The 72,089-nt window shown below is 37.2% G+C and overlaps 3 protein-coding genes and 1 long non-coding RNA gene across 4 annotated transcripts; 1 reads left to right on the forward strand and 3 right to left on the reverse strand.

Moving 5' to 3' along the window:
* Positions 1 to 4,237: 4,237 nt before the first annotated feature.
* LOC132620163 (uncharacterized) lies at positions 4,238 to 4,944 on the forward strand. The gene is made up of 3 exons (XR_009574739.1): positions 4,238 to 4,469; positions 4,546 to 4,630; positions 4,709 to 4,944. It is a non-coding gene; the product is annotated as an uncharacterized LOC132620163 (long non-coding RNA).
* A 3,428-nt stretch (positions 4,945 to 8,372) lies between these two features.
* Positions 8,373 to 9,464, reverse strand: LOC132628538 (uncharacterized). Its single transcript, XM_060344316.1, has one exon. It carries the CDS (start codon positions 9,429 to 9,431, stop codon positions 8,373 to 8,375), a length of 1,059 nt encoding a protein of 352 aa, XP_060200299.1. The 5' UTR covers positions 9,432 to 9,464.
* Positions 9,465 to 15,465: 6,001 nt separating this feature from the next.
* On the reverse strand, positions 15,466 to 16,554 carry LOC132628539 (uncharacterized). Its single transcript, XM_060344317.1, has one exon. The coding sequence runs from the start codon at positions 16,552 to 16,554 to the stop codon at positions 15,466 to 15,468; it is 1,089 nt and encodes a 362-aa protein (XP_060200300.1).
* Positions 16,555 to 43,280: 26,726 nt separating this feature from the next.
* On the reverse strand, positions 43,281 to 44,599 carry LOC132628540 (replication protein A 70 kDa DNA-binding subunit B-like). Its single transcript, XM_060344318.1, has 6 exons — positions 44,593 to 44,599; positions 44,425 to 44,506; positions 44,254 to 44,335; positions 43,977 to 44,134; positions 43,770 to 43,890; positions 43,281 to 43,670 (listed from the first exon to the last, which is right to left on the reverse strand). Exons 1-6 carry the CDS (start codon positions 44,597 to 44,599, stop codon positions 43,281 to 43,283), a joined length of 840 nt encoding a protein of 279 aa, XP_060200301.1.
* Positions 44,600 to 72,089: the final 27,490 nt, after the last annotated feature.

Genomic DNA, 72,089 nt, shown 5'->3' on the forward strand with positions numbered 1-72,089 from the left:
TTTATGGATGAGTAGGAATGGTTGAGAGAGAGTTTGAAGGGTCTATAAGATCTAATTTTGGTAAAAGTGAGCCCCAAAGTCGTGGCCCTTCTTATTTATTGTAAAAGACAAGTTTCCACCTCCTCAACTGGACGACAGCATCGACGGTACCGTCGTTATTCGACGGTCCGTCGAATTGCAACCGTCCAATTGCACAGTGGAATCGTACAATTTTGTATGGGCCGTATCTTCCACCACACATCTCGGATTTGTGATCTGTCAGTTACAGTGGAAAGAAGACTCTCTGAACTTTAATTTACATAGGCTATGCATTCCATAACTCCTCATATTCTAGGAGATATACCTCTCTCAAGATGGACCAAAATCCTGTCCGGAATTCTGTCAAGTTTTTCCAAAAAGTTAATTCCTTCGATTCGCTTGATCCCGAAACCTTTAGACACTTGCTTAGCACTTGTTAGAAGTCTTCCTTAACCTTATAAGGGTTCCATGACCTCTCAGAGCTTACATTAGTTTACTTACGACGCAGATGACGCGAAAATTTTTGAGGTATAACAAATATTCATATACGTGGCCACAAATATAAAACCTATTCAGATGGCTAGCTTTTAATGACCGCATTTGAATAGCAATTGTCCACTGCTATAAAAAATATAGACAAGTTTCAGAATTAAAAATTGAATATTAATAGTCATTCTCCACTATTATGTAGGAACTAGTTTCATAATTAAAATTTGAATTTGGACATTCAATATGTACTGCTATTTAAGAACCAACTTACAAAAATGGATACTAACCACATTTGAATGAAAGAATATGAGCTTATTTTAAGCTTTTTATTTGTGAATATTGAGCTTGGTAACGTTTTATGTGGAAAAGTAGTTTTGCGTGTATGCAGACTGCTCTTGCGAATTAATTTTGTGGATACTATCATTTTCCTTTTTGCTAAAGTAGATAGTCAAATATGGAATTAAATAATAATGTAGTATGATGAAATAATCAAAACAAGCGATGTATAAATCTAAAACCTTTGTCTTTGAAGTTGGAATATGGCGCATCCCTCATTCACTTTGGGAGTCTCATGTGGTTAAAATTTGTTAAACCTTTCCTCCAACAATCATATAAGCCCAATTGCTTTTACCTTGAATACGTATATCTCTCGGAAAATTAGTTTCACTTTTAGGTCAAAACGTTATCAATAATCTCATAATTGAAGAGTTATATTTAGGTTAAGATTACTCTGAATCGGATGTTTATGTCAAGTCAATGAATATTAGACATGTGTCTTTCTTAGACACACTTTATCACTTGATCATGATTAGTTGATACGTATTCTCACTTTACTTTTAACTATTATGGTTCAATCATTTGATTCCGGTATGCATAAGTAAGTACTATTTTTTATGAAACGCATCTCTTGGAAGTTGTAATATTCCGTACTTTTTTTTTCTCACTTTGGGAGTCTTATGTGCTTGGTTTAAAATATGTTACACATTTTCTCTGGAAATAATATATAAGTTGAATTGCTTTTACCTTAAATATATATTGCTAGGAAAATTAGTCTCACTTATGTCAAAAAATGTTAGTAATAGTCTCTTAAGTGTTCTTCTTAAACATTAAAACGCTTTATTGCATTTGACTGAAAAAAATATTGAAACAAACATTTTACAAATCTCATTGATAAGGGAAACACGCGCAATGTGTGTGTCCAGAAACTAGTTTAAAGAAAAGCAATTGGATAATTCTAAACCGATTTTATTATGGATTTCTGAAACCTCTTGTTTTTTAAACCGCCCCCCGCTCTAATTTTTGGAGGATCTACGCTATTTCCCCACCACTTCTCCTCCAGCGTAACTTGAGCCCTGGGTGCTTAACCAACTAAACAACCCTCACTTGTCTTCATTTTTGGACGTCTCTCTTTTTTATTTCATGCGATTACAAGAATAGATACGGTAAATCTACTGAGATTATGTAGAAGTAATGAAGTGATAATTTTATGTGGTTTTGACAAACATGTTTCACCCAATTCATTTGATTGGTTGATATTTAGTGAAAATTCTAGATCTGCCACTGCATATCATCCCATTGGATCATCACCTCTATATAAACGTGTGACAAGTTCAAGGTATTTCTGCACCCAGTTTCATTCCTTCACATCATGTCTGCTAGCTTTGAAGAAAGTCGATACTATCGAGGATGACAAGTGATTTTGCTCGATACATTGCCAATTTGAGGCAGTCATCGTTTGATGAGGTTCGATTGATCAGATCCTGTCTCCTACTTTCTTTTTTAAATCACGTTCTTGTTAGCCTATGGGCTTAGTTGTAATTAGCTGATAGAATCAATTAAGCATACGTTGTAACAGTTGTAATTAGCTAATAGATTGCTGATAATTAGCTGATAGATAGAATTAATCAAATAGCATGATTGTAGGCATAATTAGCTAGGGTTGAGTAGCCATAAGTTGTATAAATGTACTACCTATTCCATTGTGAAGATTATTCAGAAAGTGTGAAATAGATTCTTACCTTTTTATTTCTTTTATCCCTTGTTCATATTCAATGAGGACCATCTATACTACATGTTGAGCATAAGATGCATAGATAGGGAGGATGGGTGAAAGGAGAGAGGTGGGCGGCACTTGAAAGGGGCAGGGTAAATGGAAGGGCACGGACTATGGGAGGGTGGAGTAGGGGCAAGTTGGGAATGATGGAGGGGTGAGGCCATAGGGGATGCTAGGCAAAAACACTAGGTGATTTCTTTCTATCTGTATAAGGTTTTGATGGATAGATTTACCTGGTATCTGTTGTTGGTGGGAGGTAATAGGTATCGCGTGAATTTAGCCGAGGTGCATGCAAGCTGGCCCGAACACCATTATTATCAAGAAAAAAAAAAGGTCATAGGGGATGCTGGCCTAGAGGAGGATGGAGGTGATGTGACCCTAAAGGGATTGAGAAAAGGCGGCCATTATAGTAGGGTAAATGGTACCTTGACGCAAATATACTACTTTTGACGGATATATCAATGTTTGAGGGTCTAAAACAAAAGCTTTACTAGCCTCACCCTTGAGTCACCCCTGTTTATAACTTGTAATTATATATAACATAATTTTACAAGTATAAACAATACAATAAAATAAAAACTATTATGGAATACAAATAAACTCTAACATCTTAACTTTTCAAACAATGAAAAAATCATAATTTCTTAAAATAATATTACTATCATACAACTTTATCAGTATTGTAATTAAAACGTAATTCCTTCATGAATAAAATGAAAATTATTTTCAAATAGCGAAATAATAAAATATGATAATTTTGATATATAGGACAAAAGATCAATATAGTAGGATTTGCTATAGAAGGTGTGACTATCACCAATTGAGTTTCATACTGATGAACATGACATTTGATGCTGATGAGGGAAGATTTTCATGGTTTTTCCCTTTAGTTCGTTATCTTCCTTTTAACGATATGTTCTCTCTAATTTCTTTTCCCACAAGTGTTTGCTACTGTAAATACTACTATTACTTTTCGAGATAAGTATTCTTTCCTCCCCTAATTAAATTTTTGGGTGATTCTTTATTTTCTAGCCTTCAACTAATTTTTGAAGCCTGAAGGTGAAGATTTTAGTTGAAGACAACATATTTGTATGTTTATTTCAGCGTCTTGGATTTTTGTTTGCCTTTAGTTGGCATGTGTGCCTTTACTGTTCTTTCTGAAATTTAGCGTGTAACATTTCCTTTCAATTTTGTTTTTACATATTACACACATATAGTAAGAAAAATTCTCATGTCTTTGAATGTTATTCTTGTATGACAACTATGTATAGCTAGTATTTGGTCATGCATCGTCTGAATGGTAAATTTTAGACAGGGAAATCCGCTTCTACATTATAGATATATATTTTGTTAGCATCTACCTCCTAGCTACTACAGGAATACAATGGCAAGTGAAGAAGGGTTAAGTAACCAGTGTATACCTATTAACAAATTGAAGAGATATGCAACAGAATGGGTGATCAAAGTGTTAGTCATTCGACGCGGCTTAACAAAAGAGTATAAAATTGAAAGCAGCGAGGGTATTCGTTGGCAGCTCATTTTTGTTGACGAAGAGGTAACACTATTGTAATCGTGTGTTATACTCATTAGTTGATATGTAGCCTCCTTTAGTGACTGTATGCTTGTACGTCTTACCACAGGGAACAAAAATACAAACTACTCTTTTCAACAAAGACGTACACAGTTGGAACAAATGTTTTACACTAAATTAAAGCTACTACATTATATATAAATGGAAAGGTAAACGCTGCTAAACCGAGGTTCTTATCTGTGCATAAGGACCTCGAAGTAGAGTTTAATAACAACACAGAGGTGATCGAGTGCAATAGTCAGTTTATGACTCAACAGTTCTCGAATGGTTTTATTTCCTTGGAAGAAGCCGAAAAGATCACTGCTGGCACTTTCTTTGGTAAATTCCTGCTTATGTTTGTTGTGTATTGTTCACGAAAAATTATTCAGTATTTGATTATCCAGATTTTCTGTAGATGCGGTTTGTATTTTAGTTAAAGTAAAAGCACTAAATAGAGATGGACGAACCAAAAGGCGAGAAGTCATAGTTACAAACGAAAGGTAAGTTAATAGTTACTTTCCATCTGTCCAATGAAGAATATGCAATAAATTTTGAGAAAGTCGACTTTATATATATAGGTATGATCGTAAAATAATGACTTTGTGGGGAGACTTAGCTGAAATTGACGGAGAATTTTTAGAGAACCTTTGAAAATACCAAACCTGTGCTTGCTTTTTGTGATGTTAAATGCTCTATTTACAAAGGTATAATTACACCTGCATTACATATTTGTATCAATATTATAGGAACTCTGAATTTATCACTAAATTTATTAAACCTATTGAAAGAAGTTATTTCCCTGCCATTCACAACAATCTTACCAATGATATATACAAGCTAAGCTACATAAGGTAAGGCTCTAAACTAGGACCTAATTACTTGCCATTCAGGAGCTAAATATACAATGTCCATAAATAGAAGATCTACACTAATCAGAATATATTGACATATATTCTAACACTCCCCCGCAGTCGAAGCGGGAGGTCGTCGAACGCTTAGACTGTCCCGAAAATCCTCAAATAATACCAAAGGGAGACCCTTGGTAAATATATCTGCAATCTGATAACGGGATGGGACATGTAGCACTCGAACCTGTCCACGAGCAACCTTTTCGCGAACAAAATGAATATCCATCTCAATGTGTTTAGTGCGTTGATGCTGAACAGGATTCCCGGCAAGATATATCGCACTAACATTATCACAATAAACCAATGTAGCCTTTTGGATAGGACAGTGAAGTTCCAAAAGTAGATTCCGCAACCAACAAGATTCGGAAACCACATTGGCTACCCCTCGGTACTCAGCTTCTGCACTCGAACGGGATAAGGTTGCCTGTCGTTTAGCTGACCAAGAGATCAAGTTATCCCCAAGAAAAACACAATAACCAGAAGTAGATCGCCTGGTATCTGGACATCCACCCCAATCTGCATCTGTATAAGAAACAAGAGTCGATGTAGAAGAAGGATAAAGATGGAGTCCATGGTCAAGAGTACCCTGAATATAGCGCAAAATGCGCTTGAGAGCGTGCATGTGTTCATCCTTCGGGTCGTGCATGAACAAGCACACCTGTTGCACAGCATATGTAATGTCAGGTCGCGTGAAAGTGAGATACTGAAGTGCCCCAGCAAGGCTCCTATAGAGGGATGGATCGTCGAACGGTGTGCTAGAAGTAGCACTGAGCTTCGGTTTAGTATCAACCGGAGTAGGTGAGGACTTACATGAAGACATGCCGGCACGATCAATAATTTCTATGGCATATTTATTTTGTGACAAAAATAAACCACCTGCATGACGGGTCACAGCTATACCCAAAAAATAGCTAAGCTCACCCAAGTCCTTCATAGCGAATTCGGAGCTAAGAAGAGTAATGATAGACTTACGAAGCTCATCAGATGAAGCAGTCAAAATAATGTCGTCCACATATAACAGAAGATAAGCCATAGATGTACCCTTCCGATAGACAAACAGAGAATGATCGGATATGCTGTGAGAAAACCCGAGAGTATGAACATAATCAGCAAATTTCTTGTACCAAGCCCGTGGAGCCTGTTTAAGCCCATAAAGAGACTTCTTCAATAAACACACATGATTGGGTTTTTCAGGATCCCGAAACCCCATAGGCTGATGCATGTAGACAGTCTCCTTAAGGTCACCATGTAAGAAAGCATTCTTGACATCAAGTTGATGAATTGGCCAAGCTTTAGATAAATCCAGGCTGAGAACTGTGCGAATAGTAGCCGGTTTGACCACCGGGCTAAAAGTGTCACCACAATCCACTCCAACCTGTTGAGTTTTACCATCACCTACAAGACGGGCTTTGTGCCTCTCAAAAGAACCATCAGATTTTTCTTTATGAGCAAAAATCCACATAGACTGAATTACATTAACATCAGATGGACGGGGCACCAACTCCCACGTCTTATTTTTAATAAGAGCATCATATTCGGCATCCATAGCCTTTTTCCAATTCGGGTCACGAAGGGCCGACACTGGGTTACGGGGCAGTGGAGATTTAGAGACCGTGGAAAGAAGATTGAAGTTCTTTTTGGGCTTAAAGATCCCATTTTGGTTGCAGGTAATAGCAGGCCGAGAAGGTGAGGGAATTTGCGGATTTGGTATGGGAAGAGTTGGAGGAGATGGGCTGCTAGGGAAATGGGTAGAGTCCTGGAACGGGGTTGGGGCAGACGGCCCAGCAGGTGAAACGGGAGGGGTGGAGGCTGGCAGCCCAGCTGGAGGAATATGGACGCTAGTAGAGGGTGGCGTCACTTGGCTTGTGCTGACAGGAGGAAGGGTGGACACAGAACAGGGCGCGGTTTGGGCAGGTGGGGAAGTGGGCTCAATGTGTGATTTGTGAGCAGTATAAAGATAATGGATGACCGAGGGGGGTAGTTCATCATCGAAGAAACTATATGTGTTATTTTGGGGAGTATGCAACTTTGCAAACGGGAATTGTGTTTCATCAAAAATCACATGACGACTTATGATGATTTTCCGAGAAGACAAGTCATAGCATTTATATCCCCGGTGATTAGACGGGTATCCCAAAAAAACACAAGGAGTTGAGCGGGCTTGGAGTTTGTTTATGGTAGTTGAAGGAAATAGAGGATAACATAAACACCCAAAAACCCAAAAATGTAAATAGGTCGGGTCCTTTTGATAAAGAATCCGAAGAGGGGATTGATAGTTCAATAGCTTATGAGGAAGAATATTGAGAAGGTAAGTTGCCATTTGCAAAGCATGATGCCAAAATGAGAGAGGCAACGAAGCATGTGCAAGTAAAGTGCGAACGACATTGTTAATCGTACGAATTTTTCTTTCGGCTTTTCCATTTTGAGGAGAAGTATGAGGGCAAGACAAACGGAAAGAAAGCCCATGCTTTTTACAAAAATCCCAGAAAGGCCTATTATCAAATTCCCTACCATTATCACATTGTATGTTCTTTATTTCCCGTTCAAATTGAGTTCGGATGAAAGTTCTAAAATTTAAGATGGTGGAATAAGCATCGGATTTATTAGATAACGGAAAAGTCCATAAAAATTAGAAAAATCATCCAACAACAAGATATAATATCTATGACCAGAAGAACTCAAAACAGGCGATGTCCAAAGATCAGTATGAACGATATCAAATGGCATAATAGTAGTAGAATTTGAAGATCGAAAAGGCAATTTAATATGTTTCCCAAGGGGACATGAATGACAAATATTAGAATCTCCAGATTTATTACAGTCAATAATTTTATTCTTCCTAAGAAAACTCAAAATATTAGCGCCCGGGTGACCCAAACGTTCATGCCATAAGGAAGGAGCTAAAGCAGCAAAAGTAGAATGAGACGAGACATTTGGCGTGGTGATGGGATAGAGTGCGCCCCGACTGTCACATCTCATTAGACGCATTCCCGTCTGAAAATCCTTCACAGAAAACCCAAACGGATCAAATTCAATGGAAACATAGTTATCAGTTGTAAACTTTCTAACTGACACTAAATTTTTGATAAGGTGAGGGGCATGGAGAACATTTTTAAGGGCTAAGGGAGGATGCGGAGACTTTAATTGTGTATGACCATAACCACGAATTGGAATAGACTGACCATTACCAACAGTTATACCACGGTTATTGCTCAAATTAAAATAAGACGTGAGATTACCTTGCCCGGATGTCATATGAGAAGTGGCACCGGTGTCCATGTACCAGTTTGGATCCGGAGGAGTAATGCCGAGGGTGTGCATCGCCGCCTCTATATCAGTTGGGGTCGGACCAGTAGCCGAGTAGGCTTGCTGCGGTCGAGGTCCAAGAATCCCAGGTTGCTGGTGTTGGCCTTGTCGAAAATGAGGCCTGGCCCATGGACCAGCGGGAAATGGGCACGGTGGAACTGCCCACTGCATCCATGGCCAAGGACACTGCTGCGAAGACAGCCACTGATTCTGGGCTTGCTGGTTGGCCACCGTTCCACCTGTTGGTGCCGCCGCCTTTGCCCCCACCACTGGAGCTACTACCAGAACTGCCTTTGCCGCCGCCACGACCACCGGATGAAGAACGCTGCTTCCCAGAATTGTTTCGGTGTTGGTGCCGTTTCCCACCATAATTATTACGGTGGTTAGAATGTTGATCAACATTCTCGTGAGAATCATCCAAGTCACGGGCCACCATGGCAGAATCGGTGGTCTGAGTCGCCTTCTTCAGTCCCGCTTCTTCAAGAACGAGCATTGAGCGGGCTTGATAAAATTGAGGCAGAGGGTCACTTTGACGAATTAGTGTGGCCACCCCTTTGTATGACTCGGTAAGGCCCGAAACCAGTTGGAGAACCAGCCGGCTATTGTCCACCGGAGAGCCGACGCTCTTAAGTTGATCTGACAACGACTTGAGATGTTGACAGTAAGCAGAGACATTTGGGAAATTCTCCATTTGTGTGTGAGTGAAATCATACTCAAGTGTAACGGCACGGGAGTGTTTGTTATCTTGGAATATATCACGCAACCTATTCCAAGCCTCCATTGCCGTGGTGTCGGGTTCAAGAATGGTGTGTAACAGATCATGTGAGATAGTGGCGTAGATCCACTGAAGAACTGTTGCATCGAGAGTGGACCACAGTTCCTTCTCCTCGTCGGTCTTAGGCATTTTCTCCTTTCCCGAAGCCGGAGGAATAATATGATCATGGACCTTATGGGATCTTGCGTGAATTTTGAAGAGCTCCGCCCATGTCGCATATTGAACGTTCTCCATCTCAAGAGTGATGGGAACAAGATTCTTGATGTTTGAAACAGCAAGAGCAGGGTGGAAAGAGGACTTTGAGTCACCCATGGAGATGGAGAATGTGGAGAAGAAGATGAAAGAATGGAGCAAGAAGAAGGGCGGCTAGGGTGTGGAAGAGGTAGGATCTTTTGCTAGAAATCTGATACCATGAAAGAAGTTATTTCCCTGCCATTCACAACAATCTTACCAATGATATATACAAGCTAAGCTACATAAGGTAAGGCTCTAAACTAGGACCTAATTACTTGTCATTCAGGAGCAAAATATACAATGTCCATAAATAGAAGATCTACACTAATCAGAATATATTGACATATATTCTAACACCTATAAAACAGGTGATTTTGTCCTTTCCACGACTCCTATCAGTAGTTTGCTAATCAGCGCATCATTTGAAAAGGCCGACGATCTCCAGAAGTAGTAAACAATTGATCTCGCTTTGCACTTACTGATAACCTCCCCACATGTTAGTCATGTGAGGTACTTTAAAAATTTATTTCCAATTACAGGCATGACAGCATGAAGGCAAAGAAGATTGACATAAGTTTAATGCCAAGTCGATTAATGCGCACAGCCCCGAAAAGTGAAACTGTCTGACATTTTGGACGGTTCACTTGCCAATGTGAAGGTACCTTCCTCTGGAAATATACAGCAGAATGTTTACTCAAAGTTTATAATGTGACAAATTGTTTTTGCTAATTTACTTATAGGACATGTACTATAAGTTCAATGCCGAGATTAGTGGCATTGACAATAATAATGACCCATGGTATCATGGTTGCAAGAAATACTATAGGCGGGTAACTGTTATAGAGAGTGCTGCAACTTGTGACTACTGTTCGGGAGAAGATATTGATTATGAGGAGAGGTAAACTACACAAACAAATGCACAAGAAATATTCTCTACATGAACCTGCTAAATAATGAATGATTAACACTTAAATTGTGGTGTAGGTATAGGTTGAAGTGTGATGTCACTGCTGAGGAACAATCTCTAAGTATGACGTTGTTTGATGTTGCGCAATTCTTTTTTGGTTGCGACGTAAAGGAGTATGTTCGCTCGACATCTGTAAAGGCAAATCACCAGTGACTTAAAAAAAAGTCAATAAGCATAACTTAATCCTATGCTTAGTGAACATTTTTACTAATATTTTTGGCTTTTTGATGCCACAGAAAGAGGATTCTGGGTACTACCGCAAGTTGGTATTGAGTAAGGGAAAAGAATTCAGTATCCTTGTGAAGATTGATCGAAATTTTGCAACAGGAGATTCAAAAATGAATGTGATAGCTGCGGAGATACATGAGGTTGAAAAATTAATTGCCGCATATGAAAGCGAGGTTGAAACACTGATAAAAAAAACAAAGAAGCAAGCGGACCAATAAGGTTAAAGATAACAATGGAGAGCCCCAGCAAATGACTGATACGATGAAACTGCTAGCTGGTGACATACCTCATGATGAAACAAAAATCGCTGCAGATGAAATAGAGATTGACACCCCAACAATAAAGCTAAGAAGCAAGAGGACCAGGAAAGTTAAAAATGCCAATGCAGAGCACCCGTTGATTGATAACACGAATCACAAAGCTGCAGAGATACATAACGTTGGAGAAGATGTTGGCCCGTCCGAAAGTGAGATCGAAATGCCGATAGTAAAGCTAGTTCTGGGCACGTACGTTGCATCGTGTGCCTCATGTTTATTTTGAACGGTTTATACACATTACATGAAGACATTCGTGTTAAGTAATATAAAAAGTAACTGGACAAATTAGCAACTCTATTTACGGAACATTCTGGGTGTTTCATTGTCAATTACAACGATAATGTGAAAATCTGAATGTGTGCAATAAATAATAGAAAATGTTGCTACAAAAATTTGAAGATCAGTTTGATGATTATGCAGTGTGCATATAATAAGTTGTTCATCAGTGCTTAGGTGTGTCGTTATATCCCGTATTTTTATACTTTGGGGCAACCCGGATTAACTATGATAAGTTAGGGCCAAGACTAATCCGGGATTTGAAGTCGGGACTTTTGACTTGTGATTTTATTTTGAGACATAAGTTATATATGAAATTGTTGGCATTGAACACTTAGGAAAAATTGGGACCACAATTCATAAAAAATGGAATTAAAAATCTTGCCCACAAGGGGCCTTGTAGCCGTGTGGTCCACTAAATGGTCCCACACGTTGTGTGGCCAATTTTAAATGGTCCAACACATTGTGTGGGCCATGGAGACTTGTACAATACATATAGAATTAAAAGATGACCATGTATTCCTCTTTCTCACTTCCCACACTTAGAAAATATCTAAAAGTTGAAGGAGAAAAACCTCCAACCTCACGGCCAAAGAGCAAGAAAAATCAAGATCATTTCTAGCCTTCCAAAAATTATTTCTTTGGTACAAATCAACTAATTAGAGGTCCCTAAGTAACGTGGAAGCGTTGTTGGAGCGATCAAGTCATCAATTTTGTGGATTTCAAACCCTAGCCTTATTGTGGAGTAAAGAGGAAAGGTGAGAAATTCTCTTGTTTTATGAGTTATAAATGTTGTATGTATATTGTAGTATGTTAATACGGATAAAAATCATGAAATATTGTATGTTGGAAGTGGGTTGTGTGCTTGAGGAGCTAGCCGTGTAAATGGGTGTTGAAAATGGAATTGATGAATTAATTCTCGTATCATGTTAAATTGTTGAAGGATGTAGGAGGGCTAAGAATCATCAATATATGTATATATGTGGGTATGTGGCCGTATATAGCTCCCAATGTATGCCGAAGATTGCATTAATATCGCTTAGTATGTTAGTTGTTATTGTTATGAATTCTAGTTTGGAAATGAGCATTTAATGACTTAAGATTGATGTTGAGATTGTGTGGGCTGATTTGAGGCTTATTGTGCGTTTGACGTAAATTGTATATTTGTGAAAATGACATCGTTACATGGTGGATTGTGATACAAATCATGACTTGAAAATGCGGAATGTGGTAATGGGGCTGCTCAGGGTTTTGGGACTGTTTTCGGCCCAATTTGGAGAAAATTATTGGATCATTGGAAAAATTATGTAAACTGTTTAGAAAGTTCTTGAATGTTGTTGGTAAGAATTCGGGTTGATAATTGAATGTATGAGCTATGTGGTGGCTTGAATGTAAGTCGTTGAAACGAATATTATGAATGTTGTTGAATGTTGCGAAACAAAGTTATTAATGTAATATTGCCTTTCGAATTGATTATCGATGTTGCTAGGTTGGTTGTTGTTGTTGATTTTGGACGAGTTAATTCTCGGGTTGGCCTATTTATAGGGGAAGTGCTGCCGAATTTTCTGTAGAATTTAGAGTTAGTTTGGAATAAATTGCTTAAGTGCCCATGGCTAATGTATGATATTCGTTGGCGTACTTGTAGACCTTGGGGAGCCCGAGGCGTAGATTGGGATTAGCTTTAGATTGGCTAGCTTGGAGTGCGTACGAGGTATGTAAAGCCCAATCCTTCTTTCTTTTGGCATGCCTTAGTTTTCAATAGGCTAGATTATAAGCCTTGAGGAAAATTCTAAGATTCGAAATCCGAGCATGTTATGATCCTTATATATTCCTTGGCACTCATATGTATGATTTGATGAAATATGACCCATTATGCCTTTGAAATAATCGCATTCCGAACTTTCCATAGAAAGGTTTCACTTTAAAGAATTTCGAAATTTTTGAATGCCATACCTTTCGCATAAAGGCTCGGATTGTTCCAATATTTTTATAGAAGTTGGCATGATGTATAATGAGTACGTTTCCATAGGCGGGCCCGACTCGGGTCGAAACCCCCTTCCGTGGGTCCCGCGACTTTCCTTTATGTAATTCGGAGAATTTTTGAAAGAATTTGTTATGACTATTATTTTGATTTTCAAGTATGATCATTTTACTTATGTTTGAGTTCATGACAATGATTTTATGCATATGACTACTCACGACTCTACTCGTGCATTCTGTTATCTCTTTCGCCGAGTCCCGGGCAGGTTTTGTTGTCTTGCGCACTTTGATATACTCCGGAGTTATGCTGTGTTTATGGTTCACCGAGCTACTCGCTAAGAGGGTCGGGTTCCACTTATATTTGGTGATATGTTGTGTATGGTGTTATGCTGTGTATGGCGTTATGCGGTGTTATGATATGTGACGGGGATACGGAGATTTGAAACTTTCTAGTGTATATGCTGTGTATTGGCGCCATCGACGGGCGGGCCACCATATTCTTCTGTACCCTATGCATGACTTATATTTTTTTTAACTAAACATTTTGATATGTTGGATTTGTACTTATGTCCGGTACTTCTATTTCGTTTATGTCTCAGATTCGTTTCTGTATCTTCTGCTTTGCATACTCAGTACATATTTCGTACTGACCCCCCTTTCTTCAGGGGGGGCTGCGTTTCATGCCCGCAGGTACAGACGCACAGTTTGGTGATCCACTAGTTTAGGACACCCTCTTCTGCTATTTGGAGTGCTCTTCTCATTCCAGAGCCTACATTTTGGTATATATATATATTTTATTCGCTATGCATGTATATATTTGATCAGGGGTACGGCGGGGCCCTGTCCCGCCATATGTTTTGATTGGTCTGTTTAGAGGTCTGTAGACGTATTTGTGGGTGTGTGTGCCTACTTTTGTTCAGATGTGTTTGTATGATCCGATTCGCTATGGCAGCCTTGTCGGCGTGCATTCGTATTTGTTTTGGGGCCGTTGTGTCATTTGATAGCCTTGTCGGCTTTTGATATATATATATATATATATATATATATATATATATATATATATGCATATGGTTGTGTTGAAATGCGTTTGGGACAGTTTGATACAGTTTGAGACGGCATATAGTATTTATGGCCGTATATGCTATTTGTATGTGATTCGATATGGATAAGTGTGTTAGGGTGTCCAACTCGGGCACTAGTCACGGCCTACGGGGTTGGGTCGTGACAGTCGTTCTCCTCTAAACCTGAAAATTGTAACCATTGAATTTAGTTAGGGTTGGCCGATAAGTAAGTAGTGAATTTTTTGTGGTATTAGGTGCAAACATGTTATATGAGTGTATCATACCCAGTGTTTTAAAAGGCGGAGCCATAAGGCGAGACGTTTTACGTCTGCCTCAGCGAGGCGTAAGCCCCGAGGCACGGGGCATAAGCCTCATGGGACTTTAATTTTTAGTATTTCATAAAAGGATATAATTATAATAAATACTTTTAAATAGGTAAAATAACGTAAAAAATTGAAGAAAACTATAAATATATGCTCCATCCCCCCCCCCCCCCCCCCCAAAAACAAAAAAAAAAAAAAAAACTAATCAGAACAATTTATTATACGCTACTTACAAGCACTAGTGACTGCTCGTTATTTTTTTGAGATGGTAGAAGGCAAGATAAATAAGTGGAAAAGAACATATATTAGATATTCTAGCAATAAAAAAAGGTCGTGACTTTTAAATTTAATGTTTCGGTTCCTTTTTAAAATATTTTTGTAATTACTAGTTGACTTTTGAGAATTTGGGCATTATACTGAGGACTTATTTAACAAATTTTGTTTTAATTTGAAGAAATTTTCTGGGCTTACGCCCCAAACGCCCAGACGTACAACCCGAATTGCTGGGCGTACGCCTTTTGAGACTTTCGCCTCGAACCATCCCTCTTGAAAGTGCAACGTACAATTGTCCATGCGAGAATACATGTTGGGGAAAATACAAACCAACGTTGGGAATTATTTGACCTTGCGCTTTATTTATTGTCATTGCAAAGAAAAGTCGTACTGGAACTGCTTCCTAATGAATTTGAAAGGATATCCTTCATTTTCCAGGGGTGACAGTTGAATTCGTGGAAGGAACACATGCTTAGTTGTGCAATGGCCACTTGTAATTTCTGCATGCAAGATATTCTTGTCGAAGCCTCTACATATCAGTCTTGTGCCATTACATAAACCGTTTGAAGGGTATAAATTCCTTAGCATCATGATTGGTGAATTCTCCTTCAGAACTAACCTATAGAAAAAAGGAAACGTTAAAATATGTTTTTTTGTAACTGCATCTTTGGTATTCTAATATGTATTCTATTTGTCTGAATACCTATGTGGTGGGAGACCATTTGGTGTTAAAGTATTTAGATATTCTTCTTGATAATAGTTGTTGGTGTCATCTTCTGCAGAGGCAAAACTAATGAATGTTTTCCTTTCACCTGGGAACATGGTTATTAACTTCTCATTTAGTTTATCAACATGCTCATTTCTGCTTGCTAGGAAAGCCCGCTCTGTTACATATTTTGCAGCGCTTGCATTTTCTTGCAGCAATGGGAATATTTTGTCTATTAAGCTTTCTTCAGCGATTCCATCACTACCACACTTGACAGTCAATTGTTCTGGGAGGCGGATCAAATTGTCTCTTATTGTTGGCTCTTCTCCGTTACGGACAAAAAGTAAGAACTCACTAAATGTTGGATCAGTTCTTGCTCTCATATTTCTGGTAAACTGGATCTTTTCCATCAAAGGCCAGAGATATGATTTCACTAAGCTTGCGTTAACAGTTTCTGCTCTTGCAGATTTTGGGACACTAGGTAATACCTGACGGAAATCTCCTCCAAAAACCATAACTTTCCCGCCAAAAGGCTTATCAATGTCCATTATATCTCTAAAGCTCCTGTCAGCAGTTTCTATTATTTTCCACTTGGCCATTGGCGCTTCATCCCATATAAGTAGTTTTGCTTTTCTAATCAATTTGGAAGCACCACTTTGTTTTGACATATTTGTCATGGACGATTCATTTGTTTGACGGGGAATCTCAAACCTCGAGTGAGCTGTACGTCCTCCCGGTAAAATTGAAGCTGCTACGCCACTGGTTGCTGTTGCCAAGGCAATCATACGTCTTGATCTAACGTTGGCCAGCAATGCATGATACAAGAATGTTTTTCCAGTTCCTTTAGGTCCATCGACAAAGAATAATCCATCCCTTCCACAATCCATCGCCTGCAATATTATTTTGAAAGCTTGCTCTTGTTCAGGATTTAGACTTGATTGTGCTTCAAAATCTTCTTTCGGTATTTGGACGGACATTTCTTCAGCCACTTCCCTACATTCTGATGGGACAACTTCGGCCAACTGTTGATGAAGGCGGGGTAGGTCATATACGTTGATTATTTTGCCCATACTTTTCCAAATAGTAATTAATATCCTGTAGCGTACATTGTAGTATCGTGTCGGGTGAGTTGTCATGTATCCTGCTGAAGTCCTCAAACATATCCTCAAAATAAGTATCCCACAGTTTTCTGACATCGGTGGGTTTACAATGAACCAGAATTGTTGCAAACAAACTTCGTAGGGCTGATGGCATTTTGCATAGAACAGCCTCTCCCAAGCATTCTGATATGCTGTTGTCCGATTCTAATAACCTTCTTTCTTTGGCTGCTTCTTTAAAGGTCTCACATTGCCTTCCACTGACAGTAATTAAGTCCTCGAATGATAATGGTCCTCTTACATGGTTTAGTAATAACCGCTTATAATACCTTTCGCCTTCCTTAGGATTAGCTGCAGTATGTATGAATGTTAATAAAGTAGTTTAACGGTAGATGTTGTGTATAAAGGTACACAGTAGTACTATATGCCTTACCAGTTGCAATGCGACCATTTACAGATCTTGTTTTTCTTTTTGTCCAAGCCTTTCCCTATGGATTCCGCACATAGTACTTAGGGAATTCTCTATAAAGGTATGTACGTGCTTCAAGGTCTTTGGAGCACATCTTGAAATACTCGGTCAGCATGGTTTGCCTGACGCCATCCCACGTGATGATGTTTTGCAAATTTTACTTCTTCCAACAAAATACTACATATTGTCAAATAGTTAGATATTGTATATTTAGCTTTGTTGTGTCTAATTTTGAAACAACTATTCGGCAACCAAAAATGATATCGCATTAACTATTTATGTGTGGTGTCACTGAATACTAAACATTGGAAGTTACAAAGGAGTACATAAACTTACCTGTTAATTTTACATCTTTAATGCTTTCTCCAAAACAAAATCATTTATGCGGTTCTATTGAAGGATTTCTAGTGCACATGAAACTCATAGCACAGTGCATCGTTTTAATTTTCACATTGAAGTGTGAATTTAGGTAACAATTGACAATTAATTCAAGAGAGTTAACTTGAACTTCTGAAGACATATCCTAATCAAATATATACGTTTATTTTGTATGCCGGCTGTTATACCCCGTTTTAACGGGTCAAATTGGAGTACAATATATTGGTGATTCCTAATTGTTTATTTTAAAGAGTCGCCACCTAATTAGTTTAATGGTGAATTAGGACACCTAATTTATTAACTAAGGTAAAGCCTAACTAAACCTCCGTTAATGGTCTGCTTAATTAGCGTGATTCTAGGTAAGGGTTCTAGATTATCCTAAAGGGAAGGGGTTAGGCATCCTTTAGAATCCGTTAACTACGATTACCGTCCAAACTTAGGTTAATTAATTTAAGGCTAAAGATGCAAATATAGCATTTAAAATTTAAGAAAATGGCTTGTAAATATTGCGAAGGTTTTAAAGGAAAATGTAATAATGCTATTTAAGATAATACTTATAAATATGGCTAAGGCTTTAAATGAAAAATGCTATTTAGAATAAGATTTATAGAAAATATAATAATTTGCATAAAAGGAGACTTCAAATGCCATTTAAAACAAAACTTATAAATGAAATGCTATTTAAATAAGACTTATAAATGTTGCTAAGGCTTTAAATAATAAGGCTATTTAAAATAAGACTTAAGAATGTTGCTAAGGCTTTAAATGAAAATATAATAATGCTATTTAAAAATAGACTTATAAATATTGCTAAGGCTTTAAATAAAAATGCTATTTAAAATAAGACCTGCAGAAACTATATACTAATTCGCATATAAGTAAAGAAAATGCAGGTTGGTGCAGCATTTTTATAAATCCTTGAAATAACTCAAATGGCGAGATATTAATTGATTTTTACATTTTAGAAGTATAAACAAAATACCAAAAATAGCTAATGAGAGTTTTCCTTATCCTTTTATTATTTCTTATTAATTATGCTTAGCTAAAAATATACACGATTTGGATAAATCTTGAAAAAATGTTTACAAAATATTCTTTAGTTCATATTTGCGTGTTAGTGGCGTTTTAAAATTTCTAAGATAATAAGAATAAAATATGATTCCTTTAACTCAAAAATATGAATTTACGCTATTGAAAATCAATTATGCTAAAAGTAACTATGATAGATACTATAAATAACTTTAATATAAAAGAAGAAAATGAAACTTATGGAATTAATTATTAGTTTCCCTTAAATTAACTAACCCTTATTACTAAAACTATCCACCCTAATTCTCCTAGAATTCATGTAAGCTAAGAGACAAAATAAAATAAAGTGTTAGTCATACAAAGCTAATAAAAAATACACAACAAATTAAAGTAGAGGGGAAAGAAGATCAAATGGGTCGGCCCATTTTGAGGCCATTGCAATCTGTTGCTGCTATGGGCCACGACCCAGACTATCTTTTATATATTTGCTGCGGGTATGGGCTGATGGGGCTGACTCGATAAGAGAGTTTCGTTGGGCTCTAGCCCAACATCGAATGCGGAAGAAGACGAGTCACTCGGACTCGTATGCGATGGTCATGCATAAAAAAAATAAAATAAAAAGATTAGTATACACCATTCAAATTAGAAACAAAGCAAAGTAACAGCAAAATATGCGTTATGGAGCCTTTGCAGCCCAGCAAGTAAGAGAATCAACAAATAGTTATGGAGCCTTTGCAGCCCAGCAAAGAAACAAAGCAAAGTAACAGCATTCAAATTAGATTTACACTAGTGAAAGAAACAATTTAAACCCACTGCTTTAAGAGAAGGGTTGAGTTGGTAACTGGTACTTAGTTTACACTTAAAAGAATGCGGGGTATCACATTTATGTCTCAATATAAAGATATCATACAGCCTCATCTAGTGAAAACTTCGACATGGTTCAAACAGTGACGTAGCAAGTTTAAGGGATTTTTAAGAGAACCAAATCAGATATCAACTTGCTGTTATAACTGAAACAAACTGCTCAACTATACACTTAATATAAGATAAGAACAAACTGAGTTTGACTCTTTTAAGCATGTTGGAATATGAAAACTGGTTTTAGACAGCTTAAACTATCATTTGAACATTAGATTCAGTCTTTAGATAACATACAACTAAAGTCAAAGAAACACCAATAGTTAAAACAGGATTATTTCATGATTTGAAAATACATGCTTCCCAAGAACTTTACTTAAATGGGTTTTAACAGAGCACATAACAGATTGCGAAGGTTTTAAAGGAAAATGTAATAATGCTATTTAAGATAATACTTATAAATATGGCTAAGGCTTTAAATGAAAAATGCTATTTAGAATAAGATTTATAGAAAATATAATAATTTGCATAAAAGGAGACTTCAAATGCCATTTAAAACAAAACTTATAAATGAAATGCTATTTAAATAAGACTTATAAATGTTGCTAAGGCTTTAAATAATAAGGCTATTTAAAATAAGACTTAAGAATGTTGCTAAGGCTTTAAATGAAAATATAATAATGCTATTTAAAAATAGACTTATAAATATTGCTAAGGCTTTAAATAAAAATGCTATTTAAAATAAGACCTGCAGAAACTATATACTAATTCGCATATAAGTAAAGAAAATGCAGGTTGGTGCAGCATTTTTATAAATCCTTGAAATAACTCAAATGGCGAGATATTAATTGATTTTTACATTTTAGAAGTATAAACAAAATACCAAAAATAGCTAATGAGAGTTTTCCTTATCCTTTTATTATTTCTTATTAATTATGCTTAGCTAAAAATATACACGATTTGGATAAATCTTGAAAAAATGTTTACAAAATATTCTTTAGTTCATATTTGCGTGTTAGTGGCGTTTTAAAATTTCTAAGATAATAAGAATAAAATATGATTCCTTTAACTCAAAAATATGAATTTACGCTATTGAAAATCAATTATGCTAAAAGTAACTATGATAGATACTATAAATAACTTTAATATAAAAGAAGAAAATGAAACTTATGGAATTAATTATTAGTTTCCCTTAAATTAACTAACCCTTATTACTAAAACTATCCACCCTAATTCTCCTAGAATTCATGTAAGCTAAGAGACAAAATAAAATAAAGTGTTAGTCATACAAAGCTAATAAAAAATACACAACAAATTAAAGTAGAGGGGAAAGAAGATCAAATGGGTCGGCCCATTTTGAGGCCATTGCAATCTGTTGCTGCTATGGGCCACGACCCAGACTATCTTTTATATATTTGCTGCGGGTATGGGCTGATGGGGCTGACTCGATAAGAGAGTTTCGTTGGGCTCTAGCCCAACATCGAATGCGGAAGAAGACGAGTCACTCGGACTCGTATGCGATGGTCATGCATAAAAAAAATAAAATAAAAAGATTAGTATACACCATTCAAATTAGAAACAAAGCAAAGTAACAGCAAAATATGCGTTATGGAGCCTTTGCAGCCCAGCAAGTAAGAGAATCAACAAATAGTTATGGAGCCTTTGCAGCCCAGCAAAGAAACAAAGCAAAGTAACAGCATTCAAATTAGATTTACACTAGTGAAAGAAACAATTTAAACCCACTGCTTTAAGAGAAGGGTTGAGTTGGTAACTGGTACTTAGTTTACACTTAAAAGAATGCGGGGTATCACATTTATGTCTCAATATAAAGATATCATACAGCCTCATCTAGTGAAAACTTCGACATGGTTCAAACAGTGACGTAGCAAGTTTAAGGGATTTTTAAGAGAACCAAATCAGATATCAACTTGCTGTTATAACTGAAACAAACTGCTCAACTATACACTTAATATAAGATAAGAACAAACTGAGTTTGACTCTTTTAAGCATGTTGGAATATGAAAACTGGTTTTAGACAGCTTAAACTATCATTTGAACATTAGATTCAGTCTTTAGATAACATACAACTAAAGTCAAAGAAACACCAATAGTTAAAACAGGATTATTTCATGATTTGAAAATACATGCTTCCCAAGAACTTTACTTAAATGGGTTTTAACAGAGCACATAACAGATTAGAGGAGCAAGCTGAGCTAGTTAAAGGTGAAAAGATCACTGAACTAGCAGCAGGCAGATGGTACCAGTTTCGCATTTTAAGGAGAAATATATGGTACACAGAAGGGGAAACTGGCAGCAGACAGATTGTACATTTAATGACCATAGGAGCCCTATTCTAATGTTAATTATGCACTTTGTCATCAAACAACACTCTTTACAGACTTATCTAATTCATTAGACGCCCTGGATCACTAATGACTCCTATTTAAACAAATGCAGCAGCAAATTATCTAGTTCATATTTAATACTACCAACAAAGTTAAAAACATTTCTTGTATGAGAGCTTAAGACCTCAACTCCCATATGACTAGAAAGAAATAACTAAAGTCTGGAAATAAGAATATGATCAATCTTAATGGTACAGGCCATCATGCAGGAGGCGGGTTTATTAGAACACTTAGCTTATTTTATCCATACCACGATATCACACTTACCAAACAATAGACTGCCAATCTAACACATATTCTGCAAACACTTTTGAAACCAATCAATATCCAATATGCATTATAGGATGATCAACTTATTGTAACAGCCAAATTAATCAACATAGAGTGCTTACTTAATATGGCTACTGACCCGAATGACATTTTAAGGAAGCTAATCTAATATGCTGGACCAACAACCAATTTAAGTCTAATATAGCAAGCTGCAACAGGTAGGTAAGACATAGAGAACTAAATTAAGGTAGTCTATAGGTTTATTTACTAGGCCAAACTAATGTAGATAGACAAATTTCTTTACCAAACTAAAATCAAGGCAGCGAAGAAGAGAAATTATTCGTCTAATCTGTAATTGGCACATGAACAGACCCACACACATTAGGCCAACACATGTAAGACTATTTGATTAAAAAGCTTGAACTAAGTCAGGAAAACATAACTCACACATTTGAATTAACAAAAGCCAAACAATCACACCTAATATATGTAATTACGTAAACAGAGCCAAACTCGATAATTAAACCATCATACAAGACTGATTAGGTCCGAATTAATATCAACATACAAACAGACTTATCCATTAAACTAAGCTAATCTAACTAATCAGCACGTTTTAAACCTACACAACGATTAAGAAAACATAGATAAGCAGAAAGTAAAAGAGAAAGGGGAAATTGCCTTCTTCGGGTGCAGCGAAGTGGGTGCGGGGGTTTCGATATCCACTCGAACACTATAAAATCCGAGCTTGCAATGCTCGGATTTGAAGCAGTACCAAGACAAACGAAAAACAAAAATGATTGAGTATTTTGCTCGACACTCAGAAATATAAGACTGATGAGACTAACATTGCTTAGGGGGATATTGGGCGGCTGAAAAACTATTTTTTCAGGGGATTCGAGGGTTTCAAAACTTTAATTTTTAGGGAATTCCCAGGCGGCTAAAAGCTTTTTTTTATAGGAGGATTTTTGCGACTGACGAACTCTATTTTTTTTAGGGAATTTCGGGGTTTCAAACTTGTTCAATTTTCAGGCGGCTCCAGCTTAATCTTTTCAATTCAGAAAACGATTATTTATAGGGGGGAAATCTAGGGTTTGCTTGGGGTTCAAAAAACATTTGGGCGGGACTTTGAATCAACAACGTTCGGATTTCAAATCCTTGGTCAGAAAAAGAAAGAAGTGGACAAATACAATTAAAATTCCCGTACCCAAAAATAAAAAAGAGAACTGATAAAACTGATTTGAAATCACAAGTAGACAAAACTCATTAAGGGATTCAGATTGAAGCAGAGGAGAAGGAAGAAGAAAACAAAACCTTACTCCTTTTCAATGGTTGAATCCGGACGGGGGAAGGACGAACCATTAATGTCCTTCCCCAAAATGACCATGCACGGTCTGATAGAAGTGAAAGGCGACTGTGGATTTACTTTTTCCGTCGACGAAGGGAGAGGGAGTGAGGAGATAGGGTAGCGGGGATGGGTGCGGCGCTGGGTCAAAAAGAAAGGAACCCTAGTGGTTCCTTTTGTTCACTGACTCGGGTCGGATCATGGGCCGGTTGGATCAGGTCGTCTAGTGGGCTGGGTATTAAAATATGGGCTGGATAGGGTAGATGAATAGTGGGATAGGTCAATTAAAATGTGGGCAGATGAATAAAATGTGGGCTGCTTGATCCGAAAATGTTTATGTTGAATGGGCTCGGAGTTGGGCTAATAACTCAGCAGATGGGAGAGCCAATTTGGGCTTCTAAATTTAAATACAAAACCTATTTGAATTAACCATATACTAACGTGCGCTAAAATATTACCTAATATGTGATTATTAGTGCTCAAATATCAGTAAATAAACGCTATTATATAACTGCGCAAAGTAAATGCGATGCGTGTGCATAATGCGAATTATATAATACCGGTAATAATGATAATAATAATAATAATAATAATAATAATAATAATAATAATAATAATAATAATAATAATAACAATAATAATAATAATGATGGTGGTAGTAATAAAAATAATAACAGCTAGTGACCGCAATAGGATAACGAAACGCCGGTATTAGTAAGAAGCTAATAACTGTAGTAAAAATATAAATAGTTATTTCTTAAGTTTCCAAAAATATTAAAAGCGTAAATAGATATTTTGGAGGAGAGGCGGGACAAAATTGGGTGTCAACGCCGGCTATGTGCAAACGGAGCCAACATTTTCTTTATATGGCCCAACATAATCATTCTTTGAGTCTAGCAGAAGATGTAGACATAAAGTGAGAATCCATACACTTTAAAATTTTATTCAATCGCCCATGCACTTTAACTTTAAGAAAATCACATGCTTAAATTATGGTATGTGTCAAAATATATAAAAATTAATTGAAGAGAGAATTTCCTAATAAGCGAAAGACTTCACCAGGAATTTAATCATAAGGATCTGCATATATTGTTGGAGTTAATTAGCAAAAAAGTAATCCCATCCCAATTAAAGGAAACCTATACCAATTTACCAACAAGAGTAGGAAAAGTTTGTGATTACTTGCTTTTAAAACTACAGGTATTTGGGGAAAAAGTGGCCAAGCATTGGCCTGGGAATTTCAAGGAGCGCTTTCTGTGGTTGGTGACCTGGTGACTATATTGGGAAAATCTCTCCAAGATGATAATAGCTTTGCATTATGCCTTTATAAATACCATAACTTCATCCGTTCAGGCAAACGAACAGATTTGGTCACTATTAGACATTGCATATTGTCTTTTTGAATTATACCTTCAAATTAAAATAGCACAAATTCGAATAACTGAGGTTGTGAATAACGTTTGCTCTAACTAATATTAACAACCAAGGGTATTGAAAAGGCCATAATTATGGGATGAAAGGGGAGGAGTTCTAATTATATACCTTTACCGAAAGAAAAAATGTCTATTTAATTAGAAATTTTCAATAAATTTTGATTTATGAATCTCCATATTTGTGCCGCATAAATATGTGTACCTGAGTGTTTTCCAGGGAGATGTAGTTGTAGGTTGATGACTGGAGGGTGCATTTCACTCAAATTAAATTCATAAATTCTCCAGAGAGCTTCGGGAGGGAAACCCACCAGGCATCTTGGAAAGTTTGTATCTCATCAATTACTTTTGCTCCATTATCAGACTCAACATAAACAGGACACCTATTGTAAAGATACTTTATTGCTTTTACTCCAGAGCAGACCACAACATTAATGTGACAATTGTATCTTGTAAGGAAGTAAGGGCTATATGTTGGAATTTCATTTTCTTCCACACACTCAATTCCCTTGTGAAGATGTAGTGGACAAAAGGGACAAAATGTAGAGGACATTCATTTTCTTCCACCTTGAGTGACAAGATGTAGTGGACAAAAAGCACTCCTGTCAACATAACAAAAATTAGTGATTAGAAATTAGTTTTGCATTTATTGTATAGAGAATAATATTGTACAATTGTGTTAGGTCAGATTCCTTTTTTTCTGTGTATATATACATGCACTGTGATAATGAAAAGGGACGAAAAAATTCCAAATCTGCTTTACTCTGTTTCATTTTTATCATGGTACCAGAGCAGGGATAAACATCCTGCTAATTTTCAGATCTTCTCTTCACTGTTTTGTTCACAGTTTCATTTTTTTTTCTTCTCGATTTTTTTTTAAACTCCTTTGATTCTTATTTCATCATGAGTGATGAATCAACTGAGGTAGCTAAGGTGGCTGAATCCAAGTTAATGGATTTCAGTCACCTCTATCATCTTCATTCATCAGATTTCCCTGGTATGAATCTAGTGAATTTCACTTTTGATGGGAAAGGGTATGGAGGTTGGCGTAGGTCAGTTCTCATTGCTTTATCAGCCAAAAATAAAATAGGCTTTATAGATGGCACATGTAAAGAACCTGCTATTGACTCCATAGATCACAAACTGTGGAGCAGGTGTAATGACATGGTGTTGTCTTGGCTCTTAAATTCACTTTCAAAAGAAATTTCTGATAGTGTCATATACTCAAAAACTGCTAAAGCTTTATGGACAGACCTTGAAGAAAGGTTTGGTCAATAAAATGGGGCTAAATTATACCATCTCCAAAAGGAACTAAGTGATTTAGTTCAGGGATCTAATGATGTAGCAACATATTTTACCAAGTTGAAGAAACTTTGGGATGAACTAGACACTCTTAATGCTGACATAAACTGTGGGTGTAACTGTAGCTGTGGAGGAAAGGAAAAACTGACCAAATCTATACAAGATGAAAGACTTATGCATTTTCTGATGGGTCTAAATGATTCATATGCATCAGTTAGAGGAAATATGTTGATTATCTCACCTCTCCCTAATGTGAATGTGGCCTATTCTATCTTAATTCAAGATGAAAAACAAAGGGAGGTTTATGTAAATCAACAGCACCCTGGTGAATCATCTTCCTTTTTGGCAATAAACCAACACAAATATATACCCTATGATCTGCCTATTCAAAAAATTTCTAATTATGAACAATATAACCAGAAACATGGAAACTATGAGCAAAAAGGGAAAGGGAAGTTCGATACAAGAAAGAACAACTTGATTTGCTCCCACTGCAAAAAACCTGGTCATAGTGTAGACAAGTGTTATAGGATTGTGGGCTTCCCTGCAGATTTTAAGTTCACAAAGACAAGAAGAAATCAGACTTTGGCACATAGCAATGCAGTGTTTGCTGAAGAGAAACACAATGACTATGCAGGGAACAATCAACAATTTTCACAGGAGCAGTTCAGTCAATTGGTTCATCTTTTGCAACAGGTTAAAGTTAGTCAATCAGGTCCTACAAGTTCAGATGCAGAAGCTGTTGCCAACAGTGTAGTGTGCTCTGGTATAACTAATCCCTTACACCATATCCTATCTTGTTTTGCTCATATTAAATTCAATTCCTGGATCATTGACTCAGGGGCAACCCAACATATGGCTTTTGACACCTCAATCTTTTTTAATCTGACTCCTTTTCTTACACCTTTAAGTGTTAATCTACCAAATTCACAAAAAGTAATAGTCACTCACAAAGGGAGTATCAAAGTTTTACCAGATCTTATTCTAGAAAATGTGCTTTTAGTTCCTGATTTTAGTTATAATCTTCTGTCTGTTAACAGACTTTGTCAGCAATCTAAATGTCATCTAATGTTCTCTTCCACAAATTGTGTCTTTCAGGCCCCTTCCATGAAGAGGCCTCAGGTTCTTGGTGAATGTCATGGAGGTCTCTATCTACTCAAATCTACCAGCCATCAACAACATACTTTTCCTAGTTTTCCAAGTTTCAAGGAAAATGATGTTGTTCCTACTTTTAATTCTGTTATTCCAGTTCCTGAGAAAGATGTTAGTTTATCTTTTTCCAATTCAGTAGTAGCTAAGCAAGTTGATGTAACTCTATGGCACAAGAGATTGGGCCACTTACCCTATTCATCAATGAAAAATATCAAGTCAGTTTCTACTTTTATTCATTGTCATTCTGAATTTCCTTGTGATATTTGTCCTTTAGCAAGACAAGAAAGATTACCTTTTAAATTAAGTGCTATTAAAACCAAATCCATTTTTCAACTCATTCACATTGACACATGGGGACCCTATAAAACAACTACTTATGATGGTTTTAAGTACTTCTTGACCATTGTAGATGATTATAGTAGAGGAACTTGGACCTACTTATTGACTACCAAAAGCAATGCTTTCTTCATTCTTAAAGCCTTCCTCAAAATGGTAGAAAGACAGTTCAATACTCAAGTTAAAATTATTAGGTCTGATAATGCCTTAAAATTAGGAAGCAGTCATAGCACTTCTGAATTTTTTAAAACTCAAGGGATTTTACATCAAACTTCATGTGTAGGAACACCTCAACAAAACGGAATTGTAGAAAGAAAGCATCGACACCTTCTTGAAACTTGTAGAGCTTTAATGTATCAATCAAAAGTTCCTGTTTCTTTTTGGGGAGATTGTCTCCTCACTGCTACTAGCTTAATAAACAGATTCCCTTCCAGTGTCCTACAGTTCAAAACTCCATATGAAATCTTATATAATCAATCACCATCCTATGGTTTTCTAAGAACCTTTGGGTGTTTATGCTATGTTTCAACTCTTCCAAGTCAGAGATCAAAATTAGAACCTAGAGCCATTAAAGGGATTTTTCTTGGTTACCCCACTGGAAAGAAAGGCTATAAAATCATGGACCTCAGCACTAAAAAAATCTTATTTTCCAGAAATGTAGTCTTTCATGAACATTCATTCCCTTTCTCTACTCATTCTAGTCCTCCACCTATATTTCCTCATACTTTTAACCCCACTCAATCACTAGATCAACCCTCAGACTCTGATGTCTCACACCCTGATCTCTTCCATGATTCTCCTTCTCTTTCTCCTACTATTTCACCATCTATCCTAGAATCCCCTACTTCTGACCAATACCCTCCTTCACCTATTCCTCCTCCTGCCATAGAATCAACTCCTCACCTTTCTCCTATTCCTACACCTCCACAAAATATTTTATCTACAATCTCTACTACTAAATCAGGCAGACCAACTCACACCCCATCTTATCTTAAAGATTATTATTGCAATGCTGTTTTCCTTACCAACTTAACTTCTTCTTGCTTTATCCCAGCTGTTCACCCTCAAACTCTACCCTTCTCGGCCCTTTCTATGACTAATCAGCACCTACTCAATTCTATTTCAAACATAACAGAACCCACAAGTTATAAACAAGCAGCACAACATCCTGGCTGGCAACAGGCAATGTCCACTGAATTTGAAGCTCTGATTTCCAACAAGACTTGGGATGTTATGGAACTACCTATGGGTCATAAGGCTTTAGCATGCAAGTGGGTCTACAAGGTCAAAAACAGGTCAGATGGGAGTTTAGAAAGACTCAAGGCTAGACTTGTGATAAGAGAGGATACACAAATAGAGGGAATTGATTACACTGAGACGTTTTCTCCAGTTGTTAAAATGACAACTATCAGATGCTTGTTTACTGTAGCAGTCAAGAGAGACTGGCCCATTTATCAACTAGATGTAAACAACACTTTTCTTCATGGTGAGTTAAATGAAGAAGTTTACATGAGGTTTCCCCATGGAATGCAGCCTCATAATCCTAATTTGGTTTGTCGATTAAGGAAATCTCTCTATGGTCTCAAACAGGCATCAAGGCAGTGGTATTCAAGATTAACTGCAGCCCTAAACTTCAAAGGATATGTTTCTTCCTTAAATGATTATTCTTTGTTTTATAAAAAGGACAGGGATTTCATCTCTTTGGTTGCAGTTTACGTTGATGACATATTAATGACTGGCAACAATCCTACTGAACTAGCTTCACTTAAGCAATTTTTGGACTCTGAATTCAAAGTAAAGGACTTGGGGACAGTTCATTTCTTTTTGGGTATGGAAGTCATTCGTGAACCACAAGGCATTATTTTGTGTCAAAAGAAATATACCTTGGAGTTATTGGATGAATTTGAAACTCAGGCCTCTGCCACTGTCAACTCTCCTCTAGATCCCACTCACAAGCTCAAATCTGATGAGGGTGACCTTCTTCTTGATCCCACTGTTTACAGACGTCTGTTAGGAAAATTAAATTTCCTAACTCACACACGCCCAGATCTGTCCTTTGCCGTTCATCATCTCAGTCAGTTCATGTCCAAGCCTCGTATTCCTCATTTCTTAGCTGGATTACGGGTCATTCGATATCTTACACTTGCTCCTAGCCAAGGCCTTTTCTTCTCCAGTTCACCTTCACTCGATCTCTTGGCTTTTTGTGACTCGGACTAGGGTTCATGCCCTGACTCTCGTCGATCTGTGAGTGGGTTTTACATCACTCTTGGGGGATCTCCTATTAGTTGGAAATCGAAAAAACAATCATCAATTTCTTTATCCTCCGCTGAAGCAGAGTATAGATCTATGAGACGAGTTGTTGGGGAACTAACCTGGTTGGTCCGTTTACTTGATGATTTCTCCGTTTCACCGTCATTGCCAGTTCCGCTACATTCCGACAGTCAATCGGCGATCCACATCGCGAAAAACCCAGTTTTTCACGAACGAACCAAGCATGTCGAATTAGATTGCCATTTCGTTCGGCAACAGTACCTCTCTGGCTTGATCTCATTATCTTTTGTTCCCTCTTCATCTCAACTCGCCGATATCTTCACAAAACCGTTGACCGGACCTTCGCATTTCTCTATTCTTCGCAAGATGGGTCTCGCACAGCTCCCCTCCACCTTGAGGAGGGGTGTTGGAATTTCATTTTCTTCCACACACTCAGATTCCCTTGTGAAGATGTAGTGGACAAAAGGGACAAAATGTAGTGGACATTCATTTTCTTCCACCTTGAGTGACAAGATGTAGTGGACAAAAAGCACTCCTGTCAACATAACAAAAATTAGTGATTAGAAATTAGTTTTGCATTTATTGTATAGAGAATAATATTGTACAATTGTGTTAGGTCAGATTCCTTTTTTTCTGTGTATATATACATGCACTGTGATAATGAAAAGGGACGAAAAAATTCCAAATCTGCTTTACTCTGTTTCATTTTTATCACTATAAGGCACAACCCATTGGTTATTCATTTCCATTCCGCGAACACTCTCTGTCCTTCCATCCCTTCTTCTTTTGTAAATAGGATATACATCCTTTGCTTAAATTGATTTGTTGCTGCTGATAGGGCGGGGATAATGATATTTGCATTGGCCTTCTTGCATGCATGGATTTGTTGGGCGCTTGTTCCCACATGGACCATGCATCATATGCATGACTACTCATTCATTCAAGAATGAGTAATCTGCAGATTTAATCTTGTGGCCTTCTTTCAGTATGAGCAAAAGGTGTATGTGAGGTAGTCCTCGTTTTTGGAATTCTACCACGAATACATGTGCTGCAACAATTCCAAATATTTCTTTCTTGAAAATTTGGTCTTTTAGATCCTGCAACTTCGCTCTAAATACTCGTCACCAAGTTGGGTCTATCTTGAGGAGTTTGAGAACCCAATCAGGATTACATGTCAATGTTATGAAAAGATCGGGTCTTCCAAAATGCTGAACCAAAGCCATTGCGTCCATATACCGCCTTCGCATATCTCTTGGGCCCCCAATAAAAGATGCTGGAAGTAGTATTCTTTGACCATTTTATCTCCTCTGTATTCTCCCGCCATGACGCTATCAATGATACCTTGATAAACCACTCTTCTAAAATTTGATTGTTCATTTCTGAAATATTCGAGCCTGGTTGTTTCAAGTTTTATGTACATGTCAACCACAAATTGTTGCAGTAATCTTCCACATAGCAGTATTATGGTCCTCTCTCCTTCCCGTACTTGTAACTTATAACAATAATACTCTCTACAGGAAACAACGCCTTTTGTCTCGCGGTGCACATCTACAAGTGTTAGTAATATTATTAAAATAGTATGTTAGTTATAATATTTAAATAAAAGAAAAGTGTTAGTTTCTGCAATTGATAAACGTATGGCCTATTCTCAGATGTGTTCTGTATTCAGATATATGAATGTTGTAGTTGTATTGGCTTGTCTTTACATTCCTGGCAGCAGTATTTTGATCCTCTCCGATCCTCATTATTTTTTGGCAATATCATTTTTTAAGGCAAGTTTGAAATATACCAACAAACCACACATTTATACCCCGACAATTTAATCATTAGGTTGTGAATTCAACAAAGTTGAAAGAGAATCTCCAATTGTAGTAGTACAACTCTTAATCGTAATGGCTTGTTGGTAATAGCTTGAATGAGTAGAATTCATATCAAATTTACCACATTATAGTATATTCCGTCTTTGGTAATTTGTTTTTAACTTTTGATCAATGTAAGTGTAATGTAACTATAATGTTGCAGAAAGTGTGACATGTTACCTCGGTCCCCGTTGGCAAATACTGCATCTGCTGATATAAATGTTGGAATATCATTGGTGAGAGTTCTGGCATGGTCGTTGCTTGTGTGATGTTGTCTTTTGTTCTGCTTCCTTATTCCTTGATGCCACCCGCCTTCGCCTCTTGGGAAGATTAAAGGATATTGCAGCAGATCATAACAACCATTATAGTGCTTGACTCTATGTATGTTCCCTAAATGTTCGTGAAAAATGATTTCTCGCTCAAAAGGTATATTAAGATTGTTTCCATCTATCCAAATTGCTGCAACTTGATCTACTGAGAGTGTATTGCACACTCGTTGATCCAGAGAGACATTTGCAGCAATTCGAAGTTGGAGATTTTGAAAGGTGGAATGGTCTTTTAGTTGGCGAAAGATTTGCACATATGGGTTTCCATCCATTATTTGTTTGATCCTTCTCATGATTATATCTGACAGGTTTCCCTCTTTTACTTTTAACTTCCTATTAGACAACTCGTTGTCCGTATCAAAAAAGTATAGCCGGAAGTAACAGGGATTCTTATCATGTGGTACCAATGATGGAAGATCGTGATATAGTTGACCCTGTGTCCTAAAATTTTACACTGAAGATGCTATTTCCTTATCAAAGGTAACCCTGAATGATGTAAAACCAAAGATGTTGTTATATGCTCGAAACTTTTTGCAGAACTCAATAGCGTCTTCTGTATCCTCCACAAACATTTCATATAGTTCTGCATAAGCTTCAGTGCTTACCAATTTGATATTTCCGTTTCCACAACAAAATGTTGGAGGTTCATGTTGAAACCTTTTAGCAGCACAGTAAATGCAATCCTGGACCATTTCAACTCATGAAGATGTGATAATGATAAGTTGTAAGCAATACCTCCTTGTTACACCCCGCACTTTCAGTGTTACACCCTGTACCTCGGAGAAGCACTGGTTAAATTTGAATATAAATATATCGAGCTATGGCTAGGTAAAACAACTTTGGAGTGTGAGGAACAAAACATTATTAAGTATATGGGTTAAGTAAAGGATGAATTATGATCTTGTAAGTCGTAACCGAGAAGGACAACCTTGGAACCAAAGGACATGACCATTATCAAGTATGATTAGTGATAAATATCATGTAATCAGAGTTTCGGAAGATTTTGGGACCAAAAAAATCAACGAAAATAAGTTTGTCAAAAATTTGGACCAAGTTGGCAGAATTAAAGAAAGAATTTTGGGTCAACTTTGGAGGGGGTATATCTTTAGGTATATGGGGAGTTTTAAGGTGTTTGAAAATCTTAAAATGAAGTTCGTCGAGTCTAGTTCCCAACGCAACAAACCGCTCATTGATAGGACATCGGAGTAGAGAATTATGAACGTTACAAGTTCGGCTGACAAAGCAGAAACGCGTGCTACAGTACTGCTCCAGTAACCGACTTGCTACAGTGAACCCGACCCGAATTTGGCCCCTATATAAAGGGTAATAACCCCTTTTTTCACCAGATTTTAGCCCAGAAATTTCCAGATTTTAGAAGGGAGAGTGAGGGTATTAAAAAGTGAGCAATTTTCAAGTAGCGGAGTAGTGGTTTAGGTCCGGGTAACGTATGGTTGTGATTCTAGTATTGTTTTGCGGTGGATTTTAGCGTGGATATTGAGGATATTGCTGTCTTAACAAGAAAAAAAGGTATGAATCTTTCTCTTTTGGTATTATTTAATGCTTATTTACGAAGATAAAGTTGTTAAATAATTGTATAGTAAGTTGGTTAGTTATAGAAGTTGGAAAACAGCGTGTGGGCTGTTTTATGGCATATGTTGGTGTTGAAAGTGATGTTGTTAATGTTGGAATTAATGTTGTTGTTGTTGGTTGCTGAATTGGGATTTCGGACTAGGCATATAAACAGGGGAGATGCTGCCCGATTTTCGGCAAAGTATAGAGTAGTTTGACTTGAAAGTTTAGTATAAGTATACTATGATGAGTCTAATGATAGTGTAAATCCTCTTAAATGTAGACTCACGAATTTGAACGAGTAAGTGTGGATAACTGGAGGTTGAACAAGTATGTTAAGGCTAGTCCCTTTCTTCTAAAGGCATGATTCCTTTCTTATGAATCCAATAGGTGTTTTCCAAATGTTCCATGATGCCTTCTGTGAATCCATAAATGTTTTCCAAGAATATTCTTATTCTCAAAAGCTAAAGATTCATGATTCATAGAGTTCTTATGCTGCTAAAGATAAATATGTTTTATGATGACGATGGTCCTATTTCTAGAAATTCCTATGTTATAATTCCCTACATATGTTTTATAACCTCCTTACTTCCAAAAGTTAGAGTTCATGATTCAAAGGTATGACTTCTTTCTTAATAATCCATAAATGTTTTCCAAAATGTCCCTACTTTCCGAGTCAAAGATTTATGATTCTATAAGCTTTTAAGACAACAACAACGGACATGTTTTTACAATGTTGATGACGTGCTAAAGATGAGAATGTTTCTATGATGATTACGACGATGATGATGATTTCATATTTAAAAGTCCCAAGCTTATGATTTCAATGTAAATATGAGAATGTTGAGTTATTTTCGTGATTTTCTTGATTTTTATTCATTGTTGTTGATCTCGCCTTATAATAATTGTTCCTTCAAGGTGAGATAGAACGATGATGATTATTTCATAATATAATCGGAGGTTACCGACCTTACGTCACTCCGATGTATTTATAGCTTTTATTTGACTCTCATGCATGCTTTATATATATATATATATATATATATATATATATATATATATATATATGTATGTATTTTCTCACACCGCGTCGCGCTATAGTCGGCTGGGCATGGCATGTAGATGTGCACACCACTGCAGTGGGCATGTTATGATATTGCCCCGGACGCGGGCTAATGATGATAACACCGATCCTTAATGGCCGGGCATGATACTATATATATGACACCGAGCCTTAATGGCCGGGCATGATACTATATATGTGACACTGAGCCTTAATGGCTGGGCATGATACTATATATATGACACCGAGCCTTAATGGCCGGGCATGGTACTATGTATATGTATAGAAATGTTTTTTTTTAAAAGGCTAAGCATGCATGACATCCGCCTTATGAGGCATTCAGATGTACGGGTTATCTCTCTTATTCCATATTACCTTTCATATCTATATTATGTTGTTATTCATGCCTTACATACTCAGTATATTTTTCGTACTGACGTCCCTTCTTGTGGACGTTGCGCTCATGCCTGCAGGTAGGCAGGGAGACGGATCAGACCAGTAGGTGTTCTATCAGCAGATTCTCAGAAGCACTCCACTTACTTCGGAGCTGCAGTCTATTTGGTATTGTCCTTATGATCATTTGTATTCTATGTAGAGGATCGTAGACGTGTGTGTACAGTTAGATGTTTTATATCTCCACCGGTTCATATTGTTGTATAATATTTTGGTGGCTTTGTCGGCCTTATTTTGAGCTCTTGATACTTTACTGTTAGCCTTGCCGGCTTTATGATATACGTTATGTTGTGGCGACTTTGTCGGTCCGCATATGAACATATGTGCTAAATGATCGGATATTTCTATGTTGGGCCTTTTCTGCGTGCAGGTGTTCTTTGAGTTATGATTTATAATATTCAAAGTAACGGATAAGTCAAGTGGTTCCTGGCCTACGGGTCGGAACCCGTCATACTCCTGATAGGGGTGTGACACTCCTGCATATATATATATATATATATATATATATATATATATATATATATATATATATGGCCGGAGATACATTAAATCATTGATTTCAAAAAGGTAGTGAATATAAAAGTTATCTGATATATGAATATCTTTTTCATTTGATTTACCTCTGGCTTCAGTCTCTTCGGATAAAGATCTAAATAGCCAATTAACTTTAGGTTGCTTCTTCAAACGCGGTTCTTCAACATGTAGGTCTGTTTTTGGTTGGCTTGATGCTATATATTTTTCCACCCGTCGCAATGCGCTACACAATTGCCTTTCCTCTATAATTGTAACAACAATTTATATGTGTAGTCACAAACCGTATAATATTTAGTGTTTTTGTATGTATGTGTTACACCCCGCATTTTCAGAGCATGAGCATGACATGTACATTACCGTAGTAATGGAGTATCGGAGACGTCTCATGATGTTTTGGAAGGTACAAGTCATGGGAAGTATATAACAATGAAGTAAAGGATGATTATGATCTCGTAAGTCGTAATCGGGAAAGACTATTTTGAAATGCAAGAACCTGGCCATCATCATGTATAATAAATGATAAGTATCATGTATGGAGAGTTTCGGAAGATTTCGAGATCAAGTAAATTGAAGAAAATAAGTTTGACGAAAATTTGAGAAATGTTGGCAGATTTTTAGTCAACTTTGGAAGGGCATATCTCCTAGCATATTAGGAGTTTTAAGGTGTTTCAAAAGCCTAAAATGAATTTCGTCGAGTCTAGTTTATAAGTCAAATAACCGTTCATCGATAGTACATCGGAGTAGAGAATTATGAACGTTACAAACTGAGCTGTCAACGCAGAAACAGGGCGCTACAGTACTGCTACAGTACCTCCGGCCCAACCCACTCTAAAAGGGCTAAAAACCCCCCATTTTCATCATCAAAAAATGCTCCAATGTTCCAGAATTTTCAGCCATCAAAAGGGATCTTAATCTCACATAAAAGTGAGGATTTTGAGTGAAATTCAAGCTACGAAATACTAACCGAAGTCCGGGCAACGCATAGACGCGATTATGATTTCATTTTGGTGTTGGAGGAGCTTGGGAACAAGTAAAAATTGAAGATCTTGTTACTTTGGTAAATACAAGGTATGAATCATTGAATTTCTTTCTTTATCGATATGGATTAAGGAGTAATTGCAAGAATAAAGGTTATGTTTTGTTGTGTTGATGTTGTTGAATTATGGATTGAGGTTTGAAGAGAATTTTGGATAAAATATATATATTTATCTTGTAGGATGTTTAGGATGTTGTTATTGATGTTGTTGGTATTAATTTCGGCTTCTTTACGGAAATAAAGTTATTAAATAGTTATATCACAAGTTGGTTAGTTGAGAAATTTAGAAAAAAACGTGTGGGATGTTTTAGGAGATATATTAGCATGGATAATGATATTGATGATGTTGGTATTGTTGTTGTTGATTGGTTGTTGATATAATGATTTCGGGCTTGGCATATAAACAGGGGAGGTGCTGCCCAAATTTCGACAGAATCTAAAAGGATTTTAATTAAAGTCTTGAGACAAGCATGATGACGAACCTAACAATGATATGAATGGTTGTATATGTAGATTACGAGGCTACGAATGGTCTTAAGTGAATTGCGAGACAGGAAGTAAGTTGGAAGTCGAGAAATTATCCTCCATGTATGTTAAGGCTAGTCCCCTTCTTTCTAAAGGCATGATCCTTTCGTTATAAATCTTTGTGTCGTACCCATAATATCATTGGTCCCGCAAATGCTAGAAGTCCACAAATTTCTTGACCCTTATAATTTTATTGAGATTCTAAAGGCATGATTCCGATACTATGGCTTCATAAATGTTTCCATATCTTCCTCGTTTTCAAAAGTTAAATGTTTACGACTCCAAGGCATAATTCCTTTCCTAATAATTCATAGTTGTTTTCCCAAGATGCCGCATTTTCCAAATCAGAGATCTATGATTCTGTGAGCTCTTGTGATAACAGCGATAAGCATGTTTTTACGATGATAATGATGATGTCAAAAATGAGGATATTTTCTATGATGATTATGATGATGATGATTTTATGGTTAAAAGTCTCAAGCTATGAGATCAATGTTTATATGAGATGATTTTATTCATAGAGATTTCCATGTACATGAGTTTTACATTATTATGATGACTATGATGAGAACGATTTTATGTTCAAAGGTTCCAAGTTTATGATTTCAATGACGATATGAGAATATTGAGCTATCTTTTGACCTTTCTTAATTTTATTCATTGTTGTTGGTCTCACCTTATAATATTTTTTCCTTCAAGGTGAGACAAAGCGACGATGATTATTCCATAATATAATCGGAGGTTACCGACCTTACGTCACTCCGATGTACTCATAGCTTTTATTTGGCTCTCATGCATGCTTTATATATATATATATATATGTATGTATTTTCTCACACTGCGACGCGCTATAGTCGGCCGGGCAGGCACGTAGATGTGCACACCACTGCAGTGGGCATGTTATGATATTGCCCCGGACGCGGGAGGCCCGGACGCGGGCTAATGATGATAACACCAAGCCTTAATGGCCGGGCATGATACTATATATATGACACCGAGCCTTAATGGCCGGGCATGGTACTATGTATATGTATAGAAATGTTTTTTTAAAGGCTAAGCATGCATGACATCTGCCCCACGAGGCATTCAGATGTACAGGTTATCTCTCTTATTCCTTGTTACTTTCATGTCTATGTTATGTTGTTACTCGTGCCTTACATACTCAGTACATTATTCGTATTGACGTCCCTTCTTGTGGACGCTGCGTTTCATGCCACGCAGGTGTATATAGATGAGTAGTGGATATTGCTAAAAGAATGTTCCAGCTGGATTGGCGAGCTCCATTTCTTTCCGGAGTGTTGCCGAGTCAGAGTATCTATATTATGGTATATTGATTTATGTTAGAGACTTTGTAGACAGAGTCACGTATATAGTATGTCAGTCTTGTAAGCGGCTCTGAAAGCCGATGTATCATTATGCATTATGTTCCAAATTTCATATGATTACATATTTTACTTGATTTGAGAAAGACGAAAAGAATATTTTTTTGAAAGGCTTTGTTATATCCCATATTTTCATACATTGGGACGTTTTAAACTAAACGTGACAAGTTAAAGACAAGACTATTTTAAGGTACGAAGTAGAGACTTTAACTTCCGGTTTCGTTTCAAGTCACAATTTAACTACAAATTTCGTTTGGCATGGAAGTATTAATGGAAAATTGGGATTAAAGTAATCATAATTAGATTATTAAGTGGGATTGGGAGGACCAAAAAAAAAAAATCAGTCCATTAAATGGACAAAGCTAGCCATGTAGATTGAGTGCCATGGTCAAAGGTTCTTGACCCAAGTTAGTGGGATACACATGTCCAAAGTATGGCGGAAACATATATACAAAAAAAAATCTGTTTTACTCCACTTTAACAACTCATTTCAACACTTACAAGTTGAAGATACATAGTGAGAGAAAGATAAGCTCTCGGCTAGAGCTAGCCGAGAGTGGTGAGTGAGATTCAATCCAAAAAAAAAAAAATCAGTTTTCTTCCTCAAATCAACTCCTCATCAAGTGCATAGGAACGTGTAGTAGTTGTTGGAAAGAAACAAGGAGGTGTAGCATTTCACTAGGGGTGAAGATTCGGCTAAAGTGAAGAACAAGATTGTAAGGTAAGAATGTTTATTGTTCTTGTGTTGCATGATAATTTGAATGTATAGTTCATGCATGTTGTTGTTGGATTGTTGTTGTGGAAGTAGAGAGTGAGCCGTGAGTGTGGTGAAGTCATGATTGATTTCATTTTTCATGTATTGTTGATGAATTGAATAGGTATCAACATAGGTAAATGAACAAAGATTGTAGAAGTTTGGTTGTGATGTTGCATGTTGGATATTGGACTGTTTTCTTGAAATTAAAATGAGCCGTGTGCCCTTGATTCTAATGAAGTCATGCTTAATCTTCTTGTACATGGATTGAAAGTGAATTGAATGTGTTGTAGTATGGATAAATGGATGAAAATCATGAAGTTGTTGAAGTGGTGTTGTAGCCGTGTGAGTGGACTGTTTTGGGGGGATTTAGGGACTGTTTTGTGTCACATTTGGATTGTTGTTGTTATGAACATTGTGGTGTATTGTATGCATGTTGAATATGTGAATTGAGGTGTTAAAGAAATGAATTATGTTGAAGTGTATAGGCAGTCCAAAACCGTGGACTATTTTGGTACTAGAAGTTAATTTGTGTGTGTTGAATGTTGATTCTTGTTGCAAACGTTTAGTGAAAGTAAAGTGCAATGATTCAAGTTAAAACTGAAATGAATTGTGGACTGTTGTAAGAATGAAGATGATGCTAAAACAGTTCCAAGAACCATGAATGTAATGTCATTAAACGTGTTGTTGTTGTTGCAAGTTAAAACTGGAAAATTGCTAAGCGAGAATGAAAATGTTATGTGTGTTGTTTAGCCGTGTGTATGGGGCAGTTTTGAATGATGTATGGACTTCCCAAGTTCCCTAAGTAGTGTTTAAACAAGTTTGGATTGATACATGAAAGAACGATTGGCAATGTTAGCTTGTAGCGCTAGTTGGTTTGAATGCGAACGAAACGTCGTTTAAATGTTAGAAAGGGATTGTGAGCGTCAAAATACGTATTGAATTCCCTTGTAGACTAATTGTAGCTCTTCATATCTTGATATAGGATAAGTGTTTTGGGCAGCAAGTACAAGTTAGAATACAACTAAACGCTAAAGGTATGTAAAGCCTATTCTTTCTTTCTTTTGGCATGTCCTAGACGTAAGTATGAAATGATATGAACCTTGGGGTAAATTCTATTCTCTAGTTCCATGCATGACTTATGATTCTATATTTCCTTAATGCTATTGTCACGAGCTTACTACATGATTGACTAATGAATGATGTATAGAAGTTCCTACTCTTAAAAAAATGGCATGAACAGAAGCATACTTGACTTTCAAAAACTACATCATGGAAATTGATACATGTACATGAAAGCTGAAACGTTCCTTGCTATAACTTATAACGATAGTTGAAAAGAATTGAATATGAATATTATCTTGACACTTTAGAGCTGGTTAGTGCTTGTCCATTGAGTCTCAAAAGATGAATTTCATATATGTGGTTGCTAATTATTCTGCTCGTGCTTACCGCTATATCCTTCACTGAGTCCCGGGCCAGGACACGTTTTCGTGCGCATGTTTATTATATTATTCACCGAGTCCCTCACTAGAGGGCCGGGACACGTTATATATATATATGATGATATGATGATGTGATGATATGATGACATGATGATATGGAAATGGTGGCCAGGAGGGCATATTCCCTATTACCGAGTCCCTTATTAAAGGGCCGGGACACGTCTATGTTTATGTTTATGATGCTATGATTTTAATTACCGAGTCCCTCATAAAAGGGTCGGGACACGTTTTATATGTTATATACAGAATGATTATGTAGCTTTGATTACAAAATTCTATACCGATATTGATATGAGATTGATACAGATAAAATATGTCCAAAGGCAAGTTTTATGAATTTCTGATTGTTGCATTGGGTCCTACATACTTTGTCTCCTTATGAGTCTATTACTACATTTCATGCTTTACATGCTCAGTACATATTCCGTACTGACCCCCTTTCTTCGGGGGGCTGCGTTCATGCCCGCAGGTACAGACGCTCGTTTTGGAGATCCGCCAGCTTAGAATATCTATTCGGCTACTTGGACTGCTCCTTCGTTCCGGAGCCTAGCTTGTGGTATAACTCCCTTTATTGTATATATAAGTGTTTATTCGGGGTACGGCGGGGCCCTGTCCCGTCATATGATATTGTCATTACTCTTAGAGGTCTGTGGACATCTGTGTGGGTCTGTTTGTAGTTGTTGATGCGTTTTACGACTATGACTTATGTTTGGGGCGTACCCATTCGTAATGGCAGCCTTGTCGGCTTGCATATATATGTATGTTTGGTATTTTGCATATCGTGGCAGCCTTGTCGGCTTGCGTAGGAATATATACATGTTGTTGTTTAAAAAGTGCAACTCCTCAGGAGACAGGTGCCTAAGACATACAAAACTTGGCAGCTTTAAAATAACACTCTACCTTTTTATACAAATGAGATCATAACATGTTGATTATAAATGATTATAGTTAACAGATAATATGAGTGTCCAACTCGGGCACTAGTCATGGCCTACGGGGTTGGGTCGTGACAGGCTTCCATTATGCATTTCATTTCGTGGTTTCAGAGTCCAGTGAGGTTATGAATATAGCGAGAACTAGCGGGTTCGCTCGGCTCTAAGTAAGGGTCGGTTGCCCATCATACCCTATCAGGATTGGGGGTGTGACAGTATGTGAATGTGGTGATCCATCATGAGCCACATATCAATCTTTAATTTTCCAGCAATATCTCAGATCTTACCAGTTTAACTTGCATCATTGGTTGGGTGGTTGACATGATCATCACCTCTACTGGTATACATAGTGGATTTTCCTTTGTCACCTATTTAATTTGATATGCCAAGCGAAATGATTACGTTGGTAATTATGATAAGATAATGCCCGTACTATATTTAATACGTAGTTGGTACGTGTATTTATAAGCATCAGATTATATTAATGACAGAAACACAAGTCACTTAATTTACATGCAACAACATGAAACTATAAGGCTTATTATTTTACTGGTTTTTTAGTCATTCGGATTTGGCGACATACAATTGTTTGTTATTGTTAGTAATATAATACTATCTAACTTGTGGTGCTTCTGAAAAAAGAAAAGACATGTATTGTCAAGGGTGCAATTTGGTCACAAACCGTATGAGATCTTACATGTGTAGCGTGGCTGTTTTTTGTGTCTGATTTGTTGTCTTTTGACATGTTGTTGAGTTTGACGTCCACAAGCCACGGATTTGCCTTTAACGCCTGTCATATAATTTGAGAACAAGTGTAAGATTTTATTTTGACCAGCGTTAGGAGTTAGAATAGTAGATATATCAGGATGTTGGTCGTTTGGCATTTTTTGTATTGCCAGAGTCCAATTTAAGGTAGTTGACGACACCTGTCTTCTAGTCTCCCAGAAAGCCTATGTAATTTTCCACCGATCTAGAACATGGTGGTATCGTTAGGAAGAGTTTTTAGTTTCTCCACTGATCAATTTACATATAAAGATATTAAATACCTATAGTGTAGGGTGTACTGATGCCTTTTTCAGTTGTATGGAGTTTATATTTCCGGAAAAGAGTGTAGGTGATCTGTATGCAAGAAACAATGAGAAGATATTGAATGATTAGTAAATAACTAAATCTCATTCAATCAGATATGAGAAAGTAGCTTTATTAGTAAAGCGATGTCTGATGAAGTTGCTCATTGACAATAGTAAATTAACTTTTTGATATTAGGGAGATAATCAACCAACGGTAGTTAGGCATAGAGAATAGCTAAAGACAGTCTATTAGATTACGCTGTAACTATTTCTTTTCCATTTTGATCTTTTTAACACGCGCAGGATGTTGGTCTGCATTTTTTTTTTCTTTAATCTTCCTGGTCCTCCTGCTTCTTAGCTTTATTATCGGCATTTCAATCTCACTTTCGTACGGGCCAACATCTTTTCCAACCTTATGTATCTCTGCAGCAGTGTGGTGTTATCAATTATCGGGTGCTCTGCAATGGCATTTTAACTTTCCTGGTCCTCTTGCTTCTTAACTTTATTGTTGGGGTTTCAATCTCTATTTCATCTGCAACGTTTTTGGTTTCATCATAAGGTATGTCACCAGCTAGCGGTTTCATCGTATCAGTCATTTGCTGGGGCTCTCCATTGTTATCTTTAACCTTATTGGTCCTCTTGCTTCTTTGTTTTTTTATCAGTGTTTCAACCTCGCTTTCATATGCCGCAATTAATTTTTCAACCTCATGTATCTCCGCAGCTATCAAATTCATTTTTGAATCTCCTGTTGCAAAATTTCGATCAATCTTCACAAGGACACTAAATTCTTTTCCCTTACTCAATAACAACTTGCGGTAGTACCCAGAATCCTCTTTCTGTGGCATCAAAAAGCCAAAAATATTAGCGAAAATGTTCACTAAACATAGGATTAAGTTATGCTTATTGACTGTTTTTTTAAGTCACTGGTGATTTACCTTTACAGATGTCGAGCGAACATACTCCTTTACATCGCAACCAAAAAAGAATTGTGCAGCATCAGACAACATAATAATTAGAGATTGTTCCTCAGCAGTGACATCAAACTTTAACCTATACCTACACCACAATTTAAGTATTAATCATTTATTATTTAGCAGGTTGACGTAGAGAATATCTCTTGTGCGTTTGTTTGTGTAGTTTACCTCTCCTCATAATCAAAATTTTCTCCCGAACAGTCGTCACAAGTTGCAACACTCTCTATAACAGTTATCCGCCTGTAGCATTTCTGGCAAGCATGATACCATGGGTCATTTTTGTTGTCAATGCCACTAATCTCGGCATTGAACTTATAGTACTTGTCCTATAAGTAAATTGGCGAAAACAATTTGTTACATTATAAACTTTGAGTAAACATTCTGCTGTATATTTCCAGAAGAAGGTACCTTCACATTGGCAAGTGAACCGTCCAAAATGTCAGACAGTTTCACTTTTCGGGGCTGTGCGCATTAATCGACTTGGCATTAAACTTATGTCAATCTTCTTTGACTTCATGTTGTCATGCCTGTAATTGGAAATAAATTTTTAAAGTACCTCACATAACTAACATGTGGGGAGGTTATCAGTGAGTGCAAAGCGAGATCAATTGTTTACCACTTCTGGAGATCGTCGGCCTTTTCAAATGCTGAGTTGATTAGCAAACTACTGATAGGAGTAGTGGAAAGGACAAAATCACCTGTTTTATAGGTTTAATAAATTTAGTGATAAATGTTGAGTACTGTTCACGCGTATAAAAACGCTGTTACTGTTCACGCGGGGTACTGTTCATGCATATAAAAATGCGGTTTACTGTTCACACGTATAAAAACGAGGTTACTGTTCACGCGTTTTTTCTGAAGTTTATAAATAGAGTTCTAAGCTTCATTTGGAAACACCACCAAAAATTGAAGAAGACAACACATCCCAAAGAGAGAAAAATCTAAGAGAAATACTCTTAGTGAAAGGCCTAAGTAAGAGAAGGCTTTTGAGAGAATTTTTAGTAAAAAAAATTCTTGAGTGAAATTGGGATTGGGGTTGTGAGGTTGGGTGTTGTAAACACTTGTAATATTTCTTCTTTAATAAGATTTGTAGCAGCAACGTGGACGTAGCTCTCACATTGAGGGTGAACCACTATAAATCTGTGTGTGTTATTTATTTATTCTTCGCTTACATCACGGCATAAGTAGGTTCTGTCTAAGGAGGTTGGTATTTAAGTGGTCCAGCTGTGACCCTCCAATCTTTCCTGGGAACCTGCTTACAAAGGTCGGATTTGGGATTCAAATCCTTACAACTGGTATCAGAGCAACAAGTTGTGTTGTGATTTAGAAATGATGGGAGGCGAAGATGGTACGACGCACGGCATCGGTAAATTCGATGGTACAGATTTTGCGTTCTGGAGAATGCAAATTGAAGATTATTTACATGGCAGAAAACTTCATGAACCTCTGAGTCCAAAACCAGAGGAGATGAAGCAAGCAGATTGGGATCTCCTCGACAGACAAGTTATGGGAGTCATTCGGCTGACGCTGTCGAAGAATGTTGCTCACAATGTGGCAAAGGAGAAGACCACCGCAGATATGATGAAGGTATTGTCTGACATGTATGAGAAACCTTCGGCAAATAATAAGGTATTTCTCATGAAGAAACTATTTCATCTAAAGATGATGGAAAATGCTCATGTTGCTGCACACGTAAATGAATTCAATACCATTGTAAATCAATTGTCATCAGTAAAAATTGACTTCGATGATGAAGTGCAAGCTCTAATTTTGTTGGCATCCCTACCAAATAGCTGGGAGCCAATGAGAGCAGCGGTTAGTAATTCTATCGGCAGTGACAAACTAAAGTTCAACGATGTTAGGGATCGTATCCTTGCTGAGGAGGTGCGCAAGACAGATTCTGGAGAGGCATCGACGAGTACTGCTTTTAATGTTGAAAACAGAAGCAGAAATTATGACAAAAACTACAACCGAAATAGGGGCAGATCGAAGTCAAGGAATGGCAGGGGTCAATCCAGACCAGGACGAACACTTGAGTGTTGGAACTGTGAAAAACCAGGTCACTTCAAGAAGAACTGCAGGGCGCCAAATAAGGAGGACAACAAGGGGCTGGAATCAATGCTGCTACGGAAGACATTGGCGATGCGTTGTTGCTATCGGTTGATAGCCCGATAGACTCTTGGGTGCTTGACTCAGGAGCGTCCTTTCATACCACCCCACATCATGATATAATGACAAACTACGTGGCTGGGAATATCGGCTAGGAGAGCCGCTAGACGTTGTTGGCATGGGAGACATTAATTTGAAGATGTCAAATGGATCCTCGTGGAAGATTAAAAAAGTTAGACATGTTCCAAAGCTGATGCGAAACCTGATCTCAGTAGGTCAGCTTGATGATGAGGGATATGATCTCAACTTTGGTAATGGGTCTTGGAAGGTGGCGAAAGGTGCTATGGTAGTTGGCCGAGGAAAGAAGATTGGCACTCTCTACATGACGACTAGCTGTCGTGATACTGTTGCTGTGGTTGACAACACAAAGAAGACAGATTTATGGCATTGTCGGCTGGGGCATATCAGCCAGAAGGGGATGAAGCTGTTGGTGACAAATGGCTTAATTCCGGAGCTGAAGACGGTGGACCTTCATACGTGTGAGAGCTGCATTCTCGGAAAACAAAAGCGAGTAAGCTTCTCAAATGCAGGCAGGGAGTTGAAGGTCGAGAAGCTGGAATTGGTGCACACAGACGTGTGGGGACCTACCACTGTCCCCTCTCTTGGAGGATCACACTACTACGTAACCTTCATTGATGATTCAACCAGGAAGGTATGGGTTTATTTTATGAAAAATAAATCCGATGTGTTTAGTGTATTCAAAAGATGGAAAGCCATGGTCGAGAATGAAACAAACCTCAAGTTGAAGCGTTTGAGGTCCGACAACGGCGGAGAATACACCGACGGTGATTTCAAACGGTACTGTGCCGATAATGGGATCAAGATGATGAAGACTATTCCTGGAACGCCGCAACAAAATGGAATAGCCGAAAGAATGAACCGAACGTTGAACGAGCGTGCTCGGAGTATGAGAATACACTCTGGACTGCCCAAGACATTTTGGGCAGATGCAGTCAATACCGCGGCCTTCTTAATTAACCGAGGACCGTCAGTTCCCTTGGATTTCAGAATTCCAGAAGAAGTCTGGAGTGGCAAGAAGGTAAATCTTTCATTTCTGAAAGTGTTCGGCTGCTTATCATATGTTCATAATGATGACACGGCTAGAAGCAAGCTTGATCCAAAATCAAAGAAGTGTTACTTTATTGGCTATGGTGACACCGAGCTTGGTTACCGATTTTGGGATGAACAAAATCGGAAGATCATCCGAAGCAGGAATGTTGTCTTCAACGAAGAGGTACTGTACAAAGACAAGTTGTAAAAAAATTCAGAATGTCAGGACAAGGAATCGGAAATAGTCGATTTAAGGGACTTCCCGACACCTGAGCCGCCGCCAAGTACAGCCGAGGTAGAGGAACAAATAATCCGAGAAGGTGCTGATGAAAGTGCTGATTCTGAAACAAATAAACAGACGCCAATCACAGAACTGCGTAGATCATCCAGGATCAGGAAGCCGATTCACAGGTACTCTCCATCCCTCAACTACATTCTACTCACTGATAGAGGGGAGCCGGAATGTTATGATGAAGCAATGCAAGTCGATGAATCGACTAAGTGGGAGCTGGCAATGAAGGATGAGATGGATTCACTATCGGAAAATCATACATGGGAGTTAGCTGAGTTGCCAAAGGATAAGAGGGCATTGCAAAACAAATGGGTTTATCGGATAAAGGAAGAACCCAATGGAAGCAAGCGTTATAAAGCAAGGCTGGTTGCAAAGGGATTTCAACAGAAAGAAGGCATCGACTATACGGAGATCTTCTCCCCCGTAGTCAACATGGTGACTATCAGAACTGTTCTGGGATAGGTAGCAAAGGAAAATCTACATCTGCAACAGATGGACGTGAAAACTGTATTTCTTCACGGTGATCTAGACGAGGAAATCTACATGCGACAGCCGGAGGGATTCAAAGTCAAAGGAAAGGAGAATCTGGTGTGCAAACTTCAAAAGAGTCTGTACGGACTAAAACAGGCTCCAAGACAGTGGTATTTAAAGTTTGACAGCTTTATGAAGAAAGCTGATTTTTCAAGGTGCGAGGCAGATCACTGTTGTTACTTCAAGAAATTTGAAGACTCGTACATGATACTGCTACTCTATGTCGACGACATGCTAATCGTAGGAGCAAACCTACAGGAGATTGATCGGTTGAAAAAAGGGTTATCGAAAGAGTTTGCAATGAAGGATTTGGGAGCTGAAAAGCAAATCCTTGGGATGAGAATCGACCGAAGCAAGGAGGGCATCAAACTCTCACAAGAAGAATATGTGAGGAAAGTTATCAAAAGGTTTAACATGCATGATGCCAAGCCAGTCAGCACTCCCTTGGCTGGACACTTTCGGTTGTCAAAGGATCAGTCATCGACAATCGAGGATGAGAAGAAGCAGATGGACAAGATACCTTATGCATCTGCAATCGGTAGTCTTATGTATGCAATGATATGTACAAGGCTAGACATTGCACATGCAGTGGGAGTTATCAACCGATTTATGAGCAATCCGGGAAAGCAACACTGGGAGGCTGTGAAGTGGATATTCAGATATCTGAAAGGCAGCTCGAGTTCAGCTCTGTATTTTCGAAAATCAGAAACATGATTGCAAGGGTATGTTGATGCTGACAATGGTGGTGATGTTGATAGCAGAAAGAGCACATCCGGGTATGTTTACACCTTCGGAGGTACTGCAATCTCTTGGGTTTCCAAGTTGCAAAAGATAGTAGCTCTCTCTAGTTGTGAGGCTGAGTACGTTGCTGTGACGGAGGCCACAAAGGAAATGATATGGCTACAATATTTTCTGTGGGAATTAAATCAGGACCACGAGGGAAGTGTGCTATATTGTGACAGCCAAAGTGCCATTCATTTGGCAAAGAACCCGGTCTACCATGCTCGAACGAAGCACATACAACTCCGATACCATTTCATTAGATCAGCTTTGGAAGATGGAGCGTTAGTGCTTGAGAAGATTGCAGGGAGTCAGAATCCAGCAGACATGCTGACAAAGGCAGTGACGATAGACAAACTGAAGCAATGTTCAGCTTCAGTTGGCCTGCACGAAGTATGAAACTAGGAAAGAGCTGCTGCATCGATCAAAGTGTGAAGACAAATTAAAATTAGTCTTCAAGTGGGAGAATTGTTGAGTACTGTTCACGCGTATAAAAACTCGGTTTACTGTTCATGCGTGGTACTGTTCATGCGTATAAAAATGCGGTTTACTGTTCACGCGTATAAAAAACGAGGTACTGTTCACGCGTGGTACTGTTCACGCGTTTTTTCTGAAGCTTATAAATAGAGTTCTAAGCTTCATTTGGAAACACCACCAAAAAATGAAGAAGACAACACATCCAAAGAGAGAAAAATCTAAGAGAAATACTCTTAGTGAAAGGCCTAAGTAAGAGAAGGCTCTTGAGAGAATTTTTAGTAAAAAAAATTCTTGAGTGAAATTGGGATTGGGGTTGTGAGGTTGAGTGTTGTAAACACTTGTAATATTTCTTCTTTAATAAGATTTGCAGTAGCAACGTGAACGTAGCTCTCACATTGAGGGTGAACCACTATAAATCTGTGTGTGTTATTTATTTATTCTTCGCTTACATCACGGCGTAAGTAGGTTCTGTCTAAGGAGGTTGGTATTTTAAGTGGTTCAGCTGTGACCCTCCAATCTTTCCCGGGAACTTGCTTACAAAGGTCGAATTTGGGATTCAAATCCTTACAATAAATTCAGAGTTCCTATAATATTGATACAAATATGTAATGCAGGTGTAATTATACCTTTGTAAATAGAGCATTTAACATCAAAGCAAGCACAGGTTTGGTATTTTCAAAGTTCTCTAAAAATTCTCCGTCAATTTCAGCTAAGTCTCCCCACAAAGTCATTATTTTACGATCATACCTATATAAAATCGACTTTCTCAAAAGTTATTGCATATTCTTCAGTGGACAGATGAAAAGTAACTATTAACTTACCTTTCGTTTGTAACTATGACTTCTCGCCTTTTGGTTCGTCCATCTCTATTTAGTGCTTTTACTTTAACTAAAATACAAACCGCATCTACAAAAAATCTGGATAATCAAATACTGAATAATTTTTCGTGAACAATACACAACAAACATATGCAGGAATTTACCAAAGAAAGTGCCAGCAGTGATCTTTTCGGCTTCTTCCAAGGAAATAAAACCATTCGAGAACTGTTGAGTCATAAACTGACTATTGCACTCGATCACCTCTGTGTTGTTATTAAACTCTACTTCGAGGTCCTTATGCACAGATAAGAACCTCGGTTTAGCAGCGTTTACCTTTCCATTTATATATAATGTAGTAGCTTTAATTTAGTGTAAAACATTTGTTCCAACTGTGTACGTCTTTGTTGAAAAGAGTAGTTTGTATTTTTGTTCCCTGTGGTAAGACGTACAAGCATACAGTCACTAAAGGAGGCTACATATCAACTAATGAGTATAACACACGATTACAATAGTGTTACCTCTTCGTCAACAAAAATGAGCTGCCAACGAATACCCTCGCTGCTTTCAATTTTATACTCTTTTGTTAAGCCGCGTCGAATGATTAACACTTTGATCACCCATTCTGTTGCATATCTCTTCAATTTGCTAATAGGTGTACACTGGTTACTTAACTCTTCTTCACTTGCCATGGCATTCCTGTAGTAGCTAGGAGGTAGATGCTAACAAAATATATATATATTTATAATGTAGAAGCGGATTTCCTTATCTAATTTTTACCATTCAGACGATGCACGACCAAATACTATACATAGTTGTCGTACAAGAATTACATTCAAAGATTTGATACGTGACAAACATATATTATGGAGCGATTCTTTTGTTTTAGATTTTAAAAGTGAGCAACTTCAACTGACAATAGTATAAATATCATATTGAGTTTTATAAAGTAAATGCAAAGTGAAGAAGTGTTACCAGCTTTGTGGTGCAGTAAGCAAGAAACCTGTTTGAAGCATTAAAACACTAATTAAATCAAAATAGAAAATGAGCTAACAGATTGTAAATGTAATCTTTAAGAGAATTGACCAGTTAATGGCTAAAAGTAGCAAGGAAATCCAAAATAAAATATGCCAACAATTAATGAGAACAACCAGAGACAGTGCATCAGAACTTGTAATAAGCTAGTCTCTACGTTCATGCGTTGCACGAGAAATGCACGCACATCCTCATAGTTTATATGTTAAAGTCGTACATACGCTACTGAGCCGTTCACTGCAAATGAAAAGTACTCCAAGTATGTTACTCCTCTTCACATATGTTTTTCATCAGTCGAAACAACTCCCTATTATTTAAACCAGTACCAGTTTAGTTTCATGTCCTTTTTTTCCAAGAACAAAGTGGAAATTTCAAAATCATATTAATATATACTTGGAAAAATATTTGAAAAAAAAACTATAAACCATTTATTCCAATTTTAAAAAAATAATTCCATCAAGCATCTTTAATCAAATAAATAAAGATTTGGTTTATGATTATAAGTGAAACACAAATTCAAAATCCGAAATAATATTTTATGAGATATAGGTAGTAACATTCAAGGGTCAAGATCTGGTTTGAAAGGAATTAATTTACATCCTTTAGCAATCCTACACAGTTAACCAGTTATTGTATTCATCGTTTTAGCTTTTCATTTTATAGAAGTTAGTCTATTTTGAGAGTCCATAATTGCATAGAAAAACTTAGGTGATATTTGTCTCCAATACATACAAACAGGGGCAAATTTATGTGTAAAAATGGGTCACGTGAACATATGATCAACCGACTAAACTCGGTATATTATGTGCATAATTCTTATAAATATATGTAATATTTACTGAAGGAACACATGGTTAAACTAAACTGAATGAAGCACCGGTTAGGCGCTATGCTCAAGTGCTCAAGGTTGAGGGATTGAACCCCCGCTCACATTTTGCTGCACATTCTGTTCCTTTTATTTCTTCATTTCCCTTCTTCTAATGCAAATAAAAATGTAGTGTTTGAGATTTGAACTTGGAACCTCAAGGTAAATTTTGAACCTCCTAAGTGTAGGTTTATCCTTATTCATTTCTTTAATTTTTCTGCTCTTGTATAGGTTATGCCTTAAATTACTTTAGCAATTTTAGCTCTTATATGTCTATCATCAACTTAATGAAGATGAAGACTCAAATATATATATATATATATATATATATATATATATATATATATATATATATATATATATATATAGCATGATAAATTCATAAAGTTCTAGCCTTCTCCTTCTTCATCTTCAAGGGTCCTCTGATTTTTACCGGCAAGAATTATCACATTTGAGCCATCAAGATGAAGGCTTATCTAAAGGCTCTCAACTTATGGGAAGTTGTGGAGAGAGGAGAACTTGTTGTCCAACCTTTGAGAGTTAATGCAACCCTCAATGAAATTAAAAAGTATGATAAGTTGGTGACTAGATCTCCAAGAGCTCTCACTTGCATACATTCAAGTCTTACAGAAGTGATGTTTACAAGAATTATGGCTTGTGGAACAGCTAAAGAGGCCTGGGATAAGTTAAAGGAGGAGTTTGAAGGCAACAACAAAGTAAAGTCTGTTAGGGTTTTAACTTTGAACAGGGAGTTTGAGCTTTTGAAGATGAAGGACTCAGATAGTGTGAAAGAATACTCTTCCAAGCTAATGGAGATTGTAAGCCAGATAAGGATACTTGGTGAAGACTTCCCAGATCAGAAAGTTGTAGAAAAAATCTTGGTCAGCCTTCCAAATAAGTTTGAATAAAAAATCTCAGCTATTGAAGAGTCTTGTGACTTGACTACTCTTACAATATATGAATTGAACTCCAAATTGCAAGTCCAAGAGCAAAGGGTAACTATGAGAAGTAAAGGGATAGTAGAAGATGCCTTTCAAGTAAGGCATAAATTCAAGCAGCGGAAGGAAGCCAGAAAAGTCTCCTTAGATAACTCTAGAGGTAAAATCTGGTGAAAACCAAGGTGATTGGTCGAAAAAAAGAAAATTTCCACCTTGTGGTGTTTGTAAGAAGACAAACCACTTAGAGAAGAATTGTTGGTAGAAGACAAAAAGGACTCCAATTCAATGTAGATATTGTAAAAAGTATGGGCACATCAAGAGGAATTGCAGGCAAAAGCAAAATCAAAGTGGTCAGTCTTCCCAACGAGCAAATAGCGCGGCGTGGTATAGTAAAATAGTGCAATATATATATATATATATATATATTAATGCATGAGGAGTCAATGATCTGACATTGGGCCTCTCGGAGTGACATAAGGTCGGTAACCTCCGAATGAATTATGGAATACGTATCGAATCCAAGGAAATAACTTAATGATGATAAACATGATAATATTTCAAAAATCAATCAAATAATTAAGGCATTAAAATTTGAAATGCAAAGCATAGGAATGGAGTGAATAGTTATGGAACGCTCGTGTTCATGTTCTAGTTGGATTCATGCCAAAGAAAGAGGAAACAAACACCTTACATACCTTCATTCGTCGATCCGCTTATCAGAAGAAATTTCTTATTCTGAAGTTTGCTTGTCCCTTGCCCCTACATGGCGATATATAACCTTAATTAAGCCTTAGTTATTCATGTATACCAACGCATATAACGTATCTTGAGACCATTTGGGGTTAAGGAAATTCCATCCATAGCCAACAACTTGACACCATACTTTATGATCCTTCCTTCACAACTATTTTCACATTTGGGACTTGTTAAGCTTTTACATCAACTCAAAATAAGAAATAAAGTGAAAATCATATCTTATAACTTGAAGAACTTCACCTCACACAATTTACTCTAAGGTTTTTCCACCACAACTTCAATTAGAATTAAGAACAAGCTCCCCCCATGACTTTGTTAAAAGTTTTAGGCTTGATCTTCTCTTAAAAATTGCTTAGGATGTTAATAGATGAATTTAGGATAGTGAGAGGGCTAGGAGATTCTAGAGAAATCTGGGTTTTGGAGAAAAATGTGATCCCAAGTCGTGGTCCCTCTATTTATAGTAAGTGGATATTTTCCACTACCTCACAATCGACGGCAGGCTTGACGGTTGGTCGACTGACGGCAACCTCTAATTCTCAGAGGGTAACTCGACGGTGTGGAATGATGGACCATCGATCAGTCGACAGTTCATTGACCATCTCGTCGAGTTGCACTGCCCAGTGCATTATTCCGTCATCGATTTAATTAACCTCTAGTCCTTCCAATTCTTATTATACATGAACTTAAATCCTTGTTTACATGGAATCACACTTCCAAGAAGAGTTTTAACCCCTGGACAAATACTCGTCATGGCTTGCACCTTCTGTAAATGCAAAGAAACCATTATTTTACGAGTATATATGACAAGGCACGTGATATGCTAGCTTTTGGAAGATGAGATGTAACATTCTCCCCTCCTTTAAGAACGTTCTTGAGGACGGAAGGTAAATTTGTTTATGCACGTTGCTGTGGGAATTTTGGCAACTTAATATCATATCGTAACATAATAATATTTCTTTATTACCTTGCCTTTTTAAAAGTTTAAATACAACTCTTACCTTGCGAGCTATTTCCTTCAGGGATTGCATCATCTTTAACTGGAAACAAATGAGGATATTTAGATCTCATTTCCGCCTCCGCTTCCCATGTCATCTCTTCCTTATCTCTGCTTCTCCACAGAACCTTTACAGAAGCTACATCTTTGGTTCTAAGTCTGCGGACCTATCTCTTGAGAATGGCAATTGGTTCCTCCTCATATGTTAGGTTCTCTGTGACTTTTATATCGTTAACAAGTACGATTCCGGAGGGATCTCCAATACATTTCCTCAACATGGATACATAAAAAATTGGTGGACCGATTTTAGTTCAGATGGCAGCTCCAATTCATACGCTACTCGACCAACTCGTCGGAGGATCTTATAAGGTCTGATGTATAGGGGATTGAGCTTCCCTTTCTTATCAAACCTCATTAGACCTTTCATAGGTGATATTTTCAGAAACATCCAATCACCTACCTAAAATTCCAACTCTTGTCGTCGCACGTCTGCATAGGATTTCTGACGACTCTGAGTTATACGTAACCGTTCCTGAATAAGCTTACCTTTTGAATAGACTAATGAACAAGATCTGGGCCAAACAAACTTGTTTCTCCAACTTCAAACCAACCGGTAGGAGACCTGCACTTTCTTCCATATAGAGCCTCATACAGAGCCATTTTGATACTGGTATGATAGCTATTATTATAGGCAAACTCTACTAGAGGCAAATGATCATCCCAGCTTCCTTGGAAATCTAATACACAAGCCCGTAACATATCTTCCAAAGTCTTAATAGTTCGCTCAAATTGTCCGTCTGACTGCGGATGGAAGGTTGTGCTAAGACTTACTTAAGTACCAAGTATTTTCTGAAAAGATTTCCAGAAATTTACCGTAAACTGAGCGCCTCTGTCAGAAATAATAGACACAGGAATACCATGAAGACACACAATCTCTTTAATGTATAGCTTAGCATAATCCTCAGCAGTATAAGTGGTCTTAACTGGCATGAAATGGGCTGATTTAGTTAAGCTATTGATGATCACCCAAATAGAATCGAACTTGCGATAAGAATGGGGAAATCCCGTAATGAAATCCATATTGATCACCTCCCATTTCCAAGCCAGAATTTCCATTTCCTGTAATAGACCACTAGGTTTTTCGTGTTCAATCTTCACCTGTTGACAAGTGGGGCATTGAGCTACAAAGATCGCGATATCTTTCTTCACATCGTTCCACCAATAAAAACCCTTAAGGTCGTGATACATCTTTGTGGAGCCAGGATGAATGGAATACCAGAAATAATGAAATTCTGACATAATACTGTCCCAAAGTCTGGTTACATTTGGAACACACAAATGACCTCGATGTTTAAGAACCCCATCTGATATTGAATTCCCTCCTTGATATTGACTAGAACGAATCTTCATACTGTTGAGCCTTTACTTCTGAGGCAAGAGTCGATTGTGAAATATCCTATAAGGCAACACCAGTATCTTCAAAATCTAATAGGCGCTGAAGTTCTCTAGTCATCTCCAGCTTTTTCATTGGCATTGTACAATAGACTACCCATCGACTTGCGACTTAGCGCCGTGACAACATTTGCTTTGCCAGGATGATATCAGATATCGGTATCATAATCTTTCAGCAATTTGAGCCATCTTTGTTGCCTTAAGTTCAACTGCTTCTGCTTGAACATATATTAAAGACTTTTAAGATCTGCATAAATATCAACATGAACTCCATATAAGTAATGCCGCTATATCTTCAGAGCATAAATTACTGCCGCCAATTCAAGATCATGGGTTGGATAGTTTTGCTCATGTTTCCGCAACTGTCTGGAGGCATAAGCGATCACCTTACCATTTTTCATCAATACACATCCCATACCTGTGCGTGAAGCATCACAATATACAGTGTAACCCTCAGTGCCTTGGAAGGGTGAGAATAAGAGCGGATGTCAACTTTTCTTTCAATTTTTGGAAACTCTGCTCACAAGCTTCTGACCATTGAAACTTAGTTGCCTTCTGAGTCAATTTTGTAAGGGGAGCTGCTATAGAAGAGAATCCTTCTACAAATCTCTGATAATATCCCACAAGGCCCAAGAAACTTCAAATTTCTGAGGCTGTTGTTGTCCTGGGCCAATTGTTAACGGCTTTGATCTTCCAATTATCAACTTTAATACCCTCGTCAGACACATTATGGCCTAGAAAAGCCACTAAAGTTAGCCAAAATTCACATTTGGAGAATTTTGCGCACAACTTTTGATCTCGCAATGTTTGCAACACCTTCCGAATGTGTTCAGCATGTTCTGCTTCAGAACGAGAATATACCAGGATATCGTAAATGAATACAATGTTGACATCCAATTTTGTCCCGCCTCTCCTCCGAAATACCTATTTACGCTTCTAATATTTTGGCAAATTAAAAAATATATTTATATTTTACTATAATTATTAGCCTCTTATCAATATCGGCGTTTCATTATTATATTACAGTTACTAGCTATTATTATCATTATTATTAGTTCAAATACGAGCCCAATTTACCCCCCCAATATTTTCGGATTAATCCAAAACAATTTTCATAGGCCACTACCCATTTTAATTCACCCCAGCCCAAATAATTAACCAACATTTCGGACCAGCCCATTCTTTTTAACTTTGCCCAGCCCATTACCCATTAAAACCGGTCCAGACCACACCACCGACCCGACCCGGACGGCCCAATCTCTTTCCTAAACCTAAATCCCTTCCCCCCGATTTTCTCTTTCTCTTCTCTTTCCCTTTCCTTCATCAGCCGCCCCATCCCTTCTCTTCTCTCCCTCTTTCATCGTCATCTCCCCCACGTTGCCACTGCCACCCCCATTCCTTCTTGTTCCCCACTCTCACTGTCATCTCCACTCTCTCTTGTCCCCCCACGCCTGTCCTTCGTCTCTCTCCCACGCTCCTCTCTAACAAACCCTAGAATCGTCCTATAAATAAGGAATTTTTGATTCATGAAAAAAAAAAGGAAGGCTGAGGAATCGCAAAATTCCCTACAAAGGAGGATTTTTCGATTCATGAAATTCCCCAGGAACAAGTGGTTCAGCCGCTGAAATCCCTCCTAAAATAGAAGCTTTAGTTGCCCGCAAAAATCTCCCGAAAATATGTATATCAGTTTGCAGTGATCATATATTTTGGGTTGTCGATTAAAATACACTAAATCATTTTCTGTTCTTGCCTTGAGTATTTGTTTGTATTCGCGCATGTATAATTTCGGGTTTCGTGGTGTTTCGAGGTAGATCGAAGGATCCGAAGCTCCATTTCGCTGCACCCGAAGAAGGTCCGTAATTACTCCTTCTCTATTTCTGGCATTTTTCTGGTCCTGTGTAATTGATTATATGATAGTTTAGTGCAGTTTATTAACATTTTTTATTTGTTAGTTTTGTGCTTATTTTAGTCATTTGTTGATTATATGTTAGTTTTAGTTGGCTATGCTTATCTGTGGATCATTGCCCAGCTGTAGTTTGACAAGTAGTCATTAAGTATAATGTTGTTAATTAATTTCTTTGTTTAGTTTAATTAAGCAGGATGTTAATGCAGCCATAGTATTGATAGTAGATGCATGATGAATTATTAGTACGGTTAAATCATGTCTCTTTACTTGTCTGTAAATCATGTTAGAAGAGTGTTAAATCCCATCATATATCGTGTGCTAGCTTAAGTATACTCTTAATTAAGGTCTAAAATGCCCAGAGATTAGCTAACACAGACATTGACTACTGCTATGAGATTAGTCATTTGTTTGGTATAGATTGAAAGCTTTCTAATCATGTTTGTATGCCTAACTTCCTTATGATTTGACTGCTGGAGTTTAAATCACTTAAATCCTGTTAGCAATATGTAACATGAAGTCTAAAGAGGGCCAAATGTGCTGTCAAGATCCGTCTTTCTTTAGATAACTCATTGATAATTTACTTAGGTCTTCATATGCCAGCTCCCTGTTAGTTGAGAATCTAAATCCACGCTATTACTTTGTATGCTTAACTCCTGGTTATAGTCAGTGAATTCATGGTCTTTTGTCCAAATGATATGATTTAAGTTCTCAAGTCGCTATCTAGTTGCTGCAGTCAAATATTGCCTAACAAGTTGTCTCTAAGTCCAAGTCATGTATGGTTGAAGTTCTCTGTGCTTGAACTAAACCTGTTTAAACCTTTGAATGCCTTTTAAACCTTGAGTGTAGTACTGTTTTATGGCTAGAGTTCACTGATCTAAATTTTTTTTAAAAGTAATATTGAGGTTCAGAGATTTGTGTATGAATGATGTGTTCTCAAGCATTTATTCTTGCCATTGCATGATCGTAAATATGAGTGGTTTTGCTTTAAAACGATGTCGAACTTATTTGAATCTTCCTACCTAATAAATTATCCACTTAGAAAATGATGACCAGTCTATAATGCTCCAACTGCGGCTCAAAATCTTTAAATGTGCCTGCTTGCATTGCCTACTTATACTACTCTCAGAATCTGAACCCATTTTTGCATGATCATCTGCCCTAGTTAACGTATTTAAACTTATGACCTTGGCTGGCCATCACACTTTGATTATCTACTGTTTGCTATCCTGCTGTATCTGCTTAATATGTTAGAAGGAGAATGCCAAATATGCATGATTTAATGCCATGTCTGATGTCTGCTTGTTATCCTCCGTTGTGTCTATAAGTTGTAACACTACCTGCTACTGCCCTCTTTACATGTCTGTTAAGTTGAGATTGGGAACATTATGTTTAGTTGTGATAGTAGCCTCTTTACTCTGTGTATAAGTCCTATACAATCCCTCTCCAATTGTCATTGTATGAGTCATCCTATATCATCTTTCTGTGCCGAGACCTGCAATTTATTTTGTTTAAGTCATATATATGTGCCTGAGCTGCAACTGCTTTCTCCACAAATTATTGTCTTGCCAATGAATCTGCCGGTTCACTACTGGTGCAGTTGAAACTGTTGCTGATGCCTCTGAATTGTATAAAAATAGTAAAGAATGGGTTCAGGCCTTTATGAATGCTGCAGTGATATATATTCAACAAGCCATATTTCATGTCTATTTTATCTTCTATCTCATTTTGTGTTGTTTGCTTCAGTAGTATACATGCAATATACAAGGTATATACCGCCTATATGCACCTCGGTGTGTATAGGAGAGTATATTTTGTATATCATTAAGTTGAACTGGGGATTTTTCTTATCCTGCATACCTTTTGGCAGGGCTTTGGGCCTATTTTTATGTTTTTTTTTTTATTGGGTTTGTTATGTCTGTCTGATCCTAGATTTGGGCCTATTACTTTACAAACTTGTATTTTGGGTCTGCTTCTCTGATTTTCTGTCTTTTTGGGCCTGTGTTCAGTTAGTTTCCATTCCACTTAATGTAGTACGTACACTTAGCACAGATATAGGAATACATGATTTATGCATGTTTGCATTTATTACTTGAATCCTTTAGTAATTTGTTCATTAAGTTTAGATCTGTTCTGAGTTCATATTTTGCATGTTTAACCTTATTCATCGATTATATACTAATTCTTTTCCTTTCATTTTATGCATGACCATCGCATGCGAGTCCAAAGGACTCGTTCTTCTCCCGCATTCGGAGTTGGGCTAAGAGCCCAACGAAATCTTTCCGAGTCATTCCCTATCAATCCTGTCCGCAGCAGAAAATAAAAAACAGAATTTATTGGGTCGAAGCCCAATAGCAGGCAGATCCGCAGCATAAAAAAAACGTGGGCTGAGCCCACTCTCACCAACAGCAGCAACAGCAGTCCTTCAAACGTGGGCTGAGCCCATTAAATTTTATTTCAGCCTCTATTTTGTTTTTTATGCCTTTAACTTGTATTATGTGACTAACTTTTTATTTTGTTTTTATTCTCTTAATTTAGGTGAACCTTAGCAAATTTAGTGGGTTAGTTTTAGTATAATGGGTAGTAAATTTAAGAGAGAAGCTCAATTAATACCATAAGTTTCGTTTTCTTCTCTTTACATTAAAGTTATTTATAGTATCTTAATATTTACTTTCAGAGCAATTAATTTTTAAAATAGAATATTTTGAATCAAAGGAATTATGTTTTATTTATTACTTTATTAGAAAATTAAACGTCACTAATATACAAATATTAATCCAAGTATATTTTATAAACATTTTCAAGATTTACCCAATTATACATATTTTTAACCGAAATTGGTTAAACAAAGCAAATAAAGAAAGAGAAAGAAAACTCATTTTTTTTTGGTATCCTATTTATAAAGATAAGTTTAGATTTTCCATGTCACCATATCCATATGACATAATTTTATCCAAAGATCCAAATTTGATAACCCCCTTTTTTGAAAGCTATCACATTTTATACAAATCTTATGTTAAACAGCATTTTATTTAAAAATTTAGCCACATTTATAAGTCTTCTTTTAATGACATTTCTTATCTTAACAATGCTTGTAAGTTTTATTTCATGCAAATTATCACATTTCCTATAAATCTTATTAAATAGTATCTTTCATTTAAGGCTTTATCAATATTTTCAAGTCTCATTTAATATTTAGAATCTTCTTTTACGCAAATTATTATGTTTTCTACGAGTATTATTTTAAACAACACTATTATACTTTCGTCTAAAACCATAACAACATTCATAAGTCGTGTTTTCAAAATGACAATTAAAGTCTCTTTTATACAAATTATTGTATTTTCTGTAAATCTTATTTTAACTAACATTATTTTCTTTTAAAACTTTAGCAATATTTTTAAGTCATTTTCTAAAATTTAAGCATTATATTTAGTCTTAATTAATTAACCTAAGTTCGGCCGGATAACCGTAGTTAACGGATTCTAAAGGATGCCTAACCCCTTCCCTTTAGGATAATATAGAGCCCTTACCTGGAATCACATTAGTTAAGCAGACTATTAACGGAGGTTTAGTTTTAACTTTACCTTAGTTAACATCTAGGTGTCCTAATTCACCGTTAAATTAATTAGGTGGCGACTCCTTAAAACAAACAAAATAGGAATCACCAATATGTTGTACCTCTAATTTAACCCGGTTAAAATGGGGTGCAACAGTTTGGCGACTCTGCTGGGGAATACTTTAGGCTCTAACCATAACAGACTTAGGTTAATAGTTAATTTGTTGGATATTTTGTTTGTTTTCCTTTTTTGCCATTATTATTGCTTTTTCCTTATATGCTTTTGGGTGTTTTTATTTTAATCCTTATGTAAATTTTCTATGTAATATGTATGTTATTGCTTTCCTTAAATTGGCATTCCGTTCATATTTCCTCCACTCCTGGAAAAATTCACACACTTAAAGCGGCTTCGCGGTTCGCGCCCGTGCACTACTAAATTACCCCTTTAGTTGGATTGATCTAGTGGATTTAGTCGATCGGCGGTGCAGTCGACAGCCACGGACTTTCCACTCCCAAGTTGTCCGCTTGGAGGAGCCTTGTGTCATAGGAAAACCACTCTTAGTCTACCTAGGTAGAGCGAAAACCAAAACCTTGTAAGGACATGCATCATTTTAAACCTAGGAGGCTTAATACCCTTGGTGTATTAAGTTCATTAGTCAACCTTACCAAATGTCCAAATGAGTCTATGACTCTAACTGACACTATTCACTATCTATGTGCATTATTTGAAGGACAAATGTGAGGAATATGTGGACCTAGTACTCTATAGATAAATATTTCAGGAAAAACTGACATTTTGTTGCAGGTTGTCGTGGAGCATCCAATTAATGCTAGAGGTTTGAAGACAACCAAAGGAAATCAGTGGAGATGACGTATTAGATATCTTAGATTAACTTTGAATATTTAACTGGCGTGTAATAAATTTTTATTATTCTTGTAATTTGTTTAGGAAGAGTTGTGGAATGATACATAAAAGACATGTTTGTCCTTCAAATGTTTGTTAGGCCTACCTCTAGCATAAAGAGGTCCCTTGCATTATAGAACGTGATGTATTATGTGCAATAATGTGTTTATATGCAATAATATGTCCTTACCGTATACTGAATAGTTTCCTTTTTCTTTTCTTATTTTTTCTTTTAAACTTATTTTCAAAACAAAAGGTTGACTTGTGCTAAAGGGAAACTAGCGGAGCATTCATATTTCACACAGTCTAAAGACAATAAATTAGACTCTGACTCACTACTAATCACCTGGTTAACCAAAAAGACTCGTTCTAAAATAGAGAAAAGTTTAATCAATACAATACTTCATCTGAGCCATCTCCTCTATTGAACCAGAAACGCATTTGGAGATCATTGCTCGTCTGGAGCGACGAGTTGCTGAACTAAGTCACATGGTACTTCAAAATCAGTCATTTTCTCAAACTCCGCCACATATGACTCCATCTCATAGGGTTCGTCAGACTTTGCCTACGCCAGATTCCCAAATTTGGATGAACTTAACCAAGCAAGCTATTTTACCACTTCTCGACCAGCTCATTCCGAACCAGGCACCCACCTCATAATGCGGGTATTTCAAATTTCAGTTCAGGCACCCACCTCATAATGCGGGTATTTTAAATTTCAGTTCGGGCACCCACCTCATAATGCGGGTATTTTAAATTTCAGTTCAGGCACCCACCTCATAATGCGGGTATTTTAAATTCAGTCCAGGCACCCACCTCATAATGCGGGTATTTTAAATTTCAGTCTAGGCACCCACCTCATAATGCGGGTATTTTAAATTTCAGTCTAGGCACCCACCTCATAATGCGGGTATTTTAAATTTCAGTCCAGGCGCCCACCTCGTAATGCGAGTATTTTAATTTCAGTCAGGCGCCCACCTCCTAATGCGGGTATTTCAATTTCAGTCAGGCGCCCACCTTCTAATGCGGGTATTTCAATTTCAGTCAGGCGCCCACCTTCTAATGCGGGTATTTCAATTTCAGTCAGGCGCCCACCTTCTAATGCGAGTATTTCAATTTCAGTCAGGCGCCCACCTTCTAATGCGGGTATTTCAATTTCAGTCAGGCGTTCACCTTCTAATGCGGGTATTTCAATTTCAGTCAGACGCCTACCTTCTAATGCGAGTATTTCAATCACGTGCCCACCTTCTAACACGGGTATTTTAATTAGGCGCCACCTTTTAATGCGGGTATTCCATTTCAAAGCTCCGACACACAACTCCATCTATTCATCAGGGTCCCAACACACAACTTTGTAGTCCCTTTTAATCCATGGCTCTGAGTTCGGTCGCCCCTCTAGCAATGAATCATTTTCCTCCCCAACAAGTTTTCACGAACTACGTCTGACCTAATTCCTTTGGGATACGTAGGCAACCCAAGGCGGGTTCGGCCCTTCTATTTTTTAAATTTTCAATATCTTCGGTTTGTCCAACCATTTTGGTCCCTATGAGACACATAAGGATTTTTATATAAAATTTTGGTCTTCCCACTGTTTAAATTCATGTGTCCTGGTATCTTGAAACTGGGTCAAATTTTTGAAATCGGTCAAATCACTTCCAAAAACTTTCATTATAACTTCTCACTTTCAATTGTTTAGAACCGAGCGCCTCCAGGACTGGAAACTGGGACAATTTTTTTTTAGAAGTAGCACAAAAGTGGTCTTAAATGTTCAACAACTTTAAATAAAGTTCGTCCATGTCTTTCTAAAAATGTTGATAAGTTTGAATTCGAGTCTTCATAATCATTTTACCTATCAGAGCTACTAAGCATCTCTTTCGAAGTCATCCAAATCTCGTTACTCTTATTTTAAAACTACACTCTTTATTACTTATTACTGAAACTCCTTGGCAAAACAAAATATATGGTGAAGCATCGAGGAATGTGGAGGCGACCGAGACAAGAATCAACTCAAGGACCAAGTTCCCCGACAAGCACAAGTCAACCAACTTTCTTTAAACTCACAATTTTTCTTTGATGAGACAGGTTCAATTAATGTGGCGCATATTTGACTCCTCTTCAAATTTTAATTATGGACGCGAACAAAGAGTTAGCTTTCTGCAAAAGGCAAATATTCTTCAATGTGGATGTAAATTTAGCTTGCACTAAACGCTCGTGGCATTTCTCGATGGATCAAGGGCACATAATCGTGGAGTTACCCTTCTTCAAAGTGGATACGGACAGGGTCACCTGTTATCGGTTTGAATTCCTCAACTTTATCATCACTTCATACATAGTTATTTATTTCAAGTCGCTAACAAGTTCTTTTTAGAATGTAGTATTTAATGAGATGACATGATCGAAATCTTGCATCATATGTTAAATCGTGGGGACAATTGTAGATTTAACTTTCGTCACAACGGGACGTGATGTCACGCCCCGAACCATGGCCTGGGCGTAACCCGGCACTCGGGCCTTGCTTGCATGTGTCCGAGCGAACCTCATGGCTTGCTTGTCAACATGGGCATCCAAACAATATAATCTATATGATACAATTTAAATGAATCATGAAAATGTAATTTGCGGAATAAAGTCTTGAAATTATCTCATAGCATGAAATATCATGGAAACACAATAGTTTGCAAACATAAAAGCATAACTGACTCTGTGAACTAACATATGTCTATGAAACCTCTAAAACATGTCTGAATACTAACTACCAGGACATGGCCTTGGACTACCATAAACTAAATACTAATGCAGGCTCCATGTTGAACCCCGAGAGGAGTGGGGCTCACCAATAAGCTGATAACTGAAGTGATCCTACTGTGCAGATGTATGCTCCTGAAAATCGGTATCTGCACCGTGAAGTGCTGGCCCCGGGAAAAAGGGACGTTAGTACATGGTGAATAGTACTAGTATGTAAAACCTGCTGAAATGAAGAACATGGCACAGTATAGGTATAGGACATGAACTGAAACTGAATGTAACTTGAACATGAACATGAAACGTGAGTGAAGTCTTAAAATAGTAATCAATAGAAATATTTGTATGTAAAACTACTTTGTATCGTGGGGAATGTTATTGTATAACCGACAACATGGTCTGGTACTTGCGTCCTACCAACAGAACACTCACAACCTTGCCAGGGATATGAGATTTAAATAATAATAAGCATGTAAGGATCCAAACTGCATAATGAAGGTGTTGCCTCCTTGCTGATAACCCTTATCCTACGGTGGCTACGTAGTTTCAGGCTATCTGAGCCTTCTCGGTTAACTAAGCAATTTCCAAAACATGAACATAATATAGTTGGCTAAGAAGCCCATGATTTTCGTGAAATAACTTGTAAATAACTTGTAATCATGATTTCACGAAATAACTTGTAAACGTGGTTTCATGAAATATCTTGTAATATGGTTTCATGAGATAACTTGTCATAGTCTTGCAAACATGTTCTTGATTCATGAGTAATAACAATAGTTCATAATTATATATATATAATTGAATTGAAAACATACTTGTAACTTGCTACATAAAGTTTCATATAAACATAATGAGAATACATGAGGAAGAATTCATGATTCATGGATTAAGCTAGGGTTCCTAATAACCGTAATGGAAGATTAGGAATACAATAACGAATATAGATACAAAATTCATGTACATAAATACGGGCTACCAATATGTTGGGTTTAATGCCCTAGGGTTTGAACTTCATGGATATCAAGAAACGGAGCATGGGGAAGAACGTAGAGATTCCCACATGTGGATGGAAGTTCTACATACCTTAGTCGCTCCAAAACTTGAATTAAAGACTTGAGCTTTGAAGAAGATTTCCAAAATCTTGAATTCTTGAACCTTGAGATGGGTTTTCTTGAAAACCCTAGTTTAGGAATGATAATTTCTTGTTTAGATTACAAGGATAGGTATTAGAATTGATTTGGAATAATTAGAGTAGGCTTACCTTGGTGTTCTTGATGATGCAAAAGGGTAGGAAGTCGTTCTAGGGCTTGAAGGAATGAAAAATAATGATTTGAACTGATATGGACGAATATATACTGTTCTGGAACTTTGCACTTTACATCCAGCAAAATACTGGCCGTATTTCAGTTTACGGGCCGTAAACTGCAATACGGTCCGTATTCTGCCATATGGACTGCACTGCATCTATTCAGTAAAATGGCCATAACTCTTTGCACAGATGTCCGTTTGACCCCCGTAAGATACCGTTGGAAAGGTATTTCAATGCTCTACAACTTTCAGCAAGGAAGTTTTCCCAAATTCCAAACACGTTTTGAAATACGAGCCGTAAAGTGAAATTCGGTCCGTATTTAACCATATGACCTCAAAATGTCAAATTCCAGAATGTTCAGAAATTCTTGGTTTCAGTTTACGGGCACTGTTCATGGTTGTAAATTGAAATACGACCACTGTTCATGGGCGTAAACCACCATATCACAACTGAACAGGGAATTTCCAATTTCTACATTCTTTATCTGATTTTCTAAGTCTAGGATCATGGTCAAAGCTTAGGTTAAAGGTACGGGGTGTTACAATATCTCCCCCTTGGAATCATTCGTCCTCGAATGATCGGTCATGGTTAAGAACATGGCTGGACATGGCTTGAATACATGAACATGAAAGAAACATGACGTAAAACATAAGAGCTTGACATGGTTACATGGGAACATGGTCATGGATCATGAGAACTGAATACGTGATTACATGGAAACATGTACATGGGGAACATGAAACTGAGTAGCACCTACATGAATGAGAATCAAGAAACATTTGTCCTCGATTTGTGACTAGTGGTTAAGAATCGCTACAAACCCTGGAATCTACAAAATTTATGGCAGGACTTCCTTCATAATTTGGGCCCTCATGAAATTTCTCAAACGCCTGCCAACTAACTAAAGTACCAACAGACAACCCACATAGCATCTTAATACGCATGATGTGACATAACGTGATTACTGAATCTTGAATGTATAAAACATAAATACTGAGCTGGCTTGAACACACGGATATTGGCTGAATGATTACATGATTACTATACATGGGGTTTGGAAGAAATGTGTAGGCACGAATGACATGAGTACTGGAAATAGGCACGAACATGACATGATTACCTAGGCATGAGACGTATGACGTGGGACATAAATTCATGAAGACTGGATGACATGAATACATGAGTGATAAACTGTCATGAGATACGAATACGTGTGAAAATGGATATCGTAACATGGGATCTGAATATCGAAAACACGATTGTTACAACACGTGGCTTGAATACTAAGCGCGTGTAGGATTTGGATACTTAGAGACTTAATCATAGACGTTCGTATGTCACCATGGTAATATGAGATAGGAGTATGACTTAGGCTTTGAATGTAAGCGCAACTCGATGCGAATGCAACAGACTTGAATCGTATAACAAGAATATGATCCTAACATGGGTATTCATAAATCTCTAGCATAGGCATGACATGAATATGTCGAATCTGAGTAGCATACTCTTGAGATAAGTACCACAGGTTATATGAAAAGTTATCTATTTAAATATAGGAATGCTTTTTATTTCTGCTTATCTTGTTAGCTGTTAATCATGATTATGAATACCTTAGCTCATCTTGCTCATTCTCGTGAGAGAATTTTAGAGGACTAAGAGAAAAGGAATTATTGGTACATTCACATGAGATACTTTGCTTTAGAGAACAGACATGACATGATTCATTGTACATGGAGGACGTAACGTGGAACATGCATACATGGGAATTTGATTCATATGGCATGAAACGTGAATAGCATGACATGGGTCATAGGAACATGAAAAATTTGGCGTTTGTATGAGTACCTACACACCATGGCGTATGGACTTGAGTTCATGAGAATTGAAGTAAGACTAAGGCGTTAGTCTTACTTGCATAGAGCACAAGTTGCTGGCTAACTCTTGGGTACTCAGAGACGTAAGGCATAGATAAAACATTACCTTTAGAATTTAGATATACCGAAATAATAGGACATGGTTCAACACAACTTACTCTTATCACTGTAAGTAAATGCCCTTGTTATAAATAAGGCTCATAAAGGAATAGATTATAGGCATGAATAATTTGTTTCTTGAGCATCTAACACAAAGGTAGAAAGTCACCTTGAACATAATAAGGCCTAGATACTTAGCAAAAGGAAAAAGGAATCATGTCATCATAATCGTAAGACCTTAGCTAAAGGAATGTAAGCACGAATTACATAGAATCATGGATAGGACATCCTTCTTGGTTCACCTTCATTATTATCTCACAAAATCATTATTACGATACCACTATAAGTGGAATACATAGCGAAATGAATTAGGGCACGAGTATGTGATAACATGGATAACATAACCATAAGGGTCAAGATCATCATCAGATTTGAAAAGCACTTAGATGCTAGAACATAGACATGAGTATAAAAGCATGATAGATACGTGAGACCTGAATGCAATTTTTTTTTTAACTTTAGACACGAGCACACCTGATGTGAGAAACATGAAAGGACATTCCCTTGCATACCTTACTATCGTATGAAGTCTTAATTCTTGTATCTTAAACGCAGAGTATCAATCTCTAACATGGGCATGATATGGGTACGAAAGGCACGAGTAGAGTACGTCTGGGCATTAGTACCACATAGTACATGAATTACTCTGGAATTGGAACCGTTATACCCTTAAAACCCACTATTCGCTCTAGAACTTTATCTTATGACATAATTACCTAGTACTTGATCTCAACAATATGACAAAATCACATTTTATGCATCTTATTTTGGGTTCATAAAACTGTGATGCTCTAACATAATCTCCTCAACACCTATCAACTTACGAAACACATAATGTATATCGGTACCTTATCACACAATCTCCCCCTTAGTTCAAAACTTAACATTAAAGCCTGTGGATCTCTCGAGTTAGCGATAAGTGGTCATCTAGTGGCTCTGATAATCTCCTCAAAAATACTGACGACTCATTTCTTCCGCTTACTTCAAGCAAGTCTTACTTACAGGGAAAACTGGATTACTTAAATGAACGGGTTTCTAATGTACATAACTCGCATGCTAGCTTTGTCAGTCTTGGGGAAAACTCTTTTCTGATAACCCTTAAAGACTCTTCTTCTGTAGCTTGCTCTCTTACTGCTTAGATGGTTTTGTTCTTTCACCAATTTCTATAACTCAAATTTATCTTAAACCCTTTGGGTTCTAACACGCCTTCGGTGTATTCAGGCAGTTACCTTAGTAGTGCTAACTTGACTAAGTAACTCAAATCGTACTTCTACTAACTCTGCTGAAATTTTCTAATTCACTGTGTCTATTCACACTTAGGGAAATTTCATCTGTCTTAAACAAGGAATTGGATCAACTAACCCCAAACTCTCTATACACTTTCAAAATTTATATCATACTATACACCAGGGATAAATATTTAATCACATAACCTAAGAGAGAATTGTCATATCTTTTATCTCATAGTAATATCTGCTTCTTGTAGTAACTCACTAACATCATACTCTCTAGGTCTGATCTGGATAAGCTTAAATAGTTTAAAATTATCCCTAAAAATTCAATATCGTCTGCTCATGATTTTCTTATCGCATCAGTCCCTTCCTAGTAATGTGCATAGATCATATGGCAAAAATATATATATCCTTGAAAAAGTTGAGACTTTCTAGTATTACAGATGATTGGCTCTTAGGCTATTTCCTGCTCAAAACTACCGTGAATAATTTATTATTGCTGAAGCTAATTTCATAACATGTTACTCTGTAGGGTCTTAAATCTGAACTATCATCCTTATATTGTAGCTTCATGGTCAAAGAGTCCAAATCAACTTACCTTATAGGGTATATAACCTACGTGTGCTACCATACCGAAATTTGTCTTTCAAATGGTACAATCAGTTGATAAACACACCATGCACTATTTAGCTAGTCTTGACCTTGAATTTTTCTTCTTGCCTCTTACACATTTGATACGTTCAGAATTCGATGGAAAAAGAATATTACTTACTGCTCTAAGCTTCATGACACGAGTTAGAACAATTTCTGATGCCTCTATCGAAGAGAAACACATCGATAACGACTAGCTTTACATCTTCCTCATCCATTGAGACTAGGCGTATTCGGTAGAATGGGAAACAAACATGAGTTCGAGTGATTTCTGAGAACACAGCTCTATTGCACGATCTAGAGTTGAAAGAAGTGAGACAATCTTAAATGACTTGGTGGTCAACTGTTTATATGTGTGGGCGCCACACACATATAAAAGTGACCCTACTGGACACGGTTTCATAGACTCCCTAAGACACTTGAACCTAGGGCTCTGATACCAAGCTTTGTCACGCCCCGAACCATGGCCTGGGCGTAACACGGCACTCGGGCCTTGCTTGCATGTGTCCGAGCGAACCTTATGGCTTGCTTGTCAACATGGGCATCAAAACAATATAATCTATATGATGCAATTTAAATGAATCATGAAAATGTAATTTGCGGAATAAAGTCTTGAAATTATCTCATAGCATGAAATATCATGGAAACACAATAGTTTGCAAACATAAAAGCATAACTAACTCTGTGAACTAACATATGTCTATGAAACCTCTAAAATATGTCTGAATACTAACTACCAGGACATGGCCCTGGACTACCATAAACTAAATACTAATGCAGACTCCATGTTGAACCCCGAGAGGAGTGGGGCTCACCAATAAGCTGATAACTGAAGTGATCCTACTGTGCAGATGTATGCTCCTGAAAATCGGTATCTGTACCGTAAAGTGCAGGCCCCGGGCAAAAGGGACGTTAGTACATGGTGAATAGTACTAGTATGTAAAACCTGCTAAAATGAAGAACATGGCACAGTATAGGTATAGGACATGAACTGAAACTGAATGTAACTTGAACATGAACATGAAACGTGAGTGAAGTCTTAAAACAGTAATCAATAGAAATACTTGTATGTAAAACTACTTTGTATCGTGGGGAATGCTATAGTATAACCGACAACATGGTCTGGTACTTGCGTCCTACCAGCAGAACACTCACAACCTTGCCAGGGATATGAGATTTAAGTAATAATAAGCATGTAAGGATCCAAACTGCATAATGAAGGTGTTGCCTCCTTGCTGATAACCCTTATCCTACGGTGGCTACGTAGTTTCAGACTATCTGAGCCTTCTCGGTTAACTAAGCAATTCCCAAAACATGAACATAATATAGTTGGCTAAGAAGCCCATGATTTTCGTGAAATAACTTGTGAAATAACTTGTAATCATGATTTCATGAAATAACTTGTAAAAGTGGTTTCATGAAATATCTTGTAATATGGTTTCATGAGATAACTTGTCATAGTCTTGCAAACATGTTCTTGATTCATGAGTAATAACAATAGTTCATAATTATATATATATAATTGACTTGAAAACATACTTGTAACTTGCTACATAAAATCATAAAGTTTCATATAAACATAATGAGAATACATGAGGAAGAATTCATGATTCATGGATTAAGCTAGGGTTCCTAATAACCGTAATGGAAGATTAGGAATACAATAACGAATATAGATACAAAATTCATGTACATAAATACGGGCTACCAATATGTTGGGTTTAATGCCCTAGGGTTTGAACTTCATGGATATCAAGAAACGGAGCATGGGGAAGAACGTAGAGATTCCCACAT

The sequence above is a fragment of the Lycium barbarum genome, chromosome 2, assembly GCF_019175385.1.
Source record: "Lycium barbarum isolate Lr01 chromosome 2, ASM1917538v2, whole genome shotgun sequence".
Classification (NCBI taxonomy): domain Eukaryota; kingdom Viridiplantae; phylum Streptophyta; class Magnoliopsida; order Solanales; family Solanaceae; genus Lycium; species Lycium barbarum.

Bases quoted from the DNA above. Each gene is read 5' to 3' on its own strand.
- LOC132628538 (XM_060344316.1), bottom strand. From the start codon at position 9,431: ATGGGTGACTCAAAGTCCTCTTTCCACCCTGCTCTTGCTGTTTCAAAC.
- LOC132628539 (XM_060344317.1), bottom strand. From the start codon at position 16,554: ATGGGCAAAATAATCAACGTATATGACCTACCCCGCCTTCATCAACAG.
- LOC132628540 (XM_060344318.1), bottom strand. The intron at 44,336-44,424 runs GTAAACAATTGA...TTCCAATTACAG, and splicing joins GCCGACGATCTCCAGAAGTG to GCATGACAACATGAAGTCAA. The intron at 43,891-43,976 runs GTAAACTACACA...ATTGTGGTGTAG, and splicing joins AATTTTGATTATGAGGAGAG to GTATAGGTTAAAGTTTGATG.